General features: G+C 36.5%; 5 protein-coding genes and 1 pseudogene across 5 annotated transcripts; 4 read left to right on the top strand and 2 right to left on the bottom strand.

Moving 5' to 3' along the window:
- Positions 1 to 4,161: 4,161 nt before the first annotated feature.
- Positions 4,162 to 5,091, top strand: LOC118523747 (olfactory receptor 4C46-like). The gene has a single exon (XM_036073535.1). The coding sequence runs from the start codon at positions 4,162 to 4,164 to the stop codon at positions 5,089 to 5,091; it is 930 nt and encodes a 309-aa protein (XP_035929428.1).
- An 8,657-nt stretch (positions 5,092 to 13,748) lies between these two features.
- On the bottom strand, positions 13,749 to 14,684 carry LOC118523746 (olfactory receptor 4P4-like). The gene has a single exon (XM_036073534.1). The coding sequence runs from the start codon at positions 14,682 to 14,684 to the stop codon at positions 13,749 to 13,751; it is 936 nt and encodes a 311-aa protein (XP_035929427.1).
- Positions 14,685 to 31,484: 16,800 nt separating this feature from the next.
- On the top strand, positions 31,485 to 32,414 carry LOC118523745 (olfactory receptor 4P4-like). The gene has a single exon (XM_036073533.1). The coding sequence runs from the start codon at positions 31,485 to 31,487 to the stop codon at positions 32,412 to 32,414; it is 930 nt and encodes a 309-aa protein (XP_035929426.1).
- Positions 32,415 to 48,662: 16,248 nt separating this feature from the next.
- LOC118523744 (olfactory receptor 4P4-like) lies at positions 48,663 to 49,617 on the top strand (annotated as a pseudogene).
- A 10,373-nt stretch (positions 49,618 to 59,990) lies between these two features.
- Positions 59,991 to 60,785, top strand: LOC118523743 (olfactory receptor 4P4-like). Its single transcript, XM_036073532.2, has one exon. It carries the CDS (start codon positions 59,991 to 59,993, stop codon positions 60,783 to 60,785), a length of 795 nt encoding a protein of 264 aa, XP_035929425.2.
- Positions 60,786 to 65,496: 4,711 nt separating this feature from the next.
- On the bottom strand, positions 65,497 to 66,429 carry LOC118523762 (olfactory receptor 4P4-like). Its single transcript, XM_036073549.1, has one exon. The coding sequence runs from the start codon at positions 66,427 to 66,429 to the stop codon at positions 65,497 to 65,499; it is 933 nt and encodes a 310-aa protein (XP_035929442.1).
- Positions 66,430 to 72,089: the final 5,660 nt, after the last annotated feature.

The raw sequence follows: 72,089 nt of genomic DNA, 5'->3' as shown, positions 1-72,089 counted from the left end.
AACACTGAGACCTTGAAACCAACAGAATGCCTAGATATAGGCCTAATTATATGAATTTTTACAAAGATGTCAAGTAATTCAATGGGGAAAGTATAGACTTTTCCACAAATTATACTGGATCAATTGCATATCCATATGAGAAAAAAAAATCTAAACCACAACCTCACCTCATACCATACACAAAAATGAACTCAAAATGAGTCAGAGGTCTACATGTTAAAGCTAAATCCTAGAAATCATTTTGACCTTGGGGGTAGACGATATTTATTAGATACAAAACAATAATCATGAACCATGAGAAAAAAATAAAAATTGGAATTTGTCAAAGTTTTAAAACTCAGTGCTTATCAGGTAACACCATTTTTAAAAATGAAGAGGCAATCCACGGATTAGGTGAAAATATTGTATATATACATAACACATATATGACAAAGACCTGTATTTTTTGTAAAGAAAATTTATAAATTAGTAATAAGGAAACCAGATCCCTTAGGTTTAAATTATGCAAAGGGCTTGAACAAAAGTATACAAAAGAAGGTATACAAATGGCCAATAATAATATTAAAAAAAAAGGTTCAACATCATTAGTCATCAGGGAAAGCAAATTAAAACCACACCAATACATCACTTCAGGTCTCCTAGAATGACTCAAAGGAAATAAGAGTAGCAGCTGACAAAGATGTGGAACAACTGGGACTCGTCTTGTGTTTTGAGCTCTCTCCATAAGTTTAAAGTTGCCCGGTATTCCATACTGCCCAAACCATGAATCCCAAAGATAACTAATTGGGAACCTTTTCAAGTTTCTATTTACTTCCTGCCTCTTGAAGAATGTAAAAACAAACAAACAAAGATAAAACAAACAAACAAACAAAAAAGGCTTTTGGAGTCAAGAACCTTAAAACGGCTGCCATTGATTTCATGCCCTCACTGCTCCAGCTCTCAAGCAATTAGTAGCAGGTTCCAGAGAAGTTTTATTATTGCTAAGGAGGCAGAAGTTCTCTCTGTGACATGAGTCAACAGGTTAACTACATCACAGGTCACCACACTGGAATTATGCCATTTTTCTATTTGCCTGACATTCAGGTTTCTTAGAAACTGAAGTTTATTTAGAGGAAGGGGATTCCGACATGTTTGTGTACCAAGTACCGGTCATGCAATTCCCTATTCAAATTTGGATGTTTGTCAAACATATCTCTTCAGCATAGTTTCTAAGACAAAGACTTTCTGTCAGAGGAGATAATTAATTCCTGGGAGAGAAAGTAGCAACACAAAAGCCCTTGAACCTTTATGGAAACTTCTTTAAATATCCCTGCAGTGCAAGGTGAAAATGATTTTTGTTGATCACATTTGCAGAGCAAGATTCATTAAGATTAGAATGACACATTTGAATGTTTTTACTCCGTACTTCTTGCCTCTTGTCTATGGGACCAGAGCCATCTGTAGATGACTTCTCCATAGTGTTTCAAAATGATCCATTCTAAATTCAAATCCCAAGTGTTCTGTAAAAACAATTTGAGGCTTTAGGCTAAAAGGGAAGCTTTTGATTGATAAAAACACTTTCTTAAAAACTGTTGATTTGATATCAAATTATTTGAATAGTCTCTTACTGGGTGTGTCGTATCTTTCATATTGAATGTTACTTATCTGAGAGGATGTCAGTTTGAAGATGGGATTATTTCTGAACACCCCCAAACATCATTAAGATCTTCTAAGTCTGTAAGGTAAGTTTTACATATTGCTGATGCATCTTAAAGATTGTTACTTCCCATATATATATATTAATCATTGTTTCAGTCCCTTCAAATACAGTATTAGAGTATTTCATCCTCACCCCATTTCTTCAAGATAGTTGGTAAATATCATTCACCTAAGCTGACAGATGAAAAATTTGAAACTCGAGGAATTGAAGCCAATTGTAAGACCCTGCTCTTTGTCACCAAACAGCATGCTTTTTCACTGAGACATCTAGTTTAATAATCTGGACTAAACATGAGAGTGAAAACAAAATGTAAACACACTTCTCACATAGAAGAGACATAAGTATGAATAATAAATGACAGATATCATCAGCTGTGTAGTCCAAGCATGAATGGAGAATTCTTTCTGGTAACAAAGCTATAGATAATTGAGTCTGTATGTCTTCTTTTTTTTTTTTTTTATTAAAGATTTTATTTATTTATTTGACAGAGAGAGAGATAGCTAGAGCAGGAACACAAGCAGGGGGAGTGGGAGAGGGAGAGGCAGGCTTCCTGCCGAGCAGGGAGCCCGATGTGGGACTTGATCCCAGGACCCCGGGATCATGACCTGAGCCGAAGGCAGACGCTTAAGGACTGAGCCACCCAGGCGCCCGAGTCTGTGTGTCTTCTTTAAAAGTAAAATTGGAGAGGATTCATCCTGAACTTCTTGTACAGTTAAATTATTGCATCATTATCACTCAAAATGTCAATAATTCCTATATCCTAGGTGGCTACACAGTTACAAAATAGATGAAAGTCCTCTGTGTGTACAACACCGTGGTGCTTTGTTCAAATATCAGTTTGATATTTGACAATTCTCATAAAAAATTCTCATAAAAACCTTGGATGTGGATATTATTAATCTTGCTTTATAGATGAGGAAACAAGGATGTAATGTGCTATAAAGGTACTCCATATAAAAGAAGATGCAAGGGGAAAAATCAGAATTCTACCCTGGTCTTTTTGATTTTCAAACCAAAACACTTAACCACAGTGGAAATCCTTTTCAACATTTAACAGATGGTTTGCTTTTTTTTTTTTTTAAATTTTTACTGTTATGTTAATCACCACATTACATCATTAGTTTTTGATGTAGTGTTCCATGATTCATTGTTTGTGCATAACACCTAGTGCTCCATGCAGAACCTGCCCCCTTTAATACCCATCACCAGGCTAACCCATTCCCCCAGCCCCCTCCCCTCTAGAACCCTCAGTTCATTTTTCAGAGTCAGATGGTTTGCTTTGGAGATGGATTGTAGTGGGGAGAACTAGGTCTGAGGGAGAAGTCAAGACAAAAAGATCTTTCAATGAATACAGTACCATATTTTATTTGATAATTGGGCATTCAAGCATGTCAGTGTGTGTGTGTGTGTGTGTGTGTGTGTGTGTCTCCTAATGAAATTATGTTATATACACTTGCCTCCATAGTACTAATAAAGCAATCACAATTATTGTGGTCATATAAAAAGGAGATTACTAGTTCAATGTTGTTAATTACAACAATATAGGGCATGGGTAATAATTTGGAGGAAAAACATGAGCAAGTATAATCTGAACTAATCTTGGTTCTGCCCTTAATTAACATCTTGATCTTGGCAGGATCTTTAACTTCTCTATGTTTCTATTACATAAAGTATAAAATAAGTATAAAAGAAATAGCTGGAATTACCATACATGATTGTGATGGGGATTAAATCAGCAAATGTCTCATGAAGTTCTTTATTTTTTTTTTTTTTTAAAGATTTTATTTATTTATCTGAGAGAGAGAATGGGAGACAGAGAGCATGAGAGGGGGAGGGTCAGAGGGAGAAGCAGACTCCCCACTGAGCAGGGAGCCCGATGCGGGACTCGATCCCGGGACTCCAGGATCATGACCTGAGCCGAAGGCAGTTGCTTAACTAACTGAGCCACCCAGGCGCCCCTCATGAAGTTCTTTATTAAAATTATATCCCTTATTCCCCCTTCCTCAAATTCCTCTTCACTTTTCCACCTTATATTCTCACTGTCTGCCCATGTTTCCCCATTTCCTTAGGATAGAGAGAAAATTTCTTAACCCTGCATTCATAGCCTTTACATCATAAACTACCTCCCCTTTCTTCCTTAGCTGCCACTGTGTGTAGGATCTACTACTTCATGTTAAGCTTAGTCACCTCAGATGATAAAATGTGCACAAATGATCTCCCCCTGTGTGTTTACAAAGTTCCCCACGTCCATACTCAACAGAAACTTCACCAAGGAGATAAATCAAATAATCTTAAAGAACTCAAAACTTATTTTCTATCTCAAAAAACCTCATGAGAATCCACAAATCATTAGGATCTAGGTATTTTCTATTTACTAGATGAAGAAGCTTAATAAATTCAAGGTTACATTAATCACAAGTGATTTTTTTTTCAGGTAGTGCAATTAATCATACTATGAAATAATGGTGAATAGGAACAACGTGACAGGGTTTGTTCTACTGGGGCTCACAGAGAATCCAAAGATGCAGAAAATCATATTTGTTGTGTTTTTGGTCATCTACATCGTCTCTGTAGCAGCAAATGTGCTCACCGTGGTCACTATCACTACCAGCCCATTACTAAGGTCCCCCATGTACTTTTTCCTTGCCAATCTCTCCTTCATTGATGCCTGCTATTCTTCTGTCAATAATCCTAAACTGATCATAGATTCACTCCGTGAAAAGAAGACCACCACATTCAATGCATGTATAACCCAAATCTTTGGGGAGCATTTCATTGGAGGTGCTGATGTCATCCTGCTCACTGTGATGGCCTATGACCGCTACGTGGCCATCTGCAAGCCACTGCACTACACGACCATCATGAATCAGAGGATGTGTGGCCTGCTAATGGGAGTGGCGTGGGTTGGAGGCTTTCTTCATGGAGCCATACAGATCCTCTTTATCATTCCTTTACCCTTCTGCGGCCCTAACGTCATAGATCACTTTATGTGTGATCTGAACCCTTTGCTCAATCTTGCCTGCACTGATACCCACACTCTAGGGCTCTTCGTTGCTGCCAACAGTGGTTTCATCTGTGTGTTAAACTTCCTCCTCTTGATCATCTCCTATGTGGTCATTCTGCACTCCCTAAGGAACCACAGCTCGGAGGCGAGGCGCAAAGCCCTTTCCACCTGTGTCTCCCACATCACCGTGGTTGTCCTATTCTTTGTGCCCTGCATATTTGTGTACTTGAGACCTGCGACTACTTTATCTATTGATAAGGCAGTTGCAGTGTTCTACACTATGATAACGCCCATGTTAAATCCTTTAATCTATGCCTTAAGAAATGACCAGATGAAAAATGCCATTAGGAAATTGTGTAGTAGAAAAGTTATTTCAGGTAAGAAATAAATATGCTTGAATCTCATCATTGATTCAATGGAAACAAAGGTCAAAAGACATTTTGGATGATCTCAGCAAGGATTACTTACCAAATAAAGAAAAGAGTAAATTGCAATGAATGATAGATTCTGCACTGAGTGGAAGAGAAATGTGTGCAAGAAAGAGAAAACCTAACCGCAGATTATGCTACCATATACATATATATATATATATATATATATATAGTAGCTAAATATATATAGCTAATAAATATATATATATTTAATCCTTATCTATAAATTCTAACATATTTTATTAAGAATTCTGCTCATTTTTACAACATTGATGATAACATGTTGCCTTTAAAATTATGGTATAAAATGACTATAGGGTTATAAAAGCAAAGAGCTATTTAACATCTGTGGGGTAACAAAGATTACCCCAAGTTTCCAAATTTCCTTGTAGACTTCAGAGTCATTTTGTATCGCTCACATTTCCCAACTTAGGCTGCTAACCCATCAGAAAGAATGATGACTCAAATAAATGAACATCTTATTATTTGAGAGGAATTTCTATTTATTAAATAAAATCAGACTCCATAGACTACTTGATTACTTGTTAAATATAATTTCTACAAAGCAGCATAATGCCTGGGGCACAATAAAATTTGAACGAGTGATAATGGATAAAGTAAGATGGATACAGTCAAGAAAATGTAGAGCAAAGAATAGTACTGGACACAAGGGACTTTTTCCTACTTTTCTCTGATTCAGACTCCGAATTCTAGCTAGATCTCTTTGAGAATCCACAATTTGTTTTAACTCCTGCTTAAACCGTGTAACGAGAAAGAAATTGAAACTGAGATTCTCGGTGAAGGAGCAAATAGCTTTTTAAAAATATATCTTTAAAAGGTTTTATCTATTTATTTGACAGAGAGAGAAAAAGAGGGCACAAGCAGGGGGAGGGTCAGGCAGAGTGAGAGTGAGAAGCAAGCTCTATGCCTAGCAGGAAAATGATGTGGGGCTGAATCCCAGGACCCCAGGATCAGAACCTGAGCCAAAGGCAGATGCTTAACCTACTGAGCCACCAAGGCCCCCTGCAAATAGCTTATCTTGATACTCTCCCTGCTCTCAGTAAGATTTCATCATCTTATGAATGTGAGCTGTTCATGTCATTTTCCTCTGTTAATTTATTTCTTGGTAACATTTCATTATGAAATGCTGTTTTATAAAATATGTGGCTCCATCTACAAACAAAACAACTTCAGGATAAATATACTCCACTTATTCCTTCCATACCTCAATCATTAATACATAGAAATTTCTTGAGCCCAAAAAATATATCAGACACATTGATGGTTGCTGGGGCTTTAAGTAGTGAATAGAAAGGAACCTGGGTCTTGCTTTCAGAGAGCATTGTATCCACTGAAAGATACCCAGAGTGGAGCAGAAAATGACAAAACCATGTTATAAATGTTCTGAAGAGAGTGGCAGCACAGGGTGCTATGAAAGCATGTCTGAGGGACACACAACAGAGACCAAGAGGTCAGGAAGATTTCCTAGATGAAAGCACATCAAAAGGGGCACAAAAATTGAAAGGGAATGAATAGGCATGTGTTGCCTTAGAGGATTCGCAGGAGAGGATGCATAACAAAGGCCAGCGGGTGAAAAAGAGTATGCAGAAAATCTAATCATTTCAATATGTTGTGGCTATTGGCCCATCTATTCATTCAATAATCAATTACTGAGCCCTCACTGTGTGTCAGGTTATAACCTGGACACTGAGCTCCTAAAAGTCTAATTAATAAGATAGGAAACTGGAAAGTTAGTGACAGGGAAGACCAAGAAGAGTCTCACCATTGTGTTAAAGCTGAATGCCAAGTACCATGGGGAACACATTGAAAAGGTCTTCCATATCTTTTCATGGCCTGTAGCTCATTTCTCTTGGCACTGATTAATATTCCACTGTCTGATGTTGCAGTTTATCTAGCCTAACCTACTGAAGGACATCTTGGATGCTTCCAATTGTATGGACAATTATGAATAAAGCTGCCTTTAAACATCCGTGTGCAGGTTTTTTTGTGGACATAAGTTTTCAGCTCCCCTGGGTAAATGTCAAGGAGTGAGATTGCTAAATTGTTTTAGTTTTGTAAGAAACTGACAAACTGTCTTCCCAAATGGCTGTGCCATTTTGTTTTCCCACCAGCAATAACCGAGAGTTCCTGTTGCTCCACATCCTCACCAGCCTTAATTGGTGATGGTGTCCCATATTTTGCCATCCTAATAGGCATATTGTTGTAAAACCTCTTTTAGTCATTTGCTTATCTAAAATGTGCAGATTAATTAATTCAAGAAGGCTCATGGACGTGGAGCCAATTGGTCCAAACCTCACAATTAAAATATGACAGGTTAAGAATCAATGCCACGTTTGACCTGACATAAACATATTGATCCCATCCACCATTGTGAATTCTAAGATCAAAAAAGTGTGCTTTGGTCAATTTATGTAGAATTCTACATACAACACTGTTCTTACATAAAGTTAGATTTATTCCAAGGACAATGAGCCATTACCCACAGTTTCTGAGGAGTGAGCAATGGAATCAGAATTGTCTGTTAGTATGCTGTTTCCTTCATTCTTCAGGTCTAAGGACTCACATTTTACAAGTAGACCCTTTACAGTTCAGAGAAAAATGTGAATGCCAGATTTCTGGGTGGGAAGGAGTGAAATAGCAGACACGTGCTTCCACATGGTAAGGTAGCAAAGATGGAAACAGAGAGTTCTCTCTGAAGAGACTGCACAGCTACTAAGGGAAGAAGTAGAAGGAATGAGATTAAAAATGCAGGGTAAACTCAGCTGAGGTAAGCAGCAACAAGGACAATTACCATAATTGTCATTTCTGGGTACAGGATGGAACTGAAGATCCAAGTTATATACACATTGACAGCAACTGCTGAGACATGAAGGAATCTGAAGAGCTTTGGTCAGAGATGTAGGGAATCTCAAAGACACATCAGTTTTTCCCTTGATTCATTTGCGAAGCCACATAGCATAACCAGGAGAGAAACAGACTTTTTAAAAACAATACTTTTAAAAGACAATATTAATTCTTCCTTTACCAAACTGTTTCAGAGGTTTATCACATTGTGTTATTGGTAGTTTGTTCCTCTTTAGAAAGAACAATATTCCACAGTATGGCTCTACCACATTTTGTATACTTATTCACTAGCTGATGGACATTTGAATTGTGTCCAGGGAATGGCCATAGTGAATGATGAGCTGTGAACATTCATGGACAAGCCTTTGTGTGGACATAGATTATCATTTCTCTTGGATTGATACCTAAGAGTGGCATTGCTGAGTTATATGATAAGTGTATGTTAGCATTTTAAGAAACCACCAAAGTATTTTCAAAAGTGGTGGTGTTTTGTTACATTTCCACCACCAATATATGAGCATTCCCATTTCTCTACAACCTCACCCATGCTTGGCATTGTCAGTCTTTGTAAATTTAGCATAGAGTTGTTCAAAATATTATCTTATGACTCATACTTTCTGTAAGGTCCTTAGAAATAGTATTCTATTCATTGATACAATCCTTATCACTTTCTCCTTTTATTTTGTCTTATTGAATTGGTTAGCACCTTCAGTATAATATTGAATAATGTTAATATGAACTAGTGATCCTAAGTGTCAATTCTTCTTCCTGATTCCAAAGGAATAACTTTTAGTATTTTACAATTCAATATATTGTCTGTTCTAAAGTATTTATAGGTAATATTTTGGGCATCGTTACAATTAGAAATTTTTTTCAAGTTTTTATTTAAATTCCAGTTAGCATATAGGGTAATATTAGTTTCAGGTGTAAATTTTATTTTTTTCTGTTTACTTATTTATTTATTTTTGTTTCAAATTTTTATTAAATGCCAGTTAGTTAACATACAGTGTAATGTTAGTTTCAGGTGTAGAATTTAGTGATCCAACACCCAGTGCTTTGGCTAAGCTCAAGTGTAGTTACAATTAGGGTGGTAACAAATCATCTATTGATGTAATAATGTATTTTATGTTTTAACACAAGCTAGGGATTTACCTCTAAACATTGGTACACTTTTTGATAGATAGTATTTGTATTAATTTTATTTTTGATTATTCTCTAATTTCTATTATGATTTATTTTCACTCAGTTTCTATTAAAAATGTTTCTAAATTACCATATATTTGAGATTGACCGTTATTCTTTTATTATTGTTTCGTACTTTAACTGAATTGTCATTAGAGAAGTTGCTCTGAGTGGCTCAGATAATTTGACACTTGTTGAGAATAAACTTGTGGCATAGAATAGGATGAATTCTTTTAAATAACTCCTATTCACTCAATAGCTGATGGGCAGTCTTTTATATATCCATAGTTTGCTGCTTCTTACTTGGATCAAATTCTCTCTTTCTCTCTATTCTTCTACCTGTATACACATTCAGATTTGTAAATGTTTCAGTGTTGGAACTTCTATCGATATTGAATGATTTTAAGAATTGATAATTGTTCTTGCCTTAAGGTCTGTGTTTTAAATATACATACAATAACAAAATAATATCAAATATATATATAATCTTGCTGCTTCAAATACTACTGCATTTTGCATGCCTGGGTGGCTCAGTTGGTTAAATGTCTGCCTCCAGCTCAGGTCATAATCGCAGGGTCCTGGGATCCAGCCTGGCATAGGTCTCCCTGCTCTGCGGGGAGCCTGCTTCTGCCTCTCCCTCTGCCTGCCGCTCGCCCTTCTTGTGCTCTCTCTCTCTCTCTTTCAAATAAATAAATAAAATAAATCTTTAAAAAATAAAAACCAAATACTACTGCATTTTGACTGCTCTATCTTTTTCATGCTTTCAATTTCAATTTTTTTATGCCCTAGGAGTTGGGTGCATCTTTTGTAAAAAGCACGTATCAATAGATGATGTACAGTCAACAAAAGACATGTTTCAAAATATTCAGAGCAACTCTACTCATAATATCCTTGAATACGAAATGCCTGAATGTCTGGCAACAAAAGAATGGATCAATTGTCACATATCCATGCAGTATGAGACCCCAGATCAACGGAAATAATCAGGAAACAGCTAAAACATAGAGAATGAATCTCACGAACACACTAATGAGAAAAACAGTCACTGAAGAGTATAATCTGCATTGCTGTTTTCCTACAAATTCAAACCCTAGGTAAATTTAATCATTTTTGTAGATGAAGGTAGTGATTAGTTTCCGAAGGTGGTCATTTTAAAGAATTCTGAAGAGGACTTCAAGTGTACTGATAGTTTGTGACTTTTAATCTGATTGCTGATTACATGATATTGCTCATTTTATTGATCTACCCATTCTACACATGAAGATGATCTTTACTCTAGTAGAGAAGTTGGTCATTTTAAGTACATGGCCTTTCAAACTTTAGACTGAAAAATGTTTTATGATGTTCTTTCAAAGCATAAAATCAAATCTTGCAATAGTTTTGTTTCTTTATTAGTAGCTGTTGAGGAGGCAGTTTGTCCAATTTCTCTTTGTTATAAAAACTCTACTTAATTTTTCTCCCTCATTATTTTTTCCTGCTTTTCCTGCTTCTTTGCACAGTGCCCCCAGAATGCTTGTGGTACCTGCATCGCATGTGGCTAATCTAAAACTGTTCCAAGGGCATCTGGGTGGTGCATTCAGTTAAGCCTCTGCCTTCATCTCAGGTCATGATCCATGGGTCCTGAGATCAAGCCCAGGGTCTGGCTCCCTGATCGAAGGGGAGTCTGCTACTCTCCCTCTCCCTCTGCTCCTCCCCTACCCTCCTGTGTGCTCTCTCAAATAAATAAAATCTTTAATAAATAAATAAATGGATAAATAAATAAATAAATAAAACTCACTATTGTAACTACCTTCCTTCTCATAACATTCCACTCTCCAGTCCCTTCTCTGTCACAATTGCTGTGTTTCTTAAGAGATCTTATTTTAAATGATATGAAACATGAGTAAAATGTCTTACATTAAAGTTGCAAGGTTTTAATGTATTACCTATTTTCACTGGAAAAACTTTTTCAAAAGAATCTTCATTTAGTTACAAGATGACTTCATTTAGGGATTGTGCTGCAGTGTATTTTGTAATTAATAAACTTTATTTTTTAGAGCAGTTTTACTTTCACCACAAAATAGAGCAGAAACTACAGAGATCCCCCCCTCCCCTCACTGGGACAACTTCTCCCTCCAGAGTTCTACATGTGTTAAATCAAATGAACCTATAACAACACAACATTATCTCCCAAAATTCAGTTTAAATCAGGGTTCACCCTTGGTGTTGTACATTCTGTGGGTTTTGACATGTATGATAACACTATCCAAAATTCAGGGGCATACAGAACAGTTTTACTACCCTAAAAATCCTCTGTGCTCTACCTATTCATCCCTCTCCCCTCCCTAATCCTTAGCATCCAGGGATTGATATTTTTGCTGTTTCCATAATTTTGCCTCTTCCAGAATGTCATATATAGATGGTCCCCAACTTACAATGGTTTGACTTGTACTTTTCCAACTTTACAATGGTGTAAAAGTGATGCACATGCCGTAGAAACTGTGCTTTGAATTTTGAATTCAGGTCTTTTCCCGGGCTACTGATATGCAGTACAATCCTGGTGATGCTGGGCAGGGGCAGCGAGGTGCAGCTCCCAGTCAGCCAAGCAATCACGAGGGTCAACGATCAATACACTTACAACCACTCTGCATCCATATAGCAATTCTGTTTTTCACGTGAATAGAGTATTTAATAAGTTACATGAGATATGCAATGCTTTCTTACAAAATAGGCCTTGTAAGTGTTCTGATGACAGTTATGGTAGGCTAGGCTAAGCTATGAGTTTTGGTAGGTTGGGTATATTTCATGCATTTTTGACTTAAGTTATTTTCAACTTATGGGGCACCGGGGTGGCTCAATCAGTTAAGCAGCTGCCTTTGGCTCAGGGCATGATCCCAGTGTTCTGGGATCAAGTTCCACATCTGGGTCCCCACTCAGTGGGAAGTCTGCTTCTCCCTCTCCCTCTGTCCGTCCGCCCGGCTCATGATCTCTCTCTCTCACACACACATACTCTCTCAGGCACACACACTCTCTTGCTCAGAAATAAATAATAAAATCAATAAAAAATAAAAAATTAAAGTCTTAAAAAAAGATATTTTCAACTTATAATGGGATTACTGGGACATAACTCCCTTTTAAGTCGAGGAAGGCCTGTAGCTGAATCATAAAAACGGTAGTCCTTTCACATTGGCTTCTTTCACTTTGAAATATGAATTTATGTTTCCTGCATATAAATTCTTACCTTAATAGCTCAGTTCTTTTTAGTCCTGAATAATATTCCATTCTCCAGAAGTACAATTATTTATTTATTCACCTACTGTAGGGCATCTTGTTGGCTTCCAAGGTTTGGAAGGTTTGTGATTCTGAATAAAGCTGCCATAAATAACCATGTGCAACCAAAATGTGTTAGTCTTTTCATTTACTTTGTGGTTAAATTACATCTTATTTCTGTTTTGCTAGTTCACTCTTTCTCTCTCTGTCCCTCTGTCTCTCTCTGTCACTGAAGTAGGAAAAATCTTTGGTTGTGGATCCAAGGACTAATCATTTAGTTATCAATTTTAGGCATGTAGGAGTGAGCAACACATATACTTTTATATAAAGTTCTTTAACTTTATGGGAAATGATACTATACTCTGGCCAATAGGTGGAATGCCAGGAAGTGTGTTTCAGCATTCAGAATTGTAGATTCTCACTCTGTCTTCACTATTTATTATTATTGATTTCAATGGGACATCAGGAGAGTTGACCCCAAGGAACCACTTTAAAACAGATTTTACTTGGGGCACCAGGGTGGCTTATTTGGTTAAGAGACTGCCTTTGGCTCAGGTTGTGATGCCAGGGTCCTGGGATGGAACCCTGCATCAGGATCCCTGCTTAGTGGGTAGTCTGCTTCTCCTTCTCCCTCTATACCCTGCCACCCCTGCCGTCCCTGCTCCTGCTCATGATCACTGATGAACTCTCTCGCTCTCAAAAAAAAAAAAAATTTAAAAATAAATAAATAAATAAATAAAATCTTAAAAAACTAAAACAATTTCTACTCTAAATATTTATTCATTTGCACAACTGACTTCTGTAAGAACTAAGGGATATATATATGTGGGTGTGTGTGTGTATATATATATACACATATATATATTCTTTCAGAAATTTAAATTAATTCTTTTAGTTTTAGATAATGGCTTTTTTTTTTTTTAAGATTACAACTTCTGGATTACCAAGAATGTCTGTCACTGTGTGGTCTGGCCTCTATGTGCAATGTATTAACAAAATTATCATTAAAATATTTCCCTTTATAATTCACTAATAATATACCATTGGTTTATTTGCTTTGGCTCAATTATTTTTCATGAAGTTTCCCCTACGTATACCATCTTAATACCCCCAAAATTAACTTAGTTTCCGATTAATTTTGGTATGCAAGAATCAGTATTTGCTCACTGATCACTTTAAACCTGTGGTCCTATTGCTGGCCTTCATTCCCCCCATGACAGAGATGGTCCACAAACCCCATGAGAGAGTCCCTGCCTTTTTCACTCACATCTCCCTCTTTTCTTTCTCAGAGTTGCTTAGCCAATAAACTTTTTTCAAGTTAACTGTGTACTTCCTTTGAAAATAGTGATGGGCACCAAATCTTTCTCATGGCTTTTTTCATCTCTGAATTTCTCAGAGTATAGATTAGGGGATTGAACATAGGAGCAATGATGGTGTAAAATAGAGCAAATATTTTGTCCTCAGGAAAAGTAGTAGGTGGTCTAAGGTAGATAAATATTGCAGGCCCAAAAAATAAGATGACCACAGTGATATGAGACCCACAGGTGGAGAGGGCTTTGCGTCTTCCCTCAGCTGAGAGATTTCTTAAAGTGAACAATATTATCCCATAAGAAACAACTAAGACAATAAAGGTTACTAAGGAAAGCATACCTGAAAAGGCAACCACAAGGACACCAGTGATGTAGGTATCAGTACAGGCCACCTTTAGCAAAGGAAAAATATCACAAAAATAGTGATCGATTTCATTAGGACCACAGAAGGGCAACCGGATTACCATAAAAAATTGAGGAAAGGAGTGGACAGCCCCACCAGCCCAAGCAGCTAAGAGTAGGAGACTGCACCTTGTCCTGTTCATGATAAGTAGGTAGTGGAGAGGTTTGCAGATGGCAGCATAGCGATCAAAGGCCATGGCGGTGAGAATGAAGATCTCAATGCCTCCAAAGAAGTGCATTGTAAAGATCTGTAACATGCAATTACTGTAGGAAATGGTTCTTCTTTCAACTAGCAGGTCAGCAATTAACTTGGGTGTAACCATAGAGGTGTAGCAGATGTCCATAGTGGATAAGTGGCTGAGGAAGTAGTACATGGGTTGGTGAAAAAGAGGGCTGCATCGAATGGAGACAAGGATCAGAAGGTTTCCTGCCAACAGGGCAACATAACAGAATAAGAAGAGCACAAAGCAAAATATTTGTATGTTCTGGTCATATGAAAGTCCTAGGAGTATGAACTCTGAGATGTTTCTCTGGCTTTTCATATATTTGGCTTTGGTGTATGCTTCCCTAAGGACTTACATTTCTGAAAGAAAGAAAAGATAATTCTAGGTGAATATTAACTCTATGAACATTATTTATAAAATTAATTAAAATGCATATTTTCATAAACAGTGTTAAGAATAATTGTTTTTGATTTATTGAATTGAGCTGATTTTTCTTTTTATGCTATCTTTTATAAATCTATTATGAAATATTTTTATAATGGCAATAGACAGAATAATTACATACTTTTACTCAATATTACTAGTAATTATTTAAATATTTAAATACTATTTTGAAAATACATGTTACTACTATTAATTATACGTTTAGATAAAGGAGTGCTAATTATATCCTTTGGTCTAAAACAAGGAAAGGTTTTTCTCCATATTTCCCAGTTTTTATAACTTACACATAAAATCAACCTTCCTTCTTTTAAAATTATCTGAGAAAATTCCCTTAATTTTCTGGGAATGAATCCTGAAGAAATGCACATTTGTTTGAACTACTGAACCATAAGATGTGTAGAGCATACTATATTTTCCTACCTGGTCAAACATTGTCAATGCGTCGTGTGAAACCAATGGAATTGCTCTTACATTAGAAAGCAATTAGATGAAAATATATAGCAAAAGAGAGAATATCAATTAATGATTGAAATCTTGAAAAATATTCAGGAAACCCATTCTTTTGTCATACTGATATTTCATGAGTTAAGTACAATTTAAAAAATACATGCTGTCATTGATGTTTGTGATAGCAATTGATAAAGGAAAGATAAAACTGTTGAATTGCCCACGTATTTTTGAATTTTGCACTTGTCATGGCTTTGGCAGAAAATTTCATATTTTAGATACAATCTAAAGATAAAATGCCAATAAAAGGGGATAATAGTGAAAGTAACTTGAAGACACTCTTCCTGGTGAGTTAGAACTCAATGATATTTGTTGCAATAATGAATAAATGAAAAATTCAGGAATTCACATCTCTGTATCTAATGTATATCTTAAGACATCATTTAATCAGTGCAAGATGAGATTAGGAGGAAGAGAAAGCACTTCCGAGAGCTCTTTTACCCACTAAGGAGGACATATCTGATTCTAGTGGGTTCACAAAGCTAGCACCTTCTACCTTAGTCTGAATCTCAAGTGACAGACATATCTGGGCCCCCAGATGTCTATTTAAAATACAAAACACTTTTGTTACAGTATTATTTACCAACAATCATTGTAGAGACTCATAGATTTAATATCTATGTTATTGATATTCCTCAAAAAGATTTGAGACGGCAAATAGTGGACAGCTATGGCATTTTTAGAATGGTCTGTACTGTAAGACATCAATTCTATTTTAAATTACTATTCAAAATTCTAACCTCATAAGTGTAGAAATTTTCAATTTGTTCCTACTTTGCTTTCAGGATCTATAACAAGGATCCCTAGCCTCCTTTATATAACAAAATAATATAATTATGTCACAGGGGGTTCAGCAGTTAACTGTAACTAAGGAGTACTGAAAAGCTTAAGAGTGTGAGGATCGTTGACCTATCTTCTACTTACTGCAACTGATACTAATCTTTGTTTATGAAGTAGAAACAATGTTAATTTTTCAGATATACCTAATTACTAAAACAAATTGATGTATAGGCAACATTTATCTAAGTAGACTGTGGACGATAGAAGTATGGAAATCACTGGACCAGTTCAAATCTCTGATTCTAAACAGAAGAGACATATCAAGAGAATTTAAGTAATTTCTCAGGATTTTAAAGTAACACACTGTAAATATGAAAAGACAGAAATCCTGTTTCTTCCTCAATCTGGGGCTATCTTTCTTTTTTTGTTTGTTTTTTTTAATTTTATTTTATTTTGTTACGTTAGTCACCATACAATACATCATTAATTTTTGATGTAGTGTTCCATGATTCATTGTTTGCATATAACACCCAGTGTTCCATGCAATGTGTGCCCTCCTTAATACCCATCACCGGGCTAACCCATTCCCTCACCCTCCTCCCCTCTAAATCCTCAGTTTGTTTCTTGGAATCCATAGTCTCTCATGGTTCATCTCTCCCTCCAATCCCCCCCCCCCTTCATTTTTCCCTTCCTTTTCCTAGTGTCCTCCATGCTAAATAAGTGAAACATATGGTATCATATGGGGCAATCTTTCAAGGGAGAGACCTGAGAGGGATGTCATGAAGGACAGTATGGAAAAACTTTTTTGATTCTTCCTCTGAGCAGAAAAGAATATGCAAGACAATGGGTTGACCAACACCCCGTCTGTCTTTTTGAGAATGTATGTAAGTAAAGAGGTACAGAACATTTAATACACACATGTATTCTTGGATTTGCTGATTCTAAAACATTTGAAATAATTTGCCTTCAGTTTTACAAAAATGCAAATTCCTCATCAGGATTCCTGCTTGTTTTCTAGATCATCATTGGAATTTCATCTCCAATAGCTCAAAACCCCAGCCTGTATTCTGAGGAAACTTGCTCTATGATCAGTGCTGTTAGCAAAGGTAAAAGGGAAGAGGGAAAGTCAGTTGAGGAGAATTGCTGTCATAAAACAATAAAATGATACCGAGGACCCCTCCCATGGAACTACTGAAGTCACAATTGGTAAATAAAGAACATCAGGCAACCACTGAACAAGTGGTTGATATGATACAGTAGCAACACAGAAAGGGGCAGAAACACTGAGGCATCTCAAATCAACTGACCAGTGTGATCCTGGAGCAAACGGCTTCATCTCTCTTTAGGCCTCCTCTTCCTCATTTCACAACTAAGCTATCATTACAAAATGCAGAATTTTAGTGAGGAATACATGAGGTAACACGAAATAGCCAGGGACATGTGTGGTTCAAAACTGTCATTTTTCTTTTACAGTCTTTCATCTCTGAGTGATTAGGTTAGGACCACAGACTGTCATGCGTGCACACACACAATCAATGGGAAAATAAAGGAAATAAAAAAGAACATTTACAACATGGATTTAGCAAGTATGATCATGACAAACTCCAATTTCAACAATCTCTTACTGAAACTGTGTTAATAATATCTTAATCAATTGGTTATCTTAGCCTGTTTTGTAACACTAGTCACTAGTCTATTTTTTTCTCTACAAAAATGTACACAAACGCTTACTTTTTGGTATTATTTAATACAAATTATGTGTACCTTTTTGAAAATGCTGTTTATGAAGGAATACAGCCTGTCATATTTAAATAAAAGTTTCTGCCACAGATTCAAACTTTCCCTTAGTGTAACAGAATGTAGGGTGCTATAAACTTACCATGGTTGACTCAGATGAAACTACTCTATTTTAGTCAAGCAGATGTTTTGTAATATAAGAAATTCTTTGTTATTATACATATTCAAGCATAAACTGGTCTATTTCTTTTTTTTTAAAGATTTCATTTATTTATTTGAAAGAGAGATAGAGAAAGAGAGAGAGTGCACAAGCAGGGGGGCAGGCAGAGGGAGAAGGAGAAGCAGGCTCTCCAAAGAGCAGGGAGCCCGATGTACCCTGGGATCATGACCTGAGCAGAAGGCAGATGCTTAACCGACTGAGCCACCCAGGTGCCCAAACTCGTCTTTGCTTAATAGGAATATGGAGGACTGCTTGTATTCAAGAGTTGGGGACACAATGAAATTCACTGCCAACTTGAAGATAGTTTATCTAAATCTACTGTTTTGCTCCCCAAAAGGGAGAATTTTGCTTATAGCTAATGTGCCACTAAAACTAAAGCTTGCTGAAACATTTTTATAGTAATAAATTGTCATATGCTGCAAGAGAAGTTATATGCTTTAGAATGAAACTATATAAAAATAATATAAAGAACACACAATTAGCCTAGCACATGTGTGGTGGAACCCTTCCCAAACCAAGGTGACAAGGGTAATTCACTAACCATAAGATCTGAGTGGCTGTCTGGTTAGTTTTGGGGCTGCATCAGGAAGCATTCCGTCCTCAGGTAGTGACTCTGCCAGTTTGTCTCTAGTACCAAAATCTGGAATCAAATGCGGAGAGTTACAAACCCAGAATTCAAACACATCCAGATGAATTCTCTGCAAATATTTTGACAATTTCAACACCTCTTAAATTTCTACGGTTTATAAGGGAAGTGGACTTCCAGTATTCACTAAGACTCAGTGATGCAAGAAGTAGATCTTCATCCCTCAGGAAAGCAGGTGAGAATTATGAAAGCTGATTTAGCTGCCCAATGATAGCGCTGAAGAAAAATAAGCAAAATGGGTTTTTATACTCCTGCAAAAGTTAGCACAAGTATTTAGGTCCTAGGAATCATCCCTTTACTTTATGCCTATGCCTGAAGATAATTTGGTTCAGAGGAACAGAATACAAACTTATGTGGCAATATGATGATTAATAGGTCTTTGAAATCTACGTAATTATATTCCCCGGGGCATTTCCAGACAGGTCTTGGCCCAAGTGTTGCAAAGCCGTCATCACATTAATGTGCTTGGTGCTCTTGGCTATAAACTTTCCACAATTGCTTATCTGGAAAAAAAAATTGACCCTTTTTCCCTGAAGGCCCCAAAAGGCTAAGTCTGACTGCCCTGTGCTCTTCCAGCTTTCTGAAGAACAGGAGGGAAATAAACAACTCTTCCCCATAACTTGGGAGGGAAGAAGAGCAAAAATAATATGGTAAAATTAGAAGAAAGAAGCAAAGTACAGCAAAACCTTTAATGTGTTTCCCATCTGGTTCTTTCTCTGCTTGCTGACTATTCATAGGTTGTTTAGATGCAGTCTCATCCTCATGCACTGAAGCCAGGCAGTCTCTCTCTACCATATGCCAATCCATGCATGTAAAGTTTTCTCATGCAAGAAGTGTCAGGAAATCAAATTTTATAATATTTAATTTGTTTCAGATCAATCTCATTAGCCAAAAAATAACAAAAAATGTACTGAGAGATTGTTGGGTGGATTAAGTTCATCTTATTACTTGATGTTCACAATAATGCATATTCTGACACACATATTATTAGCTTTACTATGGAGATAAAAACACAGAAGTTTCTAGAGGTTGAATAACTAGCTCAAATAGCCAGTAAGCAATTGAAACAAGAAAATGAGTTATTCTACTTTACTGCTTTCTTCGGGTCTTTAAGTATTTAATAACCTAGAGGAAATGAAAGATTCTAGCACTTCATCATAAAGGACATTATAACCCAGTGATTTAGAGCTTGTCTACATCAGCGGTATGCCCAGTGTTGACCAAGCTGCCCTCAAGAGATAACCTGTACCAATCTACGGCAGGAGATAGCTGGTCATGTCTCTAACCTTCTCCCTGTACACACACTTGGACAACCTTTAGAGAAGGATACATGTTGCATTCACATCCTCAACTGTTTAATTCATCCCTCTTTATATATTAGTAATGCTGCATAGTTATAATTTTGGTGAAGTGCAAATCATCATTTTTTATGGACACTTTTATTTAGATATATTTATTTATTTTAGAGGGATGGAGAGAGAGAGAGAGAGAGAGAGAGAGAGAATGAGCATGGGGAGGAGCAGAAGCAGAGGGAGATAAATTCTCAAACAAACTACACTCTGAGTGCTGAGTCCTGCAAGGGGGCTCTATTGCAGAACCCTGAGCCAAAATCAGGAGTCGGGGGCTGAACCAACTTCACCACCCAGGCACCCTTATTTGGGACACCTTTGTCCACATGTTTAGAAAATTTTTCTTGTAATCAAGGTCATGAAGATCTTCTCCTATATTTTATGCCGGATGTTTTTGTTTTTGTTTAACTTTTACATTTCACATATAGCTCTAAGATCCATTTTAAATAATTCTGTACTGGCGTGATGTATAGACAATAAGCATTATGATTAATTTTATGGTCACTTTTGTATACACTCTTTACATACCCACCACCAGTGCCCTGTTTGTCCTCTGTCGAGTATTATAAAGAACCTCCTAACTGGGTTTTCTTTCTCTGGCTTCCATCCCCTTACTGAACCTCACCCCACTTCATCCAAGACACATGTAGATCTTTATTAATATTATATTGCTTATTCCCTCTTCCTCATATTCCTCTTCATATTTCCATCTATATTCTCAATTTCTGCCATCATCCCCCCGTTCCTAAGGATAGAGAGAAAATTTCTTAACCTTGCATTCATAGCCTTTACATCATAAACTACCTCCGCTTTCTTACTTAGCTGCCTCTATGTGTAGGATCCACTACTTCATGTTAGGTTTGGCCACCTCAGATGATGAAGTGTGCACAAATGATCTCCCACCTGTGTGTTTACAAAGTTCCCCAGTCCATACTCAACAGAAACTTCACCGAGGAGATAATTTAAGTAATAGTCAAAACTTAGATTTTCTATTTCAAAAAACTTCATGAGAATACACAACTCATTAGAATCTAGGTATTTATCATTTACTTAAATGAAGAGGCTTAATAAATTCAAGGTCACATTAATCAAAAGGGATTTTTTTCAGGTAATGAAAATAATCATACAATGAAATAATGGAGAATAGGAACAACGTGACAGAGTTTGTTCTACTGGGGCTCACAGAGATCCAAAGATGCAGAAAATCATATTTGACTAACTAGAATTTAAATAAGAACTTGAAATTAAAAAAATGAAAAAAAATTTTTTGAATAATTTTATCATACAGAACTTCTATAAGGGTAATATAGTTCCTATTTTCCCCATTGTTAATATCTTACATTGCCATTATGCATTTTTCAATATCCAGAAACCAACTTTGATCCATTACTGTTAACTAAACCGTAGACTTGATTTTGATTTCATCAGTTTTTTTCCCTCTAACTTTACTGAGATAGAACTGACCTACAACATTGTGTCAGTTTAAAGTACACAATGCAATTACTTGATCCATGTATACATCGTGAAATGATTACCATAGGGCGTCTGGGTGGCTCAGTCAGTTAAGCATCTGCATTCAGCTCAGGTCATGATCCCACAAGTCTCACATCTGGGTCCCCGCTCAGCAGGGAGTCTGCTTTTTCCTTTCCCTCTGCCCTCCGGCCTCTGCTTGTGCTCTGCCTCTTGTTTTCTCTCTCTCTCAAATAAATAAATAAAATCTTAAAAAAAAAAAAAAGAAATGATTACTATAATAAAGTCAGGTGATCCATCCATCAACTTCACATGATTATATTTTTTGGGTGGGGGAGGGTGACACATCGAAGATCTACTTCCTTAGCAACTTTAAATATATAATACCATATTGTTAACTATAGCCACCATGCTGTACATTAGATCCTCAGAATCTATTCATCTTTTACCTAGATGTTTGTTCTCTCTGACAAATAAATAAATAAAATCTTTAAAAAAAAATTTAAGAAGGAACACCTAAGTGGTTCAGTTGGTTATACCTAGATGTTTGTACCCCTTGGCCAATATCTCTCTCTATTTCCCTACCCCCACTGTTCTCCTCTCTGATTCTGTGAGTTCAACTTTTTTATTTTTATTTTTATTTTTTTTAAAGATTTTATTTATTTATTTGCCAGAGAGAGAGGGAACACAAGCAGGGGGAGTGGGAGAGGGAGAAGCAGGCTTCCCGCGGAGCAGGGAGCCCGATACGGGGCTCGATCCCAGGATCCTGAGATCACCACCGGAGCCGAAGGCAGTTGCTTAAGCGACTGAGCCACCCAGGTGCCCCGAGTTCAACTTTTTTAGATTCCACATATAAGTGTGATCATACAATATTTGTCTTTCTCTGTCTGACTTATTTCACTTAGCATAATGTCCTCAAGGTCCATCCATGTTGTCACAAATGGCAATATTCCCTCTTTTTTATTTATTTATTTATTTTTTATTTTTTTATTTTTTTTTAAAGATTTTATTTATTTATTTGAGAGAGAGAGAGAGAGAGAGCACATGAGAGGGGGAAGGGTCGGGAGGGTCAGAGGGAGAAGCAGACTCCCTGCTGAGCGGGGAGCCCAATGCGGGACTCGATCCCGGGACTCCAGGATCATGACCTGAGCCGAAGGCAGTCGCTTAACCAACTGAGCCACCCAGGCGCCCATATTCCCTCTTTTTTAATGCCGATAGATAGATAGATAGATAGATGATAGATTGATAGATGATAGATAGATAGATAGATAGATAGATAGATAGATAGATAACTGATAGATAGATGTAAACATTCATGAAACATTCACTGGGTATTCTATATTCTGAGTGGTAAAGCAAACTTAACAAATTTAAAATAATAGGAATCAGTCAATGCACTTTCTTAGTCCATCATAGGATTAAACTAGAAATAAATAACAGAAAAGAAATCTGGAAAAGTCTATATTTAAAAATATTAAAATGAGGGAGGCAGTTAAAGCAGAGCTTTTTTTTTTTTTAAAGATTTTATCTATTTATTTGACAGAGAGAGAGAGAGAGAGCACGAGCAGGGGAAGAGGGAGAAGCAGACTCCCCGCTGAGCAGGGAGCCTGATGTGGGGCTTGAGCCCAGGACCCCAGGATCATGACCTGAGCTGAAGGCAGATGCTTAACGACTGAGCCACCCAGGCGCCCCTAAAGCAGTGTTTTGAGGGAATTTAAAATACGGACTGTATGCATTTTAAACAAATGTAAAATCAATAACCTAAGTTTCCATCCTAGAAAATTAGAAGAAGAACAAATAAAATCCAAACCCAGCTGGAGGAACAAAATAATAAACATTAAGCAAGAAAATAATTACATTGTAAACACAAAAGAAGTACAGAAAATCAATCAAATCAAAAGCTGTTTAAAAAAAAAAAGAATAATAAAACTCATAAATCTCTGTCCAAGCTAACCAAGGAAAAGGAAAGAAGACATGTTGCCAGGATTAAGGATGAGGGAGGAGACATTATCCCTCATTCTATAGACATTAAAAGGCTAATAGGGGATAGTATGAATAATTTTATGCCATAAATTTGTCAGCTTAATTGAAAACACAAATTCCTTGAAAGACACACACTGCAAAAACTCAACAAAGAAGAAATCTGTAATCTGAAAAGGTTTATATCTATTAAAGAAATTGAATTAAACCATCCATAAAAGGACACTTCCAGCCCAGGTGGCTTCAGTACTGAATTCCACCAAACATACAAGGAAGCAATAGTACTAATTCTACACATTCTCTTCAAGTGAAAAAGGAACATTTCCCAACTCATTTTATGGGTCATATTACCCCAATACCAAAACCAGTAAAAATAATGCACAAAATGAACACTAAAGACCATTATTTTCATGAACGTGGGCATAAAAATCTGTAACGAACCACCAGTAAATCAAATCCAGCAATAGAAACCAATGCATCACAACCAAGTGGGGTTTTGATCGTCTTATTTCCTAACTCCTTCTTTCCAGCCTAACCCCATTAAAATGAGAACATCTACTTCTTGTTTTTTAATACAAGACTTTTGTGTGTATATATTTAACTCTCATTTCTCCATGAATGAGAACAGCACATGTGCTCAAGCATGCTCATCAAGTACGCTCATGAAGAGTCATTTCCTTCCCTGAGGAGCTTTCTTTCATCCTTAGTATCTCCGGGTGCTGCTCTCCTGACCATCATCTCAATCTGCCATGTATCATGATTTTGTGGTATAGTGAAAGCTTTGTTTTTGTCATTTTGCTGGGCTTCTGGAGGGCAGGGCCTTTCTTTATTGTCTTGGTGGTCTCAGTAGCTCTTAACATGGCACCTTGCCCATAGTAGGACCTTAGTATATGGCTGTTGAACTGGACTGGTCCCACTCTGAGCTCGCTCAGCTTTTCATTTCTTTTTTTTTTTTTTTTTTTTAAGATTTTATTTTATTTATTTGACAGAGAGAGACACAGCGAGAGAGGGAACACAAGCAGGGGGAGGGGGAGAGGGAGAAGCAGGCTCCCCGCAGAGCAGGGAGCCCGATGTGGGACTTGATCCCAGGACCCTGGGATCATGACCTGAGCCGAAAGCAGTCGCTTAACTGACTGAGCCACCCAGGCGCCCCCAGCTTTTCATTTCTAACTACTGGTCTTACCACTTCAAAATGTCTTGGTTACAATTATTTTTTTCTGATTAAAAAATTTAAACCTTGGTGGATTTTTATTTTCTCTGTATTTCCTGCTTATTCCCTCTATCTTGGTTAATCTTGTAACTCCTCTGTCTTTTTCTCAAATTTACCTGTTCCATTTCAGTCACTCATTATTTGCCACCTACCTTTTCTCCTTTCTGGGTTTCATTCCCCTTTTGAGGATGCATGTTCTCCAGAGCCAGTTTTGATCTAATCCCTCTAACCCCAAGGTTATATACTCTTCTTTCTTCACCGAAGTGCTGACACCCTCTTTTCTTGCCCTGCCTGCTTGCTGACTTAAGAAAGACACTATGCTTTAATTATTTGTTGAATAATAATGATGAGAGTTTGAACAGTTCTTTTTTTAACATTTCTGCTGATAGAAATAACTTAGTAGATGTTTGCACATCCTTTGAAGCCTGGGCATAAATAAGTTCATCTCATATTGTGAAAAACGTTGTACTAAAATCAGAAACAAATCAAAACAAATGTAAGTTTTGGGGGTCATTGATTTCCATTAAACTTGCATGGAGCCCTATGAACTAGCTAAAAATACCATCAGTGAATTACATGAAACAACATCTTCAGTAGTGTTACATGTGACAGGGAAAAAGGGTGAATTTAAATACTAATTTATTTCTCCTTCTGTGCAAGCTTGTCTAAATGAAAATGTGGATAATCTTGGGAAAATTAGTTGAGTAGGGCACAGGAAGTTTTTTGTATAGATTTCTCTCTTAATTACTATGGAGCCAGCCAGAGCCTTGATTAAATAGCCATCATTAGATGTACTTTGAAAAATAATATGATACTGTAGGGGGCTTACTTTGATACTGGATTTTACATGTGAGTGAAAAGGTAAATTAAGGAAAGAAAAAACTAATTGATGAGAGAAACAGATGTCTAAGACTCTACAGAGATTAGGTATTCTCCTCAAGTTTGGCATTTATCCATATGACATTCCTTGAGCAAATACGTGTTGTATGCCTTATGCCAAACACAAATATTGGTGTCATGACATTCAGTCTCTTGAAAAATGGGCAGGCTAGCAGAGGAGAGACAGAGATGCACAAAATCAAATGGAAGTCCCAAAAGGTGGTACAAGAGTATCTCTGATAATGATGAGAAAATGTTATTTTTGGCCAAGAGGTATGAGAAGTCCTCATGCAGGAGGTGTGTTTGAGATCAGTTTTCAAAAGGGAGAGCATGCCTACTGGAGGGAAGCCACAAATAAGAATCAAAGGGGAAGAAATACAAGGTTTGAATGGGAGAACAGTGAGAAGTCAGTTTGGTTGGGGGTCTAAGGAAAAACGCTGGGGAAAAAAAAAAAAAGCTGACAATCCAGACGTGACCAAATATGAAGTTTGCATAACACTGGGGATAATAACAATAATAACAGAATAATCATTTCCTCCCAGGGCCTTTGGAAGCATTGGGAATAATGAAGGAAAAGTCTTTGTGCAGTTCCTGGTACTGAGTATGCATGCAATAATGTTACTATGACTGGTTTTAAGAAGGCAGTAGGAGGCTGTTCCCTGTGTTTGAGCAGAGAAGTGCCACAGTCCAGATGGTTGGACAGCTAGAGCATGCACCCGATGGGATGGGGTTGGGAGAGAACGAAGCAGCTGGGAGACGAGTAGGTAACAGGTATGCTCTGTGCCGGACTTCTAGAATCCATTTCTGGACTTGGCCTCTCTCTAGAGTTGGAACTCAGGTACAGATGATAATGAGAGAGTTGGTGAGAAAACTGGCAAAGGATAGAGAAGGCAAAAGACTTCACTCTTCTTGACCTTTGATGAGAAATTCATTTTTATTTTTTTCTTAACTATCCACCCACATTTGCACATTCCATTTCAGAATCTGGAAATGTCCTGCAGTGTCAGGGTGGGGATGATGACTCAGGGCTGATGAGAATAAAAATTCATCTTGCTTACCTCCTGGAGGCATGAGGAGAACCCCGGGTTCCTGATGACTCCTTTTCTCTCTGGAAATGGCTGCCTCCACATTGTGGCCTCCTGTTTGTGCAAACTGATGAAGCCTCTTTTATGGCCCAATCATTCTCATTCCCATTTTCATGCCTGAATGCATGAATGACACTGAGTTACCCACAAGGTAAGCTTGTCTTTCAGGGAAGTAACAAAGTAGGGCAGATAGATCTGCATCCTTGCAAGAATATTGATTCTATCATATTTTTTCTGCCTGGCCCATCCTTCCTGTGATCTAATATACATAGCTTGTTAATTAGAAGATTCAATACTGTTAAAATGTCAATTTCTCCAATCCCAGTAAGCTTTTTTTTTTAGATATCAACAAGATGATTCTCAAACTCATATGAAAAGGCAAAGCAACCACAATAGCTAGAATAATTTTTTAAAAACCCCGTAATGTTGCAGGACTCATATTACACAATGTAGACTTACTATGGAGTAATGAAGACTGTGTGCTATTACTGGACAATGTGGTACTGGTAAAAATCATACACACAAAGATCAATGGAACAAAAAGGAAAAGGTAATTTGGTGGAGAAAAGATAGTGTTTTTAACAAACAGTGATAGAACAGCTGGATGTCCATATACAGAAAATGAACTTAGACCCATGACACAGTTTACACAAAATAGCTCAAAATGCATCATAGATATGAAAGAATTGTAAGGAACTCAGGAAGATATACTTTGATCCCTTTTCTAAGGGGGAAGAGAATCCATGAAGTAGATGAGCTTTGTGAGTAAACAAGTACAGCTAGAAGAGATGGCACAGTGAGGACAAAGGTAGGTAAGAAAAGAGAAGAGGAACATAGGGGATTCCATGGAAAAAAAGTCTGAGGTCTGAAGGAGACGTAAAAACACCTACTAAATCAAGATTGAGGGAGACATCTAACAGCAAGAGAAAAAGGTTGGGGGAGGAAAAAAAACAACGGTTTAGTTGGATTATAAGGAATAAGACTGATCATGAGATCTCCCAGAATCCTTTGGTGATTTCTATTTTAGAAGCAAAGCAAACTAACAGCTTGCGCTAATTTTCAAAGGCTATGACCTTTGGCTATTTTTATGTTTTTTACCCACTAAACAAGACACCAAAGAAGCATTAATGTACAGAATAATGAATGATTATAAACCCATTAACTCTTATTCATGGTTCAGGTCTGACACAGAGCACATGCTTACTAAATATTTGCTATTGTTAGTGGAGCTCAGAGGGCAAAGCAGAATCAAATATTAGTTTTGAATAGAAATATAAGAGGAAAGGTTATTGAAAATGACATAAGACTAGAGCAAAATTACAGAATGTTCAACTCCACTGTTGACAAAGTATTTTAATGAGCATTTTGTAAGCCTAAAAGGACATGAAAGAAAGTTCTATATGTCTTTAATAAATTTTCCTTAAAATTTACCTTAAAGGAAATTAATATACCTTAAATGGAAATTTACCTTATTAGAAATACACCATTAAAATTTCACCTTAAAGGGAAAGTAGAAAATTTACCTTAAATGAAATACATTAAAGAACACACACATATCCAATGATAAAAACACTATGTGGGAATGGATGCATATAATTTCTTAACATAGGGACCAGAACTATGGTTGGATCCACAGATTATAGCAAAGGGAAAAAAAAAAAAACAAACCTCAAATTGCATAAACAACAGAACTCAGTCACCAAGGAATTTTTAATGAGTGGAATTCTAACAACACACTGCACTTACCTTTTGTGTAGGACATTTGTCATCCACCTGGAGAGCTGGCCAGGTAACTTGGATCTAAGAGGCTACTAACTGGTGAATTGATTACTTGGGGACAGAAAATAATTAACTCGAACTAAAAAAGCAACACCTTGGGAGGAAACAAAGGTACTTAGGATATAAACTTCACCTAAAATTTTACTGAGCATTTGAGCCTTGAGACCCTCAGGAATAATGTGGTGGTACAAATACAGAGTGTATAAATTATGATTTGACTAATTTTGGAAAATGAAGTTTTGACTTCAAGCTTTTTTTCTGCAGGTGACCTCCTATCATTTATTTGAACGGAAGGTATGACAGGTGAGAGTAGTTACAAAAAATGCATGAATTTTGTAATTTTTTATGGATACTTTGGGGAATTAGAAAGTGAAATTCATCAGTAGCACTTGCTGAGTAGAGAAAAATTTCAAGTCAGAAACTTAAAAGAAAATCATTCAAATAGTTAAAGAATGCCTGTGATTTCAATGAAGAGAGGACATAAAAACTGTAAAAGAAGAACACATTCAAAATAAGCGCAGAGGAAAAAATGTGAGTAATTTTTTCCATTATTCTGCAGAAATATGTAATAATAGCTTTTGAATAAAATATTTTTAACTACTATGTTAGGAAAACATTAATTAGCAGCTAATTTTAAAGTAGATTTTACTGTGAATTCTACAGTCTAAGGTTTTGGTTTAAGAAAGGACTAAATTCAAAGAGATCGTGGTTGTCTACTGAGGATAGAATCACATATTCTAGAAAAATAAGATCAAAATCATGTACTAATTCTGTCTATTAGATGCCTATACATTAAAAAAGGACAAATTATTACAACTTTAGGAAGATGGTCAGTAAAACATTGACTAATAATAATTTTAATTCTGCAAAAGACCTCATGATGGGATCATTGAAGCTAGTGCATTCATTCTACAGATAGGAAATTTATATGCCAAGAGTATACTAGGCCCCAAATGTAAGGTGTGGAAGTATTAGGGCATGCACCCAAATAGTTTTCTCCTACCTATTTTTCTCACTTGGCCAATAGCTGAAGTTGCAATATCACCACTCATGCTTGAGAGAATAAGAAATATATTGCTTCCTAGAGAAGCACATGAGCTGTACGTTTGTTTTCTTTCTAGAACTGGCTTATTTATTCCAGAATCCTGAACTGATTTGGTTTGTGGTTTTTCATGGAGACTTGAGTCTATCTTATAGTTCTGTGTTTCCTTTTACACATTTTCCGTTTAAATTTGAGTGACTAAAATGGGACAATTATCCATTCAGGACGGATCCTGGTTTTGTCTGGAAGATTCAGAAATGTGTGCAAATTTCAGATTTGGAACAGCCAGAGTTCATGTTAAATTTATATTGTTGCTTCAGTATTTTCCTTTTGAGAGGCTGTAAAGTGTTTAGAAACACAGACACTGGAGTCAGAAAACTCAGGTTATAAACCCTACTTTGCTATATATACTAGTCATGTTACTATACACAAGTTCCTTAACCTCTATAAGCCTAAAATAATTTTATAAATAATCATAAAATTATAAGATAATTTTATTTTTCTTTGTGTACGTTAATTTCAACACAATAATACTGACATGTGTGCAGTTTTTTTTTTTAAAGATTTTTCTCACCTATGATCAAAGCTGAGTCTCAGTGGTAGTCTGAATTATATAGAGCAAGATATATTTTTCTAGATTTCAAATGAAGAAAAAACTTCTTAAAAGAAAGTAACTGACATGCAAAGGTCATATCTGAAGTTAGTGTCTGAATTAAGACATGTAACAAGGGATTCCCCCAAAACTACAATGAATGATCAGACTATACACATGATTTTTAAATTATTTATTTATTTATTTTTCAAGATTATTTTTTTATTTATTTGAGAGAGAGAGAGAGAGAGAGAGAGCATGAGCAGAGGGAGAGGGAGAAACAGGCTCACCACTGAGCAAGGAGCCGGATGCAGGACTCAGTCCTAGGACCCCGAGATTATGACCTGAGCCAAAGGCAGACGCTTAACCTACTGAGCCTCCCAGGTGCCCTACACATGATTTTTTAAAGGCATTAAAATATGTGGCAGTTAATCGAGGTAGCCTGATGTCTGTAAGGAAGTTGAATCAAGGACTGCCAGGCAGGCCATTAAGCATAGCTGTCTTCTGCACCAAGACAACTAGAGATTCAAGGAATATTTTTAGCAAACTCCTAATAAAGGCAGACAGATTGATGGAATGGCTTTGCCTGAGAACATTCCAAGACTTTCTTTACTTAGAGACTTAAAATTATGCAAAAGACTCTATGCTTGAGCAAGGATAAAGAACATATTTCAGGAATGTTTGATGAATAATTCAAGCCAATAGTATATTCAGCATTATATTTTATTCAAATTAAAATAGCCTCTTAACTTATTGGCTAATATCATATAATCTGATTTGGAGAATCATCAGAAGTTATTTCTTAATAATTTGTCCTTAATGAATTCAAGTTCTTAAAATTCCACTATGGAAATGAATATTTTTTTAAAATTCCATCTCTATTACAGTGTTATTATTCATTGTATGGGTGACCACGTTAACTTAGTAAGAGTTGAAGAGGAAATTTAAATAAGAATTGATTGAGAAGCCAGGTGTAAGGTCAGGGCTGAATCATGACCCTGAATCATGAAAGTACAGACATCATGAAGATATCTGGTCAGAATTGATCCTAAAATTATAAAAGTATTGGGTGGAACACATTGTTAAGCAATAAGTACCATGTTTTCAGTAGCATCCAAGACTCAATTGTGGATTGATCAAAGGCCCTCTTGTTGACTAAGGCAGACATTGATCACAATTTTCTGGTAGATTTAATGAAAATCTGCTAATTCAGTCTTCTTACCGGTCATTTTAATTGAATACTTGATTTTTATTCTCTGAGACACTGAATGAGGCATATTCAACCTAGTAAATTCCTTGAATAGGATATGATCATCCCTCTACTGAAGAAACCTTTCTAAATATGGCCTCATTAATTCTGTATTTCAGGTGATTCATGTATTCTATCTATGCTGGACCATGGATCAAAGCAATAATGTCACTGTATTTATTCTCTTGGGACTATCCAAAAACAGGAATATTGAAATCCTTTGTTTTGTATTATTTTTATTTTGCTACATCGCTATTTGGGTGGGAAACTTGCTCATAATGATTTCTATCATGTGCAGTCGGCTAATTGAGCAACCCATGTATTTTTTCCTTAATTACCTCTCCCTCTCCGACCTTTGCTACACATCCACTGTGACACCCAAACTAATGACTGACTTACTGGCAGAAAGGAAGACCATTTCCTACGGTAACTGCATGACACAACTCTTTACCACACATTTATTTGGAGGCGTGGAGATCTTCGTCCTCACAGGGATGGCCTACGACCGCTACGTGGCCATCTGCAAGCCCCTGCACTACACCGTCATCATGAGCAGCCAGAGGTGTAACTCAATCATCACAGCTTGCTGTACTGGGGCATTTATTCACTCTGCCAGTCAGTTCCTCCTCACCATCTTCCTACCCTTCTGTGGCCCCAATGAGATAGATCACTACTTCTGTGACGTGTATCCTTTACTGAAGCTGGCCTGCACTGACACATACAGAATTGGTCTCTTTGTAGTTGTTAATTCAGGCCTGATTGCTCTGGTGACTTTTGTGATTTTGATGGTGTCCTATTTCCTGATATTATACACCATCAGGGCTTACCCTGCAGAGAGCCGCGCCAAAGCTCTTTCCACCTGCACTTCCCATGTCACAGTCGTGGTTCTGTTTTTTGCACCTGCGCTATTCATTTACGTTCGACCAGCTACAACTTTCCCAGAAGACAAAGTGTTTGCTCTTTTCTACACCATCATTGGCCCCATGTTCAACCCTCTGATCTACACGCTGAGAAACACGGAGATGAAGAATGCCTTGAGGAACGTGTGGTGTGGTCATATACTCTTGGAAGGAAAGTAGATTTGAGGAAGCTTTTCTGATTTTCATGCAGCAGTTCTGTGAAACCCATGACTGTGAATAAGATCCATTCTTATCATCTGGACCCGCTGCTTGGAGAGATAAGTGGGTAAGCAGGAAACACACCACCTCTGTTGTTTTATGTTTCATTCTGACACTTCCTCAACAAATTGAGTATAATTCTTATTCATATGCCTCTCCACCTGACATAGTCATTAAGAATTGTGCTTATAGGGACACCTGGGTGGCTCAGTCTGTTGCCTTCGGCTGGGGTGTGATCTCAGGTTCCTGTGATTGATTCCCAGCTTGGCAGGGAATCAGGTTCTCTCTCTCCCTCTGTGCTCTCTCTTTCTCTCTCTCAGATAAATGAATAAAATCTATGAAAAAAAAAAAAAGAATTGTGCTTATAGGGGCACCTGGGTGGCTCACTGGGTTGAGCATCAGACTCTCAATTTTAGCTCAGGTCATGATCTCAGGGTTCTGAGATGGAGCCCAGGCAGGGCTCCACACTCAGGGGGAGTCTGCCTGAGATTCTCTGTCTCCCTATCCCTCTCCATCTCCCTCCCCACCCTGCCCACACATTCTTGCTCTCTCTCTTTCTGTCTCTAAAATAAATAAATATTAAAAAAAGAATTGTGCTTATATGATATGAAATAACCAGATGATATCTTAAATATAAAAGATTATATCACCTATTGGCCATTGTGTCGAAAAAAAAGATAAAACAGACCATGCATTTTTTTCACACCATAAAATGCTAAAGAGCTGTAGAAAATAATACTTTCAATTTTTCAACTGTTTACTCAACTATGAACACGGAAAGTTGCACGTAACATTTATGTACTGTTCATGTATTACCACAAATGGAGCAATAATATCTTGTAATCAGAAATCAGATTAAGAGTTAGAAATTACCAGTACACCTGAAGTCCTCACCATTTCTCTTTATAATAGCTAACCTCCCTAAGGTGATCACTATATTCATCTCTAAATCAATTAGTTTGACATACTTTTGTACTTTGTGGAAAAATAATGACCCAGATCATACTCTTAGTGTCTCTTCATTATGTTTGTGAGATTCATTCCTCACGTTTTGTGTATTTTCTGAGTGTTTTCATTGATCTATAGTATTTCATTGTATGAGTATGTAACAGCTAATTTATTTATTATCTTGTTGCTAGACATTTGGGTAGTTTCCCATTTAGGCCATTATGAATAGCACTGCTTTGAACATTCTTAAACATTTCTTTTGGTGAATATAAGTCTTCTATTGTTTCTTTAACATACTTTATATTGTAACTAAGACTTAAAATGTTAAGATAGTGGTTGTATACCTGTGTTAATATTCTTTCTTAATACATTACTGACATAAAATAAAATATATTAAATAAAAATTATTATCAATAGAAAAACGCTAGGGTGAGTGCAATAAGTGGTTTAGAAATACGTGAAACTTCTGGCACTTCTAGGACCCATGGTATGTAATATGTTAATTAATGCAAACCAACCTGTCTGTTATAGATATACAATTGTTAGAAAAAAGAGATCTCGTAGAAAGATAGTCCATACAACATAGCTCAGAAAAACTTCCAGGAATAGAGCATTAGCTTATGTTAACAAGATTAACACATAGGTGATCCTAATTGGGAAATTTTAATACATAGGATATTCACTGGAGTATATGAGTTGTTTGTCATAATAAGCAAAACTAGGAAAATTAACTCCTAAAAAGGAAAAAATACATTTTGGTAGGCTTCAAATAAGGGCAGTGGTTCCAGGCGAAGAAGGTACGCTATACATACATGCTAACATTGGATTGCCACACATCCACATACATGTGCAAAAATACACAGTATAGAAAATAACATCTTCCAGGGGCTTCTATCTCTGCCATAATCGGAATAAACAGGCTTGAGTAGAAAATGAAAAATGAGAGAGAAAATATTTAATTTTTGTGCAAAGCACAAAAATGTGATCACACAGCAAAAATTACTGATAAAAGAGGAAGTTATGTTGAAAACAGCTATAGCAGAATATGTCATACAATGGCAGCTTTGATTGCAGTTCTCAGATACAAATAGAATATGTTTATTATATAAAAATAAAAAATAATTTTAAAAGCATGATATAGGGGTGCCTGGATGGCTCAGTCAGTTAAGCATCTGCCTTCAGCTCAGGTCATGATCCTGGGTCCTGGGATCAAACCCTGCATCAACCTCCCTGCTTAGTGGGGAGCCTGCTTCTCCCTCTCCCCCCTCCGCCGACCCCCTGCTTGTGCTTTCTCTCACTATCTCTGTCTCTCAAATAAATAGATAAAATCTTTAAAAAATAAACAAATAAAAGCATGATATAGGAACAGGAATCTCAAAATTGCCCAGGGTGTTAAAAGACAAAGTAATTTAAGAAATAAAAATAGAATATTCTAATTAGAAACTTGATGGATAAAACAGAGTAGTTATATCTTAAGAAAGATAGGATGAATGGAATTTTGATATTAACAAATTACCAGAACACTGAATTAGAGAGAAGAGGTAATAGAAAAAAAGTAGATATATTAAGAGACATTATGAACGAAGTAAGAGAAAGCAACATATATCTATCAGACTCCAGGGTTTGGGTAATAGGAAAAAAAAAAAAAACTTAAAAAGATAATTATTGGTAATTTTTGAGAACTGATGAAAATAATTTTAGAAAATATTCACAAGAAAGAAAAAGATTTGCTCCTTTTTAAAAAAGATTTTATTTATTTATTTGAGAGAGAGAGTGAGAGACAACATGAGCTGGGGGAGAGGCAGGTGGAGAAGGAGAGGCAGACTCCCCACTGAGCAGGGAGAGCCCAATGCAGGGCTTGATCCCAGGACCCTGGGACCAAGACCCTAGCCGAAGACAGATGCTTAACCAACTGTGCCACCCAGGTGCCCCAAAATACTTGCTCTTAAGAAGAATCATAGAAAACACTATTTCAAGTCAATAATATTTAAATCATAGTAAGAATAGAAAACAGAAAAAAATGAATTGCATGGATGAAAGCACTAAAAGAAAAATGTTACCCTTGACTTCTGGATTTTTTCAAGAAGAGTAAAATGAGGATTTTTCAGTACAATGGAACAACATTGAAAAATAACCAAGAGTTGACTACAAACCTACACTCACTAAAAGAAATTGTGAAGAATATTTTCATTAAAAAGGGAGGAAGTCTGAGAAGGAAAATAGATTCCAGTAGGAATAGAGAATGAGAGAAGTGGTAGGCTTATTTGTAAGCCTAAAAATTGCATTAAAATTGGCAATCTTATCTAATATGTGAGATAAAGCATAGAAGAGGGAACAAAGATCCTTGTCCACAGCATCACGTGGGTTGGAAGAAAATGATCAGGAAAAAAAGTTTTTAAGTATCATATATGGTTCAGCAGGAGGGTAATTGCTATCAGCGTCAGACAGTTGTGTGTATCAATGTACAGACATGATTTCTTACAGCTAAAGTAATAAGAAAGAGATAGGCAGCTAAGAAGGTGGGGAGGGATGTAGACAAACAGATAGGTAAAAATTCATTGAAGGAATGAAAGGAGGCCAATCCAATTAAAAAGCCAGAAAAGAGGGAGAAAATAAACAAACTGGGAAGAGTAGAAGAAAGAAAGAAAGAAAGAAAGAAAGAAAGAAAGAGAAAGAGAGAGAGAAAGAAAGAAAGAAAGAAGGAAAGAAAGAAGAAAGAAAGAAAGAAAGAAGAGAAAGAAAGAAAGAAGAGAAAGAAAGAAAGAAAAAGAAGAAGAAGGAGGAGTAGGAGTAGGAGGAGGAGAGCAGGAGAAAGAGGGGGAGGAGGATGGGGAAGAAAAGAAGTCATAGAAAGAAGTCAGTCCAAATACATAAGTAAAACAAAATCAACACCAGGGACTAAATTCTCTGGGAGGAAAACAAAGATTATCATAATGGATTAAAATACTAACGTGCTTTTACAAAAGATTATAGGGCATGAAAATTGAAACTGAAAAGATGAAAAGGATAGAGCAGGCAAATGCTTAGCACTTGACCCTCTTGACCTTCCAGAAGCCGACATTTGTATCCTGGGCCTTGAGCCTCCCAGTTCACAGGTCTCCACTATGTCTGAGCACTCCCCACTCAGCATCTGCCAGCCTACATCCAAGAAAGTTTGTTTACTAGGCTCTTGTGTAAGGAACTACTGCATGCTCCTAGGCTCACACAGCCCTGCATTTAGCTGATTCTCTGCACTCAACCTACTCATAGGCTCCTGTCAGCCTGCACTGTTCTGCATTCCCAAAGCACCCCCCACTTTCTGGGTAACTGTGGCTGCTCTGGCCATGCCTACAGCCTCACCTTTTCCAATCCCAACTTTGGGGAGGATTCTTCTCTTCCAAGTTCATTCTTTGGATATTCTTCCTCAGTCCTAGGTTGCTTTCAACATTTTTATTGAATTATAATTGACATACAATAAACTGTAGACATTTAAAATGTACAGTCTGATTAAGTTGTGACATAATATAAACCTGTGAATCCATCACCATAATCAAGATTGTGAGCGTATCCATCCCTCTGAAAAGTTTTCCCTGGTAACTGGTGATGTGCTTTGTGTCTTTATAGATTAGTTTGTGCTCTCTAGATTTTTACATAAATTTATCATATAGTATATATTCTATGTTCGCTAGCTTCATTCCGTATAATTATTTTGAGATTAATCCATATTAATCCATATTGTTGCATGCATCAGTTGTGCATTCCCTTTTGATTGCCGAATGGAATTCCACTCTGCAAATTCTACAATTCTGCTCTTGAGCATTTGGGTTGTTTCCGGTTTTTGGCTATTACAAATAAAGCTGCTTGTAAACATTCCTGCACAATTTTCTGTGTGAACCGTATGCTTTCAGTTCTGCAAATCCTTAGGTGTGGAATGGTTGGTCATATGTAGATGTATGTTTCACATTTTAAGAAACCACCAAACAGTCTTTTCAAAGTCACATCCCCACAGGAAGTTGATGAATGTTCCCATTTCTCTTCCACTCTTCATATACCAATTTTCTTAATTTTAGCCATTCTAAAAGGTGTGAACTGGTGTTTCATCGCAGATTTAATTTGCATTTCATAAATAACTAATGATATTGAGCAGATTTTCATGCACTTACTTGATATGGTGAAAATGGTGCAATGTCTTCTGGTGAAATGTCTTTTCAAAATCTTTTGCCCATCTTAAAGATTTTCATCTAAGTTTTTGAATTTTTAGACATAAAATTGTTTATATTGTTCTCTGATTAACACTTCAAGATTTGCAAAATTTGTAGTGATGTCAATTCTCTCATTCTTGCTGTTGATGATTTGTGTCTTCTTGCCTTTGCTCTCAATCTGGCCAAAAGTTTATCAACTTTATTGAATTTCTCAAATAGATTTTTTGCTTTCAATTTTCCCTATTATTTTTCTCTTTTGCTTTTCATGGATTTTCACTTCAGTCTTTATTATTTCCTTCTTTTCACTCTGGCTTAACTTGCTCTTCTTTTTCTTTTTTTAAAAAATTTTTTTATTGTTATGTTAATCCCCATACATTACATCATTAGTTTTAGATATAGTGTTCCATGATTCATTGTTTGTGCATAACACCCAGTGCTCCATGCAGAACGTGCCCTCCTCAATACCCATCACCAGGGCTCTTCTTTTTCTAATTTTAAGCTGGAGGCTGATGACATTAATCTGAAACCTTCATTATATTCCAATATAGATGTTTAGTGCAATAAATTTCCCTCTAAGTCCTGCATTAGCAGGATCCCATAAAGTCTGATATATTTTGTTTTCATTTTCATTCATATAAGGCTACTTTCTAATTTCCCTTTTGATTTCTTCTTGACCCAGGAGGTTACTTAAAAGTGCCTTATATAATTTCCAGATATTTGGAAATTTCTTAGATTTCTTTCTAATATATCTTTTTTTTAAAAGATTTTATTTATTTATTTGACAGAGATAGCAAGAGCAGGAACACAAACAGGGGAAGTGGGGGAGGGAGAAGCAGGCTTCCTGTCGAGCAGGGAGCCTGATGCCGGCCTCGATCCCAGGACCCTGGGATCGTTACCTGAGCCGAAGGCAGACGCTTAACGACTGAGCCAGCCAGGCGCCCCTCTTTCTAATATTTCTAATTTGATTCCACTGTGGTCAAGGAACATACTTTGAAAGATTAGAGTCCTTTTATTATTGAGACTTACTTAATGGCCCAGAAAAATGATGTATCATAGTAAATGCTCTGAGCTAAACTGACAAGAATATATATTCTGCTAGAGTCAGATGAAGTATTTCATAGAGACGATCAAGTCAAGGCAATTGATGGTTTTGCTCAAGTCTACTATTTCTTTGCTGATTTTCTGTCTACTTGTTCCATTAATTATTGGCAGATGCGTTCTGAAATATTCAACTATATTGTGAATTTGTCTGTTTTTCCTTAAGATTCTATAAGTTGTTGTTTTATGAATTTTATAACCCTGTTATTAGAGTCATAAACATTTAGGTAGTTATGTCTCCTTGATTAGTTGACCCCTTTATCATAATGCATGAATTTTTTTTATCTTATAGTAATATTTTTTGCTCTTAAATTCTCTTTGATAATTGAAAAACCTTTCCATCTTTCATTGGTATTGGCGTTATTTATCTTTTCCATCCTTTTACTTCTAATTTATTATTTGTATCTTCATATGTAAGATACATCACTTTCTGTTTCCAGAGTATAGTTAGGTTGTGAGGGTTCGTTTGTTTGTTGGTTTGTTTTTGCTTTGCTTTGTTTTGTTTTTGTATCCTATCTGGCCTTTTAATTTTATTGCTTAGACCATTTCCGTGTAATGTGATTGATAAGTTTGAGTGTAAGTCTGTCATCTTGTAATACATTTCTATTAATTCTATTTGTTTTTCTCTTTTTTCTTTGTCTTCCCTGGAATCAATTGAGCATTCTTATGATACCACTTTATATATAGTATAATAGCTTTACAATAATATTGTTCTATTTCCCTACTTCCAACCTTTATGTAATGTTGCCATACATTTTAGTTCTACAAAAGTTATGAAGACCAGATATATTGTTGTTATTTTGGAAACCAGCTCTGTTATCTTGAGCAAGCTATTTAATCTCTAGAAGATTCCTATTTTTTTTTCCTTTGAGGAATAGGGGCAATAATTTCCATGAAAATTTTTTTAAGGAATTAAATCAGATAATGCACTTGAAATACTTAATACAGTGACTGACATATAGGAATTTAAAAATGCTTATAAATATTATGATTAGTTTACTAAGTGAATTGTTCTGATCTAGATGAGATGCATAAAACATTGATTTTCTGAAGTCATATTAATACACATGTATATGGATTTTCTGTTCAAGAAGGGGGACCACGTTAATTTCAGTGCACATGATTCTGAGTTTATATAACTTACAGCACTGCAACCACACAAGGGAAAGTCCCTGGTAGCAATTAGAATAGAGCTGTACATATTTTGTTGGCTATCTTCTCCAATATTTTTCAACAAAACCTATGAGTCCTTTTCCAAACTACAAATAGGAGTGGGAATTTTTTTAATTTTAATTTATTTTGCAAATTACTATTTTTTTCTTTTTCACAATCCAAACCTTCATTGCAGCAATGACAGTTAATTACTATTGGGTGTGGCTACTGGTCCAGGAGAATAGTGAGGTGACAGGTCATTGACTGGTTAATTGGTTGCTATACATCTTACATTTCTTTTGTTAATGACTCTTGTTGGGACTCTGGAAATCGCTCTCTCTGATTTTCTTCTACCGTCTCCTCTCTAGAAATAAAGACCTCCTCTAAAACAAACCAGTGTTTCCATAGGGTTACCCACATTTCCCTCCTCCTTTTCAGAGGAAGCAATCAGCCAGAACTGGCAGAATTTCTTTTGCTACTCTGAATCTGAATAACCATAGTGACCTCTAGAGACACAGTGCCCAGAGCTTGGCTAATGCAAAAGTGGAAAATAAATTTAAAGCCTGAAAATTCCCAGGAGGTTAGGGAATATAAGCTTGGACAACTGATTAGTGTTATTTGCTGGGGATCTTTTAAAGAAATATTTCTGGGAAAACAATTTCTTTAACTTTCAAAGTCAAAACATTCTTGTGATCTCCTCTCAGTTTGTATTTGGTTCTTGGAGAGTAAATTTCCTGCAGGCATACACCTGAAAGATGTGACTTCTAGGACATATATATATATGCAGGATACTTTAGCAGATAATTCAAAATGCTCTTGTTTACTTCTGAATATGAGTAGGTGTCAGGGAATTATTGGTATTTAAAATCCTAGATCACTTTCTTGTGAAGTGAACATATACTTCTGGGTGAATCACGATAGTTTTCAGTGGTATTTATATCTTCACCCACTTTGCAAAAGAGTAGGACTTTCCTTCCTGGAAATTCAAGGAAAGCAATACTAATCGATATTTTTAGAGGATTTACTGGGATTTTGTGGGAAACAGAACTCCACAACAACCACTGGTGCATGTTCGCTCAGACTCCGAGATCTCTGAGAAAACTTGAGATTGCAGGATTAAAAATAACCCGAAAGGATCAGAGTGAAATGCCCTTGGGATGTGTGTGGTCTGTTCTGAAGTACAGAGCAGAAGATGTTTTGTAGATAGGAAGCCAGCTGTAAACAGCACACTGTGCATTCCCTTCTTTGTTCTCTTATCCTTTGTTAAGGTCCGAGTACAATGGTGTTTACAATTAATTGATCACAGCCAGTTACAGATTTCTTTATTCCTTCTCCACTCCCACTGCTTCACTTAACTAACCCTGTGTACGTGGAAGAATGTGCTTTACTAAGCCCCTGCTGTAAATCATTATAGATCTATATCATTGTAGAAAGTATACTAGATTATGGAAAATAAACCTCGGCACCTCGGGCTGTTTGCTCAGGGTCCCCTGTGCCTCGCTATACTGTCGTCTCTTTTTCTCAGTTCCTTCGCCACCCCAGGTCCCTGACTCTCAGAGGTCAACAAGTGGCGCCCGAACAGGGACCTGAAGCCCCCATCGAGGAGTGATCGGCCAGCGATAGGAATCCTACAGAAGGTGGTAAGTAGGAAAGTTTATTACAGGGTTATGGGGCAATCAAATTCAAAAACATCAGGTTTCGCTGCGTTGATACATCATTTTCTTAAAGAATATGGAGCTAAAGTTACTAAGCAGCACAGAGAAAAATGTTTGGAAACAATAGTTGAATATAATCCTTGGTTTCCGGAAGAAGGCTCCTTAGATGAGGAGACTTGGATCCGAGTGAAAAATAATGATTTAAGGGCTATGAGACAGGGTGAAATGATTCCCCTTGATTTCTGGCCCATTTAGGCTTTAGTACGAGTGGTTATCAATACTATGGAAACTGGGGATAAGTTATCCCTGGCTGAGGCTGCTAAAGAAACTACCAACTCTTTACATACATATGAATTAGATGATGAGACTTTAGAAAAGGCTAAGACTGAAAGTAAAAAAATTTTCATGGCTTCACAGTCCCAGCCGTCACCCACGGCCCCTCCGCTTTTAACGGAGGACTCCACTGAAGATGATCAACCTCCCTCCGCAGTAGATTTACTCCCTCTCAAACGATCCTCCCTCTCACCTCTCGAAAAGGAACTCCGACGGCAAGGGGCTAATGATCTGTTTATGGCTTTCCCCATAGACCGAACACAGGCTGTTGGTCCTGTCTATGAGGGATTAGATTTAAATACCTTAAGGGAACTGAAGAAGGCTTGCCACTTGTATGGACCCACAGCCCCTTATACCATAGAGATTTTGAAAGCTTGGGCAAATTCTGGGGAATGGATCCCTTATGATTGGCACATGGTTGCATGGGCTTGCCTTAAGCCACAGGATTTATTGCAATGGAAAATGTGGTTATCAGATGCTGCCTATATGAAAGCCCGGGTGAATCGGGCTAACCCAGCCACGCATCCTATTTCCTTTGAAATGCTCACTGGCTCTGGCCCCTTTTCAGATGTTCGAGAGCAGCTGGTTAACATTCCACCAGCAGCCACAGTACAGGTATCTGAAATCGCCCTCGCAGCCTGGGAAAAGCTAACCCCTTCAGGGGAAGTGGGGCAAAGTTATATAAAAATTATGCAAGGGCCTACAGAAGCATATGCTGATTTTATTTCTCGGCTCGAAATGGCTATTGACCGCCAAGTCAATAATAAACCTGCTAAAGAGCACTTGCTAAGACACCTTGATTTTGAAAATGCTAATGAGGACTGCCAAACGGCTATCCGGCCACATAGGGAAACAGGAGGCATTCTCGATTATCTTCGTCTATGTAGAAATATTGGCACTTTTACACATCAAGCCCGAATAGCCTCCCTTCAGCTCATGGCCCCTTCCGATAGAAAAATTGCAGGCCTTAGAACAAATTGTTCAAGAACAACTGCAGGCAGGACATACGGAGCCTTCGCAATCTCCTCGGAACTCTCCTGTTTTTGTTATCAAAAAGAAATCAGGCAAGGGGCGCCTGGGTGGCTCAGTTGGTTAAGCAACTGCCTTCGGCTCAGGTCATGATCCTGGAGTCCCGGGATCGAGTCCCACATCAGGCTCCCTGCTCAGTGGGGAGTCTGCTTCTCCCTCTGATCCTCCCCCTCTCATGCTCTCTGTCTCCCATTCTCTCTCTCAGATAAATAAATAAAATCTTTAAAAAAAAGAAAAAGAAATCAGGCAAATGGAGGCACCTAATGGACCTTCGGAATGTTAATGCCGTCATGGAGCCTCCGGGTGCCTTGCAGCCTGGGTTACCCACTCCTACAGCCGTTCCCAAACAATGGCCATTGATAATAAGAGATCTTAAGGATTGTTTCTATACCATAGCCGTTCACCCTGAGGATAAGGAGAAATTTGCCTTTTCGGTTCCAAGCACTAACAACAAGGAATCGATGAAACGGTATCACTGGACAGTTTTGCCACAAGGTATGACTAATTCTCCTACCATGTGTCAGTATTATGTTGGCCAGGTCCTCAGACCTGTAAGAGATCACTATCCTCGATCCTATATCATTCATTATATGGATGATATTTTGCTAGCGTCACAAACTGAAACCAAATTACAAGATGTGTATCAGGCCACTTCCCAACATCTGACTTCTGCTGGTCTCTTAATAGCCCCGGAGAAAATCCAAACAACTACTCGGGCTTCCTATCTAGGCACCGTGGTAGATAGAACACGGTGAAACCTCAAACAATGCAAATTCCTAGGGATACCCTCCTTACACTTAACGATTTTCAGAAACTCCTAGGAGACATTAATTGGATTCACCCTCTCCTAGGGATTCCAACTTATAAATTACAAAATTTATTTAACACTTTACAAGGTGATTCTGCTTTAGATAGTCCTCGTACTCTATCCTCAGGCAGAGGCTAAACCGTTGAGGAGCAATTAAAAACTGCCTTTGCTCACAGGTATGATGATTCTCTCCCCCTGCTTCTTCTTATTTTCCCTACCTCTCATTCTCCGACTGGTGTCATTGTGCAAGAAGACAAACCTCTCGAATGGGTGACTTTACATACAAAAACTTCTCGAACTGTTACTCCATATCTATCTCTTGTCGCTTCACTCATTCTCCAAGGACGAAATCGTTCTATTCAAATTCTTGGTTTTGACCCAGCGTTCATTGTTTTACCTATCTCTTCTACATCTTTCAAGGAAGTCTTTCCCTTCTCTACTGACCTGCAAATATCTCTTGCTGATTATACTGGGCGTAGAGGTTGCCACTATCCATTAGGGAAATTATGGGACTTCCTAAAGCGCACTGCCTGGGTTATAAATCGCGTAGTTCGTAACGCCCCAATCCCCTCAGCTCCTACATACTTTATCGATGGCTCTTCCTCTGGGCGCACCCGAGTCTGGGGTCCCACTATTCAACGCTCCATAAAAACCCCTTACACTTCTGCTCAACAGGTCAAACTTGCAGCTTTATTGTTTTTATTGCAGAATGTTCCTTATCCTATAAATATTGTATCTGGTTCTGCTTACGTAGTTGGCATTGTTGCGCCTTTAGAAATAGCTCTTATTTCCACAATTCATTCTATCATTAACCCTTTGCTTCAGGAATTACAATTAGAAATTCAATCTCGAACTCACCCTTTGTTCATTACTCTTTTCCGCTCTCATTCTAACCTCCCTGGACCTCTTACACAGGGAAATCAGTCTGCTGATTTATTGGCTACTCTTATTTTTGAAACTCCACAAGCAGAACATGCCCCTCTTCATACCAACGCCAACCACCTTCATTCACACTATAAAATACCTTTGCGTTCTGCAAGGGAAATAGTCTCTTCCTGTCCTATTTGTTGACCTCTACATTTAACTGAGCATCTGGTAGACATCAATCCCAGAGGCACAGCTCCTGATTGTATTTGGCAAATGGATGTTACTCATTTTCCCCCTTTTGGACGCCTCTTGTATATTCATGTTACAATAGACACCTTTTCAGGATTTCTTCATGCTACTCCTTTGACGGGGGAAAAGGCTGGGCATGTCATTTCTCATTTGCTTGAATGTTTTGCTATTATGGGGTTACCTACTTGTATCAAGACAGACAATGGCCCAGCATATACTAGCAAAAAAAGTACGAGAATTCCTTGCAGAATGGCAAATACAGCATATCACAGGTATTTCTTATAATCCTCAAGGACATGCCTTAGTAGAAAGGGCGCATGCCACCATTAAAAAACAACCCCGTAAAATTATATCTAAAAAGAAAGGGGGAATCTCCCCCCGGGGATGTCATGGCACAAACCTTATTTATTTTAAACTTTTTACATTTACCCCAAGGAGAACCATATACTAGAGCTGACAAGCATTTCTCGCCAGCCTCAATCTCAACTCAGGATGCACCCGTGTGGATAAAAAATGAGGAAAATAATTGGTTGCCCGGGAAATTAATGACCCGAGGCCCTGGTTATGCTGGTGTCATTCCAGATGGATCCAGTCGAGCAATTTGGGTACCTCTTCGGAAAGTCCAGCCCAGGACTCTCAGAGGTTGACAGGATTTGTTTGAATCACTGCTTTCTAGTCTCACATTTTCAGATGTAAATGCCAGTGAAGGGCTAGCAAACTGTGTAACTATATGGGGCGTATGTGTGACCAAGACATTTTCCTGAGTAACTGAAAACTAACTTGAAGACCATCCACAATTGATGTTCAGGTAACCGCACTTACAATCCTTGTTTTAAGCTCATTAAATGTCTTTGACATTTATTTTGTTATTTTTTTTTAATGTTTTTTATTTATTTATTCATGAGAGTCAGAGAGAGAGAGAGAGGCAGAGGCAGAGGGAGAAGCAGGCTCCCCGCCTAGCAGGGAGCCCGATGCAGGACTCGATCCCAGGATCCTGGGATCATGACCTGACCGAAGGCAGACGCTTAACCATCTGAGCCACCCAGGCGCCCTATTCTGTTATTTTAAGGATTATACATTCTGATGTGGCATATCAAAATGTAAGCGAGAGTAAAAAAATTGCAATATTTAGTTTTTATTGTGTATTACAAACAGAATTTGTGTTTTTTGAAAAATACATGTAAAAATAATAAGATTTTTAGGCTGCCAGTGACCTTCCAGCCTCCAATCTTTGAAGAAATTCCCATCTTTCAAATCATCAGTCTCTTACAATTTTCTAGATTCATCGGAATCAGGTAAAGTAAGTTTACAAACTTAAGGCACATGTTGATTACATCAGTAGAAATGTATATGTTTAGTATCTACAGACCCTAGTTGACCTATAGGAGAATGCAGTTTGCCAAAGCTGGTGGTAACTCATAAGGGGGGGGGGGGGACACGACTGTTAAGCAATACTAAAAAAGGTACAAATTGACTTTTTTGTTTAATTTTGGTAGCATGAGAAAAGACTACTTATTTAAAAGTAAGTGTTAAGAAACTCCCCCAGGTAACCAACGATTTCACCAGATCAATTATATTTTGCAACCAAAACATTATCCATTTGAAGTCTGTTCCTGTTGTCCCCTAAAATCTCTGTTGCAGTTTTGCTTTTGTTTATTTCAAGAGATTTGATTCAGGATGTAGGTCTGTTTGGAGGACAATTTACTTCTTAATCTTTTCCTTCCAAGAAAGAGGTACATAAGGAAAAGATATATAATTGTTACATATTCTCAATTTTCCCTGGCAATTTTGTTTCATAAACTCATCATTGTTTCCTTGCGTGATGTGTTCAGATCACAATTACAGAGGTTGAACCTCAAGATTAGAAAGGTTCAATGTCTTGTACCAGTGAGAACTGCTTGTGCAAATGGAGAAATCCAAAATAGTCTTATTTTTGTTAAAATTTCATTATAAATGGTAACAGAATACAAAATGTGTAAAACTTTGGGAATAAGGTGTGACAATTACCTAATTCATGCTTGATGATTATCTCCTCTAATCTGCTTAGATTTGGATGTCAGGTTCTAAATTATCAAGATTGAAACCCAAAAGTTGCCACATTTCAGTTCATGTTATTTCACTTGGTATCAAACAACTGAATGTTGAAAGCCTCTAGGTGACCAATAGCATCAGAAATTTAGTGATAATATAAACAATGCTTGAATACAAGTGGTTTGTCCTCTACCTTACTTTATCTTCCCCATCATTTCTAATTCTGTCTGTATTGCTTTTGTAACATCACTAATTCTTTTACTTGGTAATGTCTCCTTTTCTTCATTTTTATGTTTAATGTTTTGAAGATTTAAAAAAAAAAGTCATGTATTTCCCTCTCTAAAATTTCTTTCTCAGGAAGTTGGTCACATTGTCGTTCTACTAACGCATCCAAGAGTGATGATATTTCCATGAGTACACAGATTAGAATAGTTAACCGCTATAGTGGTGAAATTAAAAGCCCAATGTTGTGAAGGGATTTCAAAACAGAGACCTGCTACAACACCACACATTTATCCTTAAAACTATTGTGCTGTATTTTACAGTGATCTAGGAGTCTGTCATCTCTCATGAGATGAAAATTATGATAATTCCTCCACTGCTGTCTTCTCTGATGCATGCCCTTTTCCTGTGGGAAGCCACACTAAAAGAATAAGAATTAGGAGATATAACTTATAAATACTTCAGTTTATTGGCTGTTTGATTTGGGAAATTCACTTAGTTTCTCTTAATCTGTTCCTTCTACATTGAAAAGAATATGGTGGGATTAGATGAGTACTTTAATATTTAAATCATTCTCATAATTAGGCTTATTATTTAATAATTATTTTCAAAATTATTCTTAGTTTCAGTTTTTATGCATACTTATTTAAAGGAATGCAATATAGTATTTTCATAAACTAGTTATTATTTGTAACTGTAATTGTAATAATATACATAAAGATATAAAAAAAGAAAATAAAAACATTAAATTATGAAAGAACTATAACTTGTGTACAATTTTGAGGATAAGACCTGATGTCTTCATGTTAAAAAGGGAGACTAGAATGTCTTCCATTTCCATTAGTGTTTTTTTTTTCTTTTTTTCTTTACATTATTAAGTTTAATGGCTATGGAGTTTACCTTAAAACATTCTTTTACACTAAAATTTAAATAAGAAATATACATATTTTTCTAATTATTTTTCAAAATTTCACTGACCAAAAAAATCTACTTTTTGTTGTATTTTCAACTAGTTTTGCTTTATAACATAGCTAGCAAGATTGGTTTCTCAAGCTCAATATATAGTACCCACCCCACACACACCCTTGTATTTCAAAGAATATTATTTGCAATCCTGATCACCCAACTCACAATTTAGGCAAATGTGTTTTTGATTTTGTTTTTTTAAATGCAACTACATTCCTTGATCATATGTCTACAGCCAATTTAGGAGGATGTTCCATATCATGCTGGGGAAATGGAACATTACCTAGAATGAAAATCCTCTTATGAATAAAGAACACAAATGGAAAATTATGAATAAAATAAATTTCCTGCATTAAATTAATGCCACTACCATCTAAATGTTATAAATAACAGTGGTTCAATTTCCTATTAGAAAATAGTAATTTTTAAATTATATTTTCAAAATTTAATCGAAAGTATTTTTAGTATTTCAAAGTAAGAGAATATTTAAAAAAATTAAAAAATCATAGCAAAATCAGTTATGATTCCTAAGAAAAAATATAGTAATATTGATTTATAAATTAGCTATTGTGATTTGTTAATTAGGTTTATGTTTTGTTAGAGGATTTTATATGATTGTGCTTATATTGTCAATGTTTTCATCCAAATTTTTTTTCTTTTCAGATACTCAGTTATTTGTGCATAGCACACAATTTATGGAAAGTCAGAGGAATATCTCAGAATTCATCCTTTTGGGACTTTCCTATAATCAGAACATATAAATATTTTGCTTTGTTTTCTTCTTATTTTGTTTCCATCTTGGTGGGAAATGTCCTAATTCTTGTCTCCATTCAGTGCAGTGGCCTTTTTTACCAACTGATGTACTATTTCCTCAGCCACTTATCCTTTATGGACATTTGCTACATCTCCTGCGTGACACCCAAACTGATTGGTGACCGGCTACTGGCTAGAAAAACCATCTCTTATGATAACTTCATGTTACAGGTCTTTTCCTTGCACTTCTTGGGAATGATTGAAATCTTCATCCTTACAGTCATGGCCTTTGATCACTATGCTCCCATCTGCAAACCTCTCCACTACCTGCTTATCATGAACAGGACAAGATGCAATCTCCTAGTCTTGGCTGCTTGGGCTGGTGGGGCTCTCCATTCTTTTTCTCAGTTTTCTATGATAATCTAGTTGCCCTTCTGTGGCCCTAATGAAATCAATCACTACTATTGTGATATCTTCCGTTTGCTGAAAGTTGCCTGCACTGATACCTACATCACTGGGATCCTTGTGGTTGCCAATTCAGGAATGGTCGCTTTAGTAATCTTTGTTCTCTTGTTTGGGTCTTATGTTGTTATATTATTCACTTTAAGAAATCACTCAGCTGAGGGAAGACCCAAAGCCCTCTCTACCTGTCGGTCTCATATCACTGTGGTCATCTTATTTTTTAGGCCTTCAATCTTTGCCTACCTTAGACCTCCTACCACTTTCCCTGATGATAAAATATTTGCACTATTTTACACCATCATTGCTCCTATGTTGAATCCCTAATCCATACTCTGAGAAATACAGAGATGAAAAAAGCCATGAGAAGGGTTTGGTGTCAAAGGGTGTTTTCAGAAGAAAAACATAATTGATTTGTCCTACTCAATATGCTAAAAACTTTATGCAGGAGCAAAAATGGACTTGGAATCAGAGAGCTCTATTAGCTTTCAGATCATTGAAACCAAATCTTTCACTTTATGAATGTTGGAGATGATAAGCTGAGGAATTATGAGTAAGGTGACAATTTTACTAGTGGAACTGAAATTGGGTAGGGGCATATGTATATTAAAAATATGCTAAGCTAAAGGACCAGTGGCTATGTCACAGACAGTAAGCAGTTCTGAAGCTGTGAGGCTGACTGTGAATTTTAATATTCACTTGCATATGAAATTTATACATGATGATTTGACAACATTTTGGCATTCTGTAGAAATGGAGATTAAAAGTGGTTTTCAAAAATGAAAAAAGACATTTTTTTGTTATTGAACTTTATTTCCTGTAGGATATTCATCTAAATCTTATGTGAAATAAATTATGTGATGAAAAAAATCCACATAGATAATTTGGTTCTAAACCAAAAAAAAGCAAAGAAAAAGGGGTGGTTATACCTGTCCTCCGGGAGCTGCAGCACCCACTCCCACCCCCATCTCCCTTAAAGTGTCATAAGCAGGGACAAAGGGACAGGTGGAAATTTACGTTTCTGTTGGAGTATTTATCAGTATTTCAGAATGTGGAAAGACAAGATGAGAAAATTAATAGATCGTATCCCCTTCCAGTAGAGCTCAATTAGTTGAGTGATCTCAAAACTGTGCATTTGAGAGAAACTGCACATATCAGCTTACCTTGATATGTAGACATGAGAAATTAATTCCATTTTCATCTTAATGGACAAGGAATAGGGCCAACTGAACTTTTTTAAAATAGAAATTTTCCTTTAGCATATTTCTTGTATATATTTTTTCATCTTAATGTGAGAAAAGAAGTAATAATAACAAAACACTGTTATTTGTGATATTAAAAGATATACTACCATCATCCATGAATAGAACATATTTCCTGTAGGTATTTTGGAGAAAGATTTCCCGAGAGAACTAGAAAACAATGTAAGAAAATGTTTTTTATTATCAATAAGATGCAAATAGTTAGGATCATTATAAAAAAGAATTGACATTCATAAGAAGGTGGGCAACAGTATAATATTATCAAGGGGAGTTATTTTAAAAACATGAAGAATACCTGAAAACAAAATGCAATAGAATTTCAAAAAAAAAAAAAAATTTCAACCATAACATAAAATGAAGGGGAAGGTGGAGCACTTGGGTGGCACAATGGGTTGAGCGTCTGACTCTTGGTTTTGGCTCAGGTCATGATCTCAGGGTCGTGAGATCGACCCTGGTGTCAGGATCCACACTCAGCGTGGAGTCTGCTTGAGACTCTCTTTCCCTTTCCCTCTGCCCCTCCCACTTGTGCTCTCTTTCTCTCTCAAATAAATAAATAAATCTTTAAAAAAAAATGAAGGGGAAAGAAAGGGAGAGAAAATAATAAGAAACGCAAATTGTCATATGTGATATATATTACTGGTGTTTCTATCTAGCTATATGGATACTATAGTTTATATACTTTTTTAAATTGATATTTTCTAAAAAGGCAGTATAACAAGACCTACTTGGATGTTTTCACTTTGAAGGATGGTGAGTCTATGGGGGCAAATTCTCTTCCTTGGTGAGGAAGTGAAGTTAGAAAGATTCAGGAGTAGGGACTGCAGAGCAGAGCCTGGAGATACCCACATGGTTGGGAAACCAGAAGCTCAGAAAGGATCCCATGGAAGTTCTGGGTTGAGAATAGGAATAATGGTGAAAACTTGACCTAGACTGGAGAAGGCATCTTTAAGCAAAGTGTTAGAATCAGCCTTAAATCAGGTTTCAGTGGGGCAACCTAGGTCAAAGGGTAGAAACTTTCAGTTAGGAGAAGAATCAGTTCTGAGGATGTAACCACAATATGGTGACTACAGTTAATAATACAGTTTTGTATACTTCAAAGCTGCTGAAGAGTGGATTGTAAGCATTCTTACCACACACACAATTAGTGGTTAACTATGTAAAATAATGGTAATAAAGCATTAGTAATATTTCCACAATGTATATGCATATAAAATCATCACATTGTACACTTTAAATATATACAATATATTTATCAATGATTCCTCAATAAAGTTAAAAAAAAAAAAAGATTTCCTTAGGAGGGTGGGGAATAGACTGGACCAAAATGAAATACCTAGACTTGCTTTCAAGTAAATTCTTTGAAGGCAAAATACAACTTCACACTCTACCCTGGGTAGCTTCAGTGCCTTGGATATGGTTTTAGGGTTGTCTTGCTATGTATTTTTCCCATATTTAACTTATGAAATAAAACACACAAAGAAACTTGTAAGAGAGATGGGGGGGATGGGGGCTGTGTTGGGGGAGAGAACTGGGCAGGAAATATCCCTGTAATTGCCATATGAATCAAAAAGTACAACACTAACATCATCTCCAGAGTCAACCATCCTGTCTTTACTCCTCCCCTTCCCCAGAACCAACTATTCTCTTGACGTTTATCTGCAATCTCCTCCTTGCCTGGCAACCTTAGTTAGCCAAGTATTTATCTTAGCTGTTACAGAGTTTTCTTGTGGGTAAAATAAGAACACACTGGGTCCTTGTGACTATTAAACAGGAGTATTTAATGTATGACACACAGCAAACCTCATTTAAAATTTTTCAAATGCAAATTGTGTTCAAATGCAAATTTTATTTTTCAAATTACTTTTTAAAAATGTTCTAAACCAGGGGCACCTGGGTGGTTTAGTCCATTAAATGTTCAACTCAGCTCATGATCTCAGGGTCCTGGGATCAAGTCCTGTGTCAGCGGGGAGTCTCTTGAAGTTTCTCTCCGTCTCCCTCTGCCCTTTCCCCTGCTTGTGCTCTTTCTCAGTCTCTCTCTCTAAAAATAAATCTTTGATTTTTTTTCTAAACCAAAAATATTACAAAATAATACTAAGTTTTATTAGTTTATAATTTTCCCAGAAATTTACCTATATACTTGGAAATACACTGTAACTCATTGTCATTCTCTTAGCGAATACAATAAAGACAGTTTTTCGCTGTGGGTTTTCATAGATAGATTTTATGAACTTGAGGAATGTTTCCTCTATCCCTATACTCTGAAGAGTTTTAATCAGGAAAGGATGCTGTAGTTTGTCAAATGCTTTTTCTGCATCAATTGAGAGGATCATATGGTTCTTCTCTCTCCTCTTATTAATGTGTTCTATCACACTGACTGATTTGCGAATGTTGAACCACTCTTGCATCCCGAGGGTAAATCCTGACTTGGTCGTGGTGGATGATCCTTTTAATGTATTGTTGGATCCTATTAGCTAAGATTTTGTTGAGAATTTTGGAATCCATATTCATCAGGGATATTGGTCTGAAATTCTCTTTTTTGATGGGGTCTTTGCCTGGTTTGGGGATTTAGGTAATGCTGGCCTCATAGAATGAGTCTGGAAGCTTTCCTTCTGTTTCTATTTTTTAAAACAGCTTCAAGAGAATAGGTATTATTTATTCTTTGAATGTTTTGGAATATTACTCAGCCATCAGAAAGGATGAATATCCAACTTTTTTATCAACATGGATGGGACTGGAGGAGATTATGCTACGTGAAATAAGTCAAACATAGAAAGTCAATTATCATATGGTTTCACTTATTTGTGGAACATAAGGAATAGCATGGAGGACATTAGGAGAAGGAAGGGAAAAAATGAAGGGGGGGAAATCGGAGGGAAAGATGAACCAGGAGACACTATGGACTTCAAGAAACAAACTGAGGGTTATAGAGGGGAGGGGAGTGGGGGGATGAGTTAGCCCAGTGATGGGTATTAAGGAGGGCACGTACTGTATGGAGCACTGGGTTTTATATGAAAACAATGGATTGTGGATCACCACATCAAAAACTAATGATGTATTGTATGGTGACTAACATAACATAATAAAATAAAATTAAATTAAATTAAAAAAAAAGACAGTTTTTGAGGAGAGATGAAGACCATTAGCTACCGTGAGGGCCAGCACTGTCCTATTTTCCTGTCAGTTTATAGAGATTAGAGAAAGGATAAGACCCTTAAAGAAAAAGTCCCTCAAGTTTGTTTTCATCACAAAATTCCTTAAGTGCAGGGGAATTCAGTCACTGGGGCCCAGGAGGAATTTCTAATGACAAATTCCTAAATCACCCACAATGTTAATTGCGGCTTACATACTGTTTATAATCCAGATCCTATCCTAGCTGCACTTTGTCTGATAACTTAGATCTAAAGGAAATCTATCTGGTGAACTTATATTTGGAAAGGTAAATCCAAACTACTTGGAAAGAATAGTCAGTGCTCTAGAATAAAAGAAATGTAGTTTTAGAATGTATTTTCTATTAAGTATTAATTAATCATGTGAGCTTGGACATCTCTAGGAATAATTTTAATGACGAAAATATATATTGTGATTTGATCCTTTTGGATATAAAATTATTCCACTTGACTTCAAACTGTCACTCTGAATGTATGACTTCTCATTGTTTGTGTGAAGTTTGGTTGAATGGTGTCATTTGTCTCTAAAATGAACAAGATTTCTTTCTGTGAATGACTAATGAGTTACGCTGAGTGAAATGTGAATTCAAGAAGCTGAAATGACCAGAATTTCAGTGAAGAAAGGGCAGACACTGGAAGGAAGAAGTAGGAATGGATCCACAACGAAGTGAAAGAACATATGGTGGATTATTTCTCTTCCCTTCCCATTATCCTGCCTGACTGTGTGATATCCACTAAATCTATTTTTGCCTCCATTGTATAGCTAGCAGACTGACTCTCAGTTAAAGTTAAGTATAGACATCTTTTCTGAATTTTATAGGCTAGTTTGTTTTGAGGTTGGGGCAGTGATAAATTCAAAGAGCTGCCCAGTGAGAATGCCATATAACATTCTAAAGAGACAGGCAGTGAACTAGACATGATGCTTAGGTGGATAGCAAATTTCAAATTAAAAAAAAAAAACTTTTAGAACTTTTGGGGGAAAGCTGAAGAAGTATTGATTAAGAAAAACGTGATTCGCAGGTTACTAGGAAAGTGATAAAGCCCAAATTCAAAGGACAAATAAGCTCTCTGCAGTAACCACTATCATGATTACTGATACCTCCTTCCTCCTAAAAAAAAAAAAATCCCTAAGAATTAAGTTAACCTAAGACCCTACTCAGTTCACCAAAAAAAAAAAATGAAATGAAAGTATCTCAAAACTTGAGTCTCTGTTTACCATATCTCTGTTTATTTTGTTGCCTGTCCTTGTTTCTGGGAATAAGTGTCATGACAATAATTCCAATTATGGAGTATTTTATTTACAGACCATTTGATATCATTGAAGTTATTTCTTTTAATCATTTACACATTTACTGAGTATTGGTTAAATAAATGGTAGCCTGTATTTGAGAAGAGATAGAACAAAGATAAAATAATTAGAAATATTTATCGAGTCCCTACCCTGTACTGCGTGACTTACAAATTTTATTCAATTAATTCTCACAACAGTGTCAGGAGATAGATGTACCCACCACCGATGTACTTATCCATTGCCAGTATGATGATCTGAGAAAAAAAAAAAAACAGTACGTGCCAAAGATCGTACAGATCAGGGAGACATGGCTAGAATTCAAAGTTAAATTTGTGCAAGCATTTCTTAGTATTTCAAGGCAGAATGTAAGACAGTCTCTCAATCCTTCAGGAATTTAGGATCACAAAACTTAAGAATATATAGGGTTTATTTTGGCATAAATGAAAAATGGAAATATTGGGGTCAGTGAGGCACTCTTCTAAGTAATTATAGTATCAAATACCTATTGAGTATACACTAAGTATCAGTAACTATGGTAAGTACATAACATTTTGCTAAATGTATTGCTAAGTGAGACATGTTTCAGATTTTCAGACTACTAATTAGGTTTATGGTCTTGGGCTAGTTACTTAATTTCTCTCTGACTCAGTTTCCTTTTTTATAAAATGAGCTTTAATTAGTAATATTTACTTCTTAGAATTGTTGTGAGAATTTTAAAAAGTTTCTGTTAGGCATGTGGGAATGCTCAATTGTAAGCTAATATATGAATTGTTAGACCTACTGATAGTGTAGTAAAGTAATGGAATGAGGCCATATGCTCATTCATAGCAAAACCAGAATGTAAACCCAAGCAAGTTCACCTCATTATGTTCAAGGTTTTTCAAAACTTTAATAATAGTAGAGAACCCAAGCGTTATGCAAAATCTTTTTTTTTTTTTAAGATTTTATTTATTTATTTGACAGAGAGAGAGAGAGAGTGAGAGAGGGAACACAAGCAGGGGGAGTTTGAAAGGGAGAAGCAGGCTTCCCGCAGAGCAGCGAGCCTGATGCAGGGCTCGATCCCAGGACCCTGGGATCATGACCTGAGCCAAAGGCAGGCGCTTAATGACTGAGCCTCCCAGGCACCCTGGGTTATGCAAAATCTTAACTGAAACATATAAATTATCAAGACTAGATTTATTCTTTTGAAGATGGGGACTCTAGAGCAAGTGAATACAAGTTCCTAGTGAGTGAAGAACTATAGCAGATAATAAATTACAATCTCTTTCTTCTAACCACTGCTCTTACAAAGGGACTATTTGTGGCTGGAGTAGCATGTCCGAGAGCATGACAAGATTCAGTGTATTTTATTCATTATGTGAGAACTTTCTTACTCTTTGTAATTGGGCTACATATGCAGGAGAGAGGAACAGATTGAGATTGTAGTTTTGTTTGAGCATTTTTTGTATTTTATAGACTAAAAGAGTTTGGCTTAATTTATGATCTCATTTCATCATCTGCATATCAAGATTAGAATGGCTGAAATGGTTTAAGAACCATGATTTTGGAGGTTATCTTGTTTTGCATGAAATAATTAGGTAATGGGAGGAAAGGAGTTTTTAACATTAAATTTATTCTGTTGCTTTTATTCTACGTCTTTTATGTATGGACTCAGTTCTAGGTTCAGAAACGCTGGTTTCGAATTCTGTTTTGCTAAATACTTGTTAGGCATTCTATGTATACTTTATCAGGAAAGCTTCAACTAATTTTTATCTCTGTAAAGTATTATTACTCTTGTATGTGCATCAAACTGCACTTAATACCATATTCATTTAGATAGTATTATTTTCAAAGTTCTCATACATCTATTTTTAAATTTTAAACTCATAACTCTCTGATTTATTTAGGGAACAAATAATTTGTCTATATTTTAGTTAAACAAAAGTGTTGAGGGAAATGAAGTTCGGAGTTCACACTTAAAATTGATGACTGAATTGAAAATAGAAATTAGAGATCCTCTTGCACTCTAAAATTGAGAGGGTAGAGGGGCACCTGGGTGGTTCAGACAGTTAAGCATCAACTCCTTGATTTTGGCTCAGGTCATGATCTCAGCATTCAGGATCAGGCTCCGCGCTTGGTGGGAAGTCAGCTTGAGGATTCTCTCCCTCTCTCTTTCCCCTCCCCCTGCTCGTGTGCTCTCCCCCTCTCTCTCCCAAATAAATAAATAAATAAATAAATAAATAAATAAATAAATCTTTAAAAAATAAAATAATATTGAGAAGCTAGAAATATAGGTGGTGGTTTATACTTGATGAACCACACAAGTTTGGGGAACACTGAAATGAAAAAAGAAGGGAAATGAAGCATTATCTGTGGACTTGAGAATGGAGAAAATAGGAAACTGAACCACATATTTAGCAATATTGTTTTGTTAGAAGGTTAGACTACATTTAATCAGTTGGAAAATTAATTTTGTACCAAATGAAGACAGAATGATGGGCTTTGTCTGCATATTCTAACAACTAGTTTCTACAGAGGATTAATTTCAGGTATGGAGTAAAATTTTCTTGTTTAATTTTGGGAAAGGAGAAGAAGAAAAACAGTTGAGGTGGTTGTTTATTTCTATGCACATGATTAAGGTAATGATTTTATTTATGTCCATCCAAAGGAACAAGGAATTACTTTAAAAAATGACCAAACAAATATTTTAAATATTATTTTTAAAATAGTGTGTATTTATTTATAGGTAAGAAGAAATGTTCATGGCATCATTGGAGGCATGAAATCTAACTTTTCAATGGTTCTCTCTAAGCTAATTCTAAATCTTAAAATTGTACCAAAGAAATAAATTCATTTGTTTTAAGGCCGTATTACAAAGGAATTTTATATTTGGTGGGTGTTACTGTCAACTTGATCTCTAAAAGAGAGTGATGAGGGGAGAATTTAAAAAATTAATTGATGAGAAACTGTAGCTACAAGATTAGGGCAGAAGATATATCAAAAATTCTAAAGAAAGGTGATAAATATTAGTGATGCATTTTGAGGTCAGAATTTATAGAAAAAACAATTGGATCATGGGTTACCAACTCAATGTTATTTTTTCATTAGCCCTGAGGTTCAAACTAAGTTAGCAGAAACTATGGTCAACCACAGCTAAATTGCCTGTCTTTTCGTATATCAAATCCTGTAGGTTTCATATAATTAGTGAATGATGAAGAGATTGAAGCTATCCTCATTCATTCTATGTATTTTCTATCTACTTTTATTTAGCTTTTTTTTTTTTTTTAAGATTTTTTTTAAGTAATCTCTATGCCCAACATGGGGCTCAAACTCATAACCCCAAGACCAAGAGTTGCTTCACTGACTAAGCCAGCCAGGTGTCCCTGTATTTTCTATATGCTTTTAAGTAAAAGCCCTTCTATCTAGAACTAGGAGACTTGGTTAGTGCAGATCTCAAAGTTACCTTCCTGCTCAAAATAATTTTATGACATTAAAATTTTATTTTCTGTATGGGAGTCATATTTACTGGACTTCATTATTGAAAACTTTACTGATTTGGCAACACCAGCACTAAGATAATAAAATCAGCAATTAATACTCATATGGTTAATAAAGCAAGGGTCATTTCTTGATTTTTTTTGAGTTTCTCAACCATTTTGTGGCAAAGTTCAGATTTTCTTATTTTACAAATGAGATAATTTAAATTAAAAAAATTGGTATCCAAATTCACACACTGGTATAATTAGTAATGGAGCCTGGATCCCAACTGTTTGTCTTCATATAAACCTTTTCCTTTAAGTTTTTTGTTTGAATTACGCAGCATCAAGATTCTTTAAAGGTTTGGCAAAAGACATGCATTGGACAAATGTCTAAAAGAAATTCATACTATAATTCAAATCACTGTGAAGAAACTGACTTGCAACTGTTGAATCTCAGATCTGTACCTCTGAAACAAATAATGCAATATATGTTAAGAAAGAAAAAAAGAAGAAGAAGAATGTAGCAGGAGGGGAAGAATGAAGGGGGGGAAATCGGAGGGGGAGAAGAACCATGAGAGACGATGGACTCTGAAAAACAAACTGAGGGTTCTAGAGGGGAGGGGGGTGGGAGGATGGGTTAGCCTGGTGATGGGTATTGAGGAGGGCACGTTCTGCATGGAGCACTGGGTGTTGTGCACAAACAATGAATCATGGAACACTATATCTAAAACTAATGATGTAATGTATGGGGATTAACATAACAATAAAAAAATTAAAAAAAAAAAAGAAACTGACTTGCAAATTATGATACACTGAGTCAAGAGCAAAACCACAAAGGTAAAATTGCCTTCTGTTCTTCTTTTTAGCTTTAACTATCGCTTTATTCTGTGGTTCATTTAAGTATATGATTTGTATTGACGTGCCTATAAAAATAAACTTCTGATATAAAACGTTATCATTTTACTGTCCCAAATCACTAAGTAAAAGATAAACAAGCAATCAAAAAATTATTCAAACCAATTATTCAAACTCAGGGGCGTACTGCAGAGATTTTTTTATCTTCCACTTTGTAAATATATATGTTTCATATAAATCTTTAGTATTCCTCATTCTGAAACTATTTTGGGGAAGCATATATTCCACTAGTGACCACTGTCAAGCTTGGCATTTGCTGCTATATCATTTAACAGCAACTTTGATGACTTATACTTGCATCTTTAACAAACTAGAGTTTGTAAGGACCCAGAGAAATGTCCTTTCCAAGGACTTGGTTGTATATTCCTCTAGAATTGAAAAATTTTTGGCAACTAATAATAATTTTTAAATATTTTTTTTAATTTACTGATTGAATTCATTCATAAAACATAATGTCAAGATCGAACATAATGTCTTGAAAAACTGACTTATGGAAATCATCAGGAGACTAATCAGAAAAAAATAATTTAAAAAATTATTAAATTATTAAATTTCTAAAATGCTAGGATCATATCCATTCAATATAGCTTCATGATATCAGTGCCATCATCCATATGATCCATGTAAACATCTGACACTGACTTATGCCTTGTCTTTTCAGCGGACTGTTATGCATTTCTACTGCACTGGATCATGGAAAATAGGAATAATGTCACTGTGTTTATTCTCTTGGGACTGTCTCAAAACAAGAACATTGAAATCCTCTGCTTTGTATTATTTTTATTTTGCTACATTGCAATTTGGGTGGGAAACTTGCTCATAATGATTTCTATCATGTGCAGTCCACTAGTGAACCAACCCATGTATTTCTTCCTTAATTGCCTCTCACTCTCTGACCTTTGCTACACATCAACAGTGACACCTAAACTGATGGCAGATTTACTGGCAGAAAGAAAGACCATTTCCTATAGTAACTGCATGACACAGCTTTTTATCCTGCACTTTCTTGGAGGCGTGGAGATCTTCGTCCTCACAGGGATGGCCTATGACCGCTACGTGGCCATCTGCAAGCCCCTGCACTACACCGTCATCATGAGCAGCCAGAGGTGTAACTCAATCATCACAGCTTGCTGTACTGGGGCATTTATTCACTCTGCCAGTCAGTTCCTCCTCACCATCTTCCTACCCTTCTGTGGCCCCAATGAGATAGATCACTACTTCTGTGACGTGTATCCTTTACTGAAGCTGGCCTGCACTGACACATACAGAATTGGTCTCTTCGTAGTTGTTAATTCAGGCCTGATTGCTCTGGTGACTTTTGTGATTTTGATGGTGTCCTATTTCCTGATATTATACACCATCAGGGCTTACCCTGCAGAGAGCCGCACCAAAGCTCTTTCCACGTGCAGTTCCCACGTCACAGTTGTGCTTCTGTTCTTTGTGCCTGTTCTCTTCATTTACATTCGGCCAGCCACAACTTTCCCATAAGACAAAGTGTTTGCTCTTTTCTACACCATCATTGCCCCCATGTTCAACCCTCTGATCTACACACTGAGAAACATGGAGATGAAGAATGCCATGAGGAAAATGTGGTGTCATCATTTGTGTTTGGAAGGGAAGTAACTTGTATTAAAAGCATTCTGGAATTTCGCTTTAGGGTTCTATCCTGAGCCCTAGAATTAATAATAAATGATATACAAAGAGTGTATAGTGATTGCAAAAGCCAACCACAGGTTGGAGATTAGAATCTTTAGCATTTCCTCTGACCCCTCCTGACTGGATGATTTTATTATTTTTTAAAAAATGTTTTCTTTTTTATTGAAGTATTATTGACATACAATATCCTGTTCATTTCAGGTGTACATCACAATGATTCAATATTTTGATACATTTTGAAATGATCCCCACAACAAGTTTAATTACCATCTGTCACCATACAAAGTTATTACAATATTTTTGATGATTGGACAATTTTCATTTATTTTTTCAGTTCATTCTTCCTCTATTCTCCTCACATTACAGTCCTAAGTCCTCCTTAATTTGATACTTTATCTTGAACATATAAGGAAATCTTTTCCCGCTTCCTCTTGACTTCCACTATCACTAGAGTGTGCACTCCTATTGACAGAAACAATAGGAAACCATCTGGTAGATAAGAAATATAGGTAGATTTTGCTCCCAGCATCTCAGAGGAGAGCATATAAAGGTAGGTTTTTGAGCTGAGGGTAATAGGCACATGAGCTATTCAACATTGATAAACACTCTTCTGTATGATATTTGAACCTAGTCTCACTGTCTCCCTTCCAGAAAGGAAACATAACATCCTCAACATTCTGAACAAAGTTAATTTTAATGTTAGTTTCTCTTCTAGTTCAGGTTATCATCTTTCCTTATAAATCTGTAACATTAAGAACAGACTGCAAAATTACTCAATACATTGCTACAAGTGTCCTTGTTTCTATAATTGGCCATGAGATTTTAGTTAACATTTATACCTTTCTTTCTTGCACTGCCTACTCACTCTTCCCTTTGATTTCAGGTTAACCTTTATTATTGGGGTTCATTATCTACTAATGTGAACCAAAGCTTCGTTCTTGAAATTCTGAATCTTTAATGGTCCTGCCATTTTTCTTGTTTGTTTTTTTTTTAATTAAATTTTACAATTAGTTATAGAAATTTTAAGAGATGGCCTGGGTTCCAGATATTGATCATCCATGCCCCATTGTGTCAAACAAACAGATCTGATCTCATCATCAATATCAATTGCTCCAGCCCCTTTTTGTCTTTTGGTTTAGTAGAGGCATGAGGAGTCCAAAAGATGTCCAGATGACAACTTCAATTTCCAGTTCAATAAAATAATTGTGTTCCCTCATGAAAGCATAACATCTGTAACTAAAACCTATAAGCCAACTGAGCTGAAAAATGCTGGCACAGGAAGCAAAAATTCTATAAAGGATTTTAGTATAATAAATATACTTGCATATACATCCTTCGATTCCATAGGATTCTATAACTGTTTATCATGGGTATGGGAGAATTATAATCATCTGTTGGTCAACACATCCTTGAAGATATAACTTGAGCTTTTCAGGGTGCTGTTTCTCAATTGGCACTTTATTCAGTAAGCCATTTCTTCATTGTATCTAATCAGTTACTTAAGAGAAATGGGGTAGAAATAAATTCGCTAGGGCTACCATAACAAAATACTATAGACAGGGTGACTTAAACAATAAAAATATATTTTCTGTCAGTTCTGGAGTCTGACAGTCCAAGGTCAAAGTACTTGTAGGTTTAGTTTCTTCAAAGGTCTGTCTCCTTGGCTTAATAGATGGCTGCCTTCTCTGTGTGTCCTTACATGGTCTTCTCTCTGTGCACACACATTCCTGGTATTTTTTCTGTGTGTCCAAATTTTCTCTTATGAGGATGCCCGTCACATTGGATTAGGGCCCACCTTAAAGGCCTCATTTTAACTCAATTCCTCTTTAAAGGCCCTATCTCTAAATAGTCACCTTCTGAATTACTTGGATTTAGGTATTCAATACATGAATTTTCAGGAAGTCAATTCAGTCTATAACAGAGTATGTGGTAAGATCAATGAATTCCTATGTGTATGTCCACTACCATACTTCTTTTACTCTGAACTACATTACTTGATCAGAATCAATCCTAAGTGAAATAACATGATGGTGAATAAGACATTCCATAAGTCAATGCATTGTGCAGTTGGTACAAATATTATAAGCAGGAAAGACAAATCTATATCTGGAATAAGTGTCTATTTCTGTGAAGACAAATTCTGTTTCCTACATGATAGAAAGTTTTCAGTGTAATCAACTTGCCACGACAGGACTGAGTAGTCACCCTGAGGAGTGTACATGTTGGGCATTCAATGTTGGTATGACAGAAAGTAGCTTCCAAACATGGCCACAGCAATATTTCCTAACTAATCCATATGGAGATACCATATGTAGAGGCTAGATATAGAATTTTATGGCCAACAGTTCATCTGATGTCTGGGCCCACAACCAGTGGCAACTGCCAGACATGTAAGTCAAGGTGACCCCAGATGATTTCAGCTGCTAGCTAGTGAACACTCCCAGTCTTTGAGTTTTCTCAGCTGAGACCTCAAACATCATGGAGCATAGACAAGCCATTCTCACTATGTCTAAATTCCTGATCCACAGAGTCCAAGTGCATAATAAATTGGTTGTTTACACACTAAATTTGAGGTTATCTTACACAATCATAATAACTACAAACATTCGGTACTGAGTATGTCACAGAAGCCAGATGAACCTCCATGAGGTAAATATCATATTGTTCAGCCCTAGCAATAGCCTTCATAAGGATGCTTCCTAAACCACCTTGACCACTTTATTTTTTTAAATATTTTTAAGAATTACTTATTTATTCATTTATATTAGAGAGAGCAGAGGGAGGGGCAGAGTGAAAGGGAGAGAGAGTCTCAAGCAGACCCCATGCTGAGAGTGGAGCCCAATGTCAGGCTTGATCTCACAACCCTGAGATCATGACCTGAGCTGAAACCAAGAGTCAGATGCTTAACTGACTGAGCCACCCAGGCGCCCCACTCATGGCTGCTTTAGACCTAGACCAATGAGTTAGAATGTGGGTAGCTGGGAAAAGAGGATGGTTGAGATCCACGAAACATGTCATCTTGTCTACCACCATTGAGAATTTCCTCTGCAATGTACACCATGTAGTGAGCATTTGTATGACTTACATTTTGTCCATGAGTTCTACCCATATAGTCACACCTTCTACCCATACTTTCTAAATCCCTAAATACAAGTGAAACCTTTAGCAATTGCCATGAATTGGAATAGATCTATGCCTCTAGTTATCTCTTGGTCTGTACAAAGTAGACAACCAAATGCACTGGTTAAGAATTTGTTAACTAGGAAGATTTTCCTTAACCCCTATCTTTTTTAGGACTTTCGTATTTGGGGCTTTAATGTTACAATATTCCATTTCAGTTGGTGCCAAATAGAACTAAATATAAACAGATACAATCATATATTTCCTCTTCGGCCAACTCCCCATAAAGCTACAGGTGTTGACTGAGAGAAAGGAGATGATTTCGCAGGACTTTTATCAAAATTTCTTGAGCCCATCAGACTTTAAGAAAATAAGCATCATTTTGCAAGGAAATAACTCAGGTGAAGTTATTATATCATCCCCAGGCCATGAGAATCTGTTCTCTTCTAGAAAGACGGAGGAAGTGGATTCTGTTTGTGGAGGGATTTCAGGGCATTTGGGTGCTCAAAATTCTCAGATTCAACCCCAAACATCAAACAGAAGACCTCTCAACCTGATGTTATACCTGAAGTTGGTAGGCCAAGTATAACTTCAATTACCATTAAAACCAAAACCAAACCAAAACAAAACAAAACCTGTCTTTAACTTTTACAGTGCTAAAAAAGCATACCACTGAGTTTAAGTGATATTTTCCACTTGCCCATTCTGAGAAAAATGTAAGTTCACCAGGAACAGAAATGTGACATTAATATGTGAGTGGTCCCCAACTTTTTCCATCCTTATACCTCACATCTGCACAGAAAGGTGCTAGAATTAGCCAGAGAGGTGCAGTTAGTTTATATATGAAGAGAGCTAGGAGAGCATGTGCCTTAAAGCAGAAGAGAAGGTTTTAATATGCGGCTTGGAATGAAGTGCTGGTGTTCAGCATGAGAGATGCTCCAGAATACCACTGGCTACAAAATGATCAGAATAGAAGGAGAATTTTTTGAGAAATATGTTGTGGCACTTGAATTAGGTATGTTAGGATATTCTTTAATAGATGCAAGTAAAAGTTCAGAATTATTTTTTTAGCATTGTTCGGTGGCTAGAATTGGCTTCATTGAATGTAGCCATGCCTAAAAATGAGCTATGTAGGTTTGCAGGGTTAATTTGTGTAGCACACTGCCTTGGGTAGTCTGCTGATAAATATCTAAGTTAGTTGCACAGACAAAGGATCAACCGGGCAGAGGTTATATAAATAAGAAAACTAGAAAAGAAAACACAGCAGAGAGAAATCTGGGGAATCCTAATCTTTTGCTCATATTTGGGGCTACACACGCAGCCTACATACAAGACACAGAGACAAGCATTATGCATTTTAAAGGTTTCAGAGTAGAGAAGTCATGTATTCAACAAACTCTGTGGTGAAAATCAGGGATGCGTTTCAATTTATGTCCTTACTTCCCATGACATGACACCAAAATTTCCTTATGGCATTCTTCATCTCCATATTTCTTAGTGTGTATATGAGAGGGTTGAGCATGGGGGCGATGACAGTATAAAAAAGAGCAAACACTTTGTCTTCTGGTAATGTCGTTGCTGGTCGAATATAAATAAAGAGTAAAGGAGCAAAAAAGAGAACCACCACAGTGATGTGGGAACTGCATGTGGAAAGAGCTTTGTGACGATTCTCTGCAGAGTAGAACCTGACAGTATATAGGATCACAGCATATGATACCAGCAAGACCACAAAAGTCACCAGACCCATCAGTCCTGAATTGGCAACGACTAGGAGACCGATTCTGCTTGTATCTGTGCAGGCCAGCTTCAGCAAAGGATACACATCACAGAAGAAGTGATCTATTTCATTGGGGCCGCAGTAGGGTAAAACAATGGCGAGGAGAAACTGACCAAAGGAATGTAGGAATCCACCAAAACAGGAAGCTGCAATCGTGGCATTGCACTTCCACCTGCTCATGATGAGGGTGTAGTGCAGGGGCTTGCAGATGGCCACGTAGCGGTCATAGGCCATCCCAGTGAGGATGAAGACCTCAATCCCCCCAAAGAAGTGCATGGTAAAGAGCTGTGTCATGCAGCCATTGTAGGAAATGACCTTCTTTTCTTCCAGCAAGTCAATGATTAACTTGGGGGTCACAGTGGTGGTGTAGCAAAGGTCTGCCAGGGATAGGAAGCTCAGGAAGAAATACATTGGGTGGTTAATAAGTTGACTGCAGGTGATAGAAATCATGACAAGCAGGTTTCCAATCAAAATTACAATGTAACAAAGTAAGAACAGTAAAAAGCAGAAGATCTCTATTTCCTTTTTCTGAGAAAGTCCTAAAAGAATAAATTCTGTGATGTTATTCCTATTTTGCATGATCCAGAGCAGTTTGTAGCTACCTGAAATTAGATAAATTATGAATTCTTATGATATATATTTAAATATGAAGAGACGTTATCTTTCGTTGGTAAGGGGCAGATTATAATGGAAAGCGTTCAAAGGTTGAAGAAAATAGAAATCTAAATTTTATCAATGAAGGCTTTTCTGCAGGTCTTTTTGTCCCTTTCTTGAAAATATTAATTAGTGATAAACATCTTAGGTGCCCGAGATGAATATTAACATTGTAAAATACAGTATATTTATGTAATCATTCTTAACACGTATTATAAAACATCACTGGATAATATGCCTCAATAGAATTACAAAAATGGTATTTTTAGAGAAAGAAAAATATCCTTGCTGTTCTCATTCTTTATTACTGAGAAAATAGACACACAAATGAAACATTGAGAGAAAAAACACAAAAATGCAAATTTATGTCATATAATAGGTGGATAATGTTATATGTGAGAAATTTCCTGCCCTATGTCCCATGTGGAAAGAGAATAAATAGAAAAACCAACCAATGTATTTAGAACTGTGAAGTATTTATACATGGGTATAATCAGTTATATTTCTCTTGTGCTTAATTTGTAAATATATTTAATTTACAAATGAAGGATGCATTATATTTCATAGTCAATAAATGGATAACAAGAGAAGTATGAATATCTCTATTTTTCAAAACAAATGCCTTTGACATTCATCAAGGCATTTGAGGATAATGGTAATAGGTAGAGCTTGGATTTTAGAGTTTCCCTGTAATGCCCTACTTGCTTGCATAAATTGGCTTCTATTTAATTGATGTACGTAAATTGTTCACTTTTTCCTAACCACCCATCCTGAAAGTGTGTGCTCCTTTCACTTAGACATTGCCAGTCTTAACATCTCTTTCCTCCTTCATTCCCATTGAATTTACTTCGCTCTCACTGCAACAAAGTAATGTACAACCAGTTCTATTAATGTCACTTTGGTAACATCTGTCAAACCCCAGGACAGAGAAATTCCTTTCTTTTGGTAGACTTTCAAATGTCATCGATAGACTAAGGAAGAATTTTTGAGAAATAAGCGTTCAACTTCCCACTAAATTATACCATCAATTCTCTGCTTTGGCTACACAGAACACTGAACCTTAGTATTTAAAACATTTTGTGTTAATTATTCATAACTTCAGCACCAATATATTTACAATTGATTTTCAAAACTATAACATGTCCCTTCCCCTTTTGCCTTTCAGTGCAGTTACCATTTAAATTTATGTACATAAAGTTCCTAAAGTAGGGTTTTGAAAAGAAAAAGATATAAATCTATCCAGTGTATGAGAGTTAATATCAATTGTCACAAATTGATATTTTGGTATCCTTTATTCCATAAAATGAAGAAGGAATATTGATAGTGGTCAAATAAGCCATCTCACTCAATTGACAATTACATATTAGGCTTTTAAAATCATTCCCAACAACTTAAAAGAATTTAGTGCTCTAGTATAACTTCTCCCAAAAATTCTATTCTTGTGATTTAGGGAAAGGAACTGCAAGTTAAAGTTTTAATTACAGTCTAATTTTACTTCACGATTAACTTGTTGCATGAGGTGATCAATTAACTTAAGTTTTCCTCAATTTTATCCCTTAATGGCACTCTAAAATTCTGCTAGATCTAATCTGCAGGGGACTTTTTGTCAGGGAACAGATTAAATCACATTTGAAAAGTATGGTGCAAGGGCAATTTTATTAAGAGTATGCTTTCAGACCCAAAATGGAAAATCCATAGAATGATTAGGGATTATCAGGAAAATAAACAAGGCTTTTAAAAATGCAGATTAGTTTGTTTTAGCAAATACTCAGATATTTCAGACAAACTACACTATTCTTTTAAAAAGTATAATCATGTGAATGCCCCCAATGCACCTTGTTAAAAAGATGGGGAAAAAAAGATGTGGAAAGGCCTATTATTTAATTTACTTTTAGAAATACAAAATCTACATAGTACATGATTCAAAACCTATAATCTGTGTTCTTCAATCACTTGAAAGTATTATTTCCCCTATTTTCAAGTATTTCTATAGAAAGTGAAGAAGGGATGACTCCTATACAAGACAAGATTCATTTCCTATTTTTAAAGCATAGATAATAACATCAGTGTATCAGTAGATATCCCTTAAAACACTGGGCTGTTTGTAAAATAGAGCAAGACATCATCTGGCTCTATTATTTCTTAACTGGGTGATTTTAATATGCTGCATTCCTTTCATGTATTCAGTTTAATCCTAAGTGATCTGTGGGTGTTAAACTAGATCCTTAAGGAGACTTCTTCTGGGACTGACCTATCCTTGATTCTGACCTTAGTTAGGAGTCAGCAGCTATGGCTACTGATGGCCCATTGCCTTTCTTCCAAACACCTCAGAATAAATTTCAACTACAGCTTCAGGTTGCTGTCCCTATCTCCTTTAAGGTCAACAGAGTTAAATGCACAATCACAATAAAATGGCCTTTCTCCCCAAAAGAGGATCCCTTTCCCTGGATCCTTCATAGCTTGCTACTTTAAACTCCCTAAACACAGTTTCCTTTACGTGCTCTGGTACGCAGAAATCTCCAGCAGTGCCTATAGGCTTAAATTTAAGTGTTCTCTGGAACTCCTCTGGGCTCTCTGCAGTACCGTTACTGGACCTTTACCATGCCCAGTCAGGCCCTGTTCAATCCTGTCAGAGTCAATTCAGCTGCTCTTATTTCCAGAGAGATTTTACAGACTCCTGCAGCCCACCATGCTACTCACATTCCAATATTCCAAATCTTTCCTACTTTGAACTAACGACTTTGTTTCATATTGCGTATTTTTGTCTGTTAAATGCTTTGGCCTATCTCTCTAAAGGAATCTTGGTGAGTGTTAGTGCCAGTATGTAAATGGACCCAATGGAAAAACAAAACAAAACAAAATAAAAGTTTATGCCTTTTAGATCTGTGTTGAATCTGTTGGGTGTCTGATTTTTGGACAAATTATGTGAACTTTCTGAACCTCACTTTTTAATCTATCAAGTAAGAAAAATAAATTTGATCTCCTGTCAATTTGGAAAAAGTCTAATGAATGAATGAATGAATTCACGCTTACTATGTGCTAGGTATTGTGCTTGATGGGCAGAAGCCTGAGGTCACCTCTGCTTCACTCAAGTTCTTATTTAGTAAGATAGTTATCTGGTTCTTCCATAGTAAGACTGTGACTGGATAATTAAATCATTAATTGTGAGGAATTCAATGAATAAGATAATACATTCATAATTTAATCAACTAGATGACAGTTGGCCCCAGCATGTATTAAAATATTTATTCCATTTCTTTCCTCTCTATAGCCACACATTATAGTTTGATCATTTTAAGTAATGAGTATGCATTTACCAAATTAATGAATAATTTACTTTCAACGTTTAAAAGAATGGAATGGAAGTTCATTTTAATTATATATCATTATCATTATATTTTTTTCTTATATTGAAGAGATATAAAAATACAGAATGTTTATAATCAAATTTACTTTGAATGATAGAGATGCAGAGGTAGCCATTTAGAAAGGTCCTTTTGATTTCTACCAGTAGCTGTTTGTTAGTAAAATTTATTTGGTAGTCACATAAATCTCATCCCTGTAACAGTCCCTCATTCCTTACTTAGTCCATTGGCTTACTGTAGAGATGACACTCTTGACTGTAGTCTTTTATGTTAATACTCGTGTCACTTTCCCCAAAAGTGGTGGTTCCTCCCTTGGTGGTCCCCAAAATGCACAGATATAAACCTGGCTGTGCTTTATTCTCCACTCTTTCACCCATCCTGGAGGCACATAAAGATCATCTTTATTAATTTCCTATTTTAACAGATAGCCCAGATTTGGCAGAATCAGAATAGGTGGTGTTTAAATACAAAACTGAAAAACACAAACTACAAATATGACATAGACGATTAACAAGAAGTAGGAATGGTCACTTGATATAGTCTGTATTTCTTGAGTTTTCCTTTTCAGATTTTCTCTGTATCCTTCACCAAAATACAAATCACTAACTTTCTGTTTTATTTATTTCCCCTAAAATTATCTCAAGTCATCAAAAAACAAGACATTTAGCACTGTGATGTTTTGAATTCCTTTCTGCAATTGACACAGAAAGGATAAATTATTATATATGGATTATATAAAAAGTATGTAACCACAAGAGGCGTTCTGTAATACCAGGTAGAAGAAGCAATGGATTCAATAGCTTATTGTATACAAATTATGGCTAAAGTTTTCAAATAAACATCAGTCAAGGCATAAATAATCATTAAATTGATATTTTAACAATAAATTCTAAGATAATATTTCTTACTGATCTAAGGACAGTGAATAATTATGGGTTGGTTAAATAAAACTTAACTGTGTCCAAGTCACCAGATATTTGGCTTACATCTAAGGTACATGCAATGATTCAAAACTACCACACTCAGAATCAAGCATAAAGTCATTGAATGTGTCTTAATGAATTTCATTTTGTAGACTGTTCCGAAGAATCCTGAAGCTACAACTTACCTGCTCTCTAAGGTAGGGTGTCCAGTTTTCTTCTAAAGCAAATTCAAGAGTCTTCCCAGTTATATTTTAATACTCAGTAGAGGAAGAAACTGATATCTACAGCATTCATGTTGGCAACTATTCTTTATCACTCCTCAAATAGCACTTTTATGGCATTCTCTGGGGGAAATGAAAACAAAGACAATACATGGTTCTTATCTGATTCCCAAACAGCTTTACCTGGGAGATACCCAACTTGCAGAAATTTATTGCAGTATATTTGTGAGGTTAGAAATCCCCATTGGGATTATTGGACGAATGTGAAGCTGAACTTTTTTTTAATGTTTAAAAATGTTTTAACTTTATTCCAAGACCTAAAAATAATTTTATTTATCAAGGCAAATTTCTCTTGTTTGTATATGGAAACTAAGACCAGCTCGGATTCCATTTAATATGGGAATAGTTATACAGAAATTCTGATGTAAAGTTCCGTTATTCATCAGTTGCATATAACACCCAGTGATCATCACATCGCATGCCTTCCTTAAGGCCCATCATCCAATTACCCATCCCCCCACCAAACGCCCCTCCAGCAACCCTCAGGTTGTTTCCTAGAGTTAAGAGTCTCTCATGGTTTTTCTCCCTCTCTGATGACTTCCCAATCAGTTTTCCCTCCCTTCCCCTATGATCTTCTGTGTTGTTTCTTATATTCCACATATGAGTGAAACCATATAATTGTCTTTCTCTGATTGACTTATTTCACTTAGCATAATACACTCCAGTTCCATCCACGTCCATGTAAATGGTAAGTATCCATCCTTTCTTACGGCTGAGTAATATTCCATTGATTATATATATCACATCTTCATTATTCATTCATCTGTCAATGGACATCCCAGTTCTTTCCACAGTTTGGCTATTGTGGATATTTATTGCTGCTATGAACATTGGGGTGCAGGTGCCCCTTCAGATCACTACATTTGTATCTTTGGGGTAAATACCCAGTAGTGCCATTGCTGGGTCATAAGATAGCTCTATTTTTAACTTCTTGAGTAACCTCCATAGTGTTTTCCAGAGTGGCTGTACCAGCTTACATTCCCACCAACAGTGAAACAGGATTTCCCTTTCTCCAC

Source organism: Halichoerus grypus, chromosome 11, assembly GCF_964656455.1.
Source record: "Halichoerus grypus chromosome 11, mHalGry1.hap1.1, whole genome shotgun sequence".
NCBI classification, from domain to species: domain Eukaryota; kingdom Metazoa; phylum Chordata; class Mammalia; order Carnivora; family Phocidae; genus Halichoerus; species Halichoerus grypus.
Note: the sequence above shows the minus strand (reverse complement) of the source record. Positions and strands in the feature narration are given on the sequence as shown.

Excerpts from the sequence above, each read along its gene's own strand:
- LOC118523747 (XM_036073535.1), top strand. The coding sequence starts at position 4,162 with ATGGTGAATAGGAACAACGTGACAGGGTTTGTTCTACTGGGGCTCACA.
- LOC118523746 (XM_036073534.1), bottom strand. The coding sequence starts at position 14,684 with ATGAAAAGCCAGAGAAACATCTCAGAGTTCATACTCCTAGGACTTTCA.
- LOC118523745 (XM_036073533.1), top strand. The coding sequence starts at position 31,485 with ATGGATCAAAGCAATAATGTCACTGTATTTATTCTCTTGGGACTATCC.
- LOC118523743 (XM_036073532.2), top strand. The coding sequence starts at position 59,991 with ATGGAAAATAGGAATAATGTCACTGTGTTTATTCTCTTGGGACTGTCT.
- LOC118523762 (XM_036073549.1), bottom strand. The coding sequence starts at position 66,429 with ATGCAAAATAGGAATAACATCACAGAATTTATTCTTTTAGGACTTTCT.